Source organism: Eleutherodactylus coqui, chromosome 1 (genome assembly GCF_035609145.1).
Source record: "Eleutherodactylus coqui strain aEleCoq1 chromosome 1, aEleCoq1.hap1, whole genome shotgun sequence".
In the NCBI taxonomy this organism is placed as follows: Eukaryota; Metazoa; Chordata; class Amphibia; order Anura; family Eleutherodactylidae; genus Eleutherodactylus; species Eleutherodactylus coqui.
Genome location: NC_089837.1, coordinates 291,469,395 through 291,541,483, shown reverse-complemented (window position 1 = coordinate 291,541,483; position 72,089 = coordinate 291,469,395). Strand labels below are relative to the sequence as shown.

General features: G+C 42.4%; 2 protein-coding genes across 2 annotated transcripts in view; one reads left to right on the top strand and one right to left on the bottom strand.

Moving 5' to 3' along the window:
- LOC136572567 (KN motif and ankyrin repeat domain-containing protein 1-like) overlaps positions 1-17,687 on the bottom strand; it is an 18,666-nt gene extending 979 nt beyond the window's left edge. The window contains exons 1-3 of the mRNA XM_066573261.1: positions 17,495-17,687; positions 12,276-12,345; positions 1-3,655 (exon numbers count right to left, since the gene is read on the bottom strand). The exon at positions 1-3,655 is cut by the window's left edge and continues 979 nt beyond it. Of these exons, the coding sequence (XP_066429358.1) occupies positions 2,058-3,655; positions 12,276-12,312 (1,635 nt within the window). The 5' untranslated portion in view covers positions 12,313-12,345; positions 17,495-17,687 and the 3' untranslated portion in view covers positions 1-2,057. The remainder of the gene's footprint in view (positions 3,656-12,275; positions 12,346-17,494) is intronic.
- A 19,892-nt stretch (positions 17,688-37,579) lies between these two features.
- LOC136572560 (pancreatic secretory granule membrane major glycoprotein GP2-like) lies at positions 37,580-62,996 on the top strand. The gene is made up of 12 exons (XM_066573249.1): positions 37,580-37,594; positions 38,570-38,774; positions 41,764-41,962; positions 42,839-42,892; positions 43,024-43,098; positions 43,941-44,158; positions 52,039-52,193; positions 52,861-53,115; positions 55,891-56,047; positions 59,641-59,713; positions 60,181-60,210; positions 62,095-62,996. Exons 4-12 carry the CDS (start codon positions 42,844-42,846, stop codon positions 62,160-62,162), a joined length of 1,080 nt encoding a protein of 359 aa, XP_066429346.1. The 5' UTR covers positions 37,580-37,594; positions 38,570-38,774; positions 41,764-41,962; positions 42,839-42,843; the 3' UTR covers positions 62,163-62,996.
- The last annotated feature ends 9,093 nt before the right edge of the window (positions 62,997-72,089 follow it).

Here is a 72,089-nt window from a genome sequence, read left to right as displayed (position 1 = left end):
CAGAGTGTGCTAGTCAGGCAGTCTGGTACCTGGAAAGTAGAAGTAAGGGTTAACACCTGATGGATGTAGCAGTAAATGGTTGCATTTAAGCCAGTTCCTGCCAGAAGCAAAGGGGGAGCTTACAGCTTGGCAGTGCAGAACAGACTGCAAGCTGAGGTTCAGTGTGGACCAGTTGGGTCTGTCACCCGGTCGGATGGAGGAAGACGCCCTCCCGACCCCCCGTGGGTTATGAACCCTAATACTTATTTAGACTATGCATGTTTACGTTGCTATGTGCTGTAAATAAAGGCTGGCAGGAGCCAGATTTTAAGAGAATCCACTTAAATACAATCCAATAAATACTTTTTATGAGGGAGGTCTGTTTATATCTCTATCAGACGGAACTCGCACATGAAAATCACCCCTGTAATCCAGCCTAAGTCACCAGCTCCACTTTAAAAACTTCCAAGTTCAGCACAATCAATAAATATCTCAATTAATATGCATAATGCAACTAAATATGACTCAAATCGCACTACATTCGGTGCTTACGATTGCAGAACCATTGACATCAGTCATGTAGGATATGCAGACTGACATATGCAAATGAATGCACATAAAATTGTATATGTCTGTAATAAACTGCCCTTTACAAACTAAAAATGACTGCATGATACAAATTATTTTGTATACATTTATACTGACAATTGTAGCCAAGTATGATTTTAAATATAATGATTTGGCAGATCTATCCACTATAATCTACGGGCACATCAGCATATATGTCAGGAGATGTGACTGAATTTTACATAGAAATAGTATGCAATAATTCTAAATGATCTTACAAGTTTGGTTACTTTCATGATACTTACCCTGCATATCTAATGCTTCAGAAGCCTACTTCCCTCTATGACTTTCTTTTCATCATCACCACCATATGTATTATTTGCCATATTGGGTGAGTTTATAGTAATTCTTAACTGTTTGCCTTTGTTTTGTGTATTAGGCCTCCTGTCCACGGGCGATTCTTCATTGCGTTATCCGCAGTGATAATCCGCATGCGGGTAACATGTGAGACGCTTTCCCTAGGGTAAGTATGGAAAGCGCAACCTGATGTACACAAGTGGAAATCCGCAGCGATTTTCTGTTCGCAAATAAAAATCGCGGCGTTCCGCGATGAACCTATTATAATGATAGGTTCATCGCGGAAAATCGCGCTGACTTTAAGTGTTCTCCCGCGGTGGAAATCCACTTGCGTTAAAACACGACAGGTGGCCTAAAACAAATTTTCATCTGTGTCACACTGAACTTTAGAGCTTTTGAGATGTTTACTTTCAATAACGGTTTCCAGTTCCTTTGACAACTGGGGTGGTTTCTCTTTGCTACTCAGTTGATATACGTCACTTGTTGGATGACATGTTGAACTGGCCTCAATGACTTTGGCTGGATATTCTCCTATTCGTATTTTGGTACTCCTATTTTCCTATTGGTATTTGGACTGTCAGCAGGTATACTTGCCAAGATAAATTGCAATGGAGAATGCAGTCCAGAAATGAATCATAGAATAGCACTGGGTTGTGTAGCTTTGCTAGGAGTAGACAAGATCTGGAAAAGTAAAGACATCAGTTTCAGAACTAAGTGCTGCTTAGTAAATGCAATTATTTTTCCCATTGCAACTTATGTTGGTGAAAGCTGGACACTTAAAAAGGATGATAGGAGAAAGTTAGATGCTTTTGAATTATGGTGCTGGAGAAGAATGCTTCAGATCTCATGGACAATGAGAATCACTAGCAAGGAAGTACTGGATCGTGTCAAGCCTAAAATGTCCCTAGAGGCGAAGATTTCAAAACAAAAACTGTCTTTTTTTGGACATATCATGCGAGCAAATGGACTGGAGAAGGACATTATGCTGGGATTTGTCAATGGTTCCCAAAGAAGAGGTTGTCAAAGAACCTGCTGGTTAGACACAATCATGGCATACACTGGCATGGCTATTTTCCAGTTAAAAGAAGCTGTACTTGATAGATGAAAATGGTGAGAGTTGATTGGGTGACTGAGAGTCGGCAAGGTCTAAAAGGTTAATCATCATCATTTGGAGTGTTGGCAGGTATACTTGCATCTGTGACATTATAAGTGTCAGTGGAAGATGTGTATGAAGAAATTATATCTTTGTCCACCATACTTAAATCTTCTTCAGGTAAATACCCGTTATGTGGCATAGATATTTCAGGTAATGATTCTACTGCATTTTCCAGAAGTTTCATGTTATTATCCAGGAGGCCTATAGTTTGCCTAGAGGCAACAGCTATCCTCAGCTCTTCCAATTCATCAGCTGCAGCCTTTACATGATCTTCAAGCATACTAATAACTACCCTCTGGTGTTCCACAGTATGCTGAAGTAGCTGTATCTCCTTATCTGCTTCAGACTGTAATCCTAATAAAGATTCCATAACCCATTCACCTACATCTTTGGTTTCAGGGGATGCTTGGACTGCAACATCTTTGTTCTCTTGTCTCGATCTGTAATAAAACACACTATCTGCCATGCTAACATCTTCCCCAACTGCAACCGACTTACGAGTCTTCTGTTTCACTGCTGGGTGGTGGCTAAATGTTTTGTCACCTGCCGCTTTCTTGCTCCCTAAATTCCTATCTGGGTCACTTAGCTTCTCAGTAAGTCTTTTCAGCTCTGCTATTTTACTTGTTTTCTGTGCTGTAGTTTGTAAATTATTTTTCTGCTCAACCTGAACGTCTAATTTCCTGTTTCTGTCCATTTCATCTAGAGCACAATCAGTGATACTTGTCTCCCCATTATTAACCATGTTTGCTTTCTGTGTCTCCAAATCATAAGTGAGCTGCTTGTTCTTTCTGTCCAGAGTCGAAATCTTCATTTGTAATGCAGGAATAATCTTTACCTGTTCTTCCAGATCTTTCAGCCGCCTTAATGAAGCAGCCATCTGCTCACGGATACATTGAAGATGACCTGAAGTAATATTTGCAGCTGGAGTACTTCTACCAGAATTTATAGGACTTATCTTTACTGATCCTGTAAAACTTTGATTTACCATGGCATGAGTCTCTCCACTTTTGTTTTGTTGCACAGTTAATGATGTTTGAGTAAGGTTTGGTGAACTTCTACTAGCATTGCTAAGTTTTGAAAGATTGGAAGACTGATGATATCCATCTTGAATGTCTGCATAAGATAAATGTAGTTGTTCTTGTTGAAGCCTCCTGCTAGTCTCTTCTAGTGTTTTCTGAACTTGAGAATTCTTTGCAATATTCTTTACTGGTGGTGGTGGAAGCAGTTTAAAACTTGGTGTGGGAGAGAATTGATTGGACTTCCTTGAGGCCAGGTTTTCTTTAATGTTTGAGGAATTAGTTTCTGTTTTACTACTTGCAAAAAATACAGAATCTGATGCTCCATCTTCACTAAAGTCCAAAGATTCAGTTGAAAGCCAAGTGCCTGTTTGGCTTGACAGACTTCTTAAAGATGATGTAGAACGGCGTGGCCCTCTTGATTTTCGACTGACATGTAGTTTTTTCAAGGTTTGACCGCTCTGAATATCATCAACATATTTCAAGAAATCCAAATCCAACTGAAAACCATATGGAGTTTCAACAGAATAGGAAGCTTTCTCATTTTCAGTCCCCCAGTACAAAAAGGGACCTCCTAGATCTGTAAAAGTTAAAACACAGAATTTTATAATAGGAGCTTGTGTAATAGTATTTTATAATAAATATTATTTAATTGGTGAAACCTAATTGCAATTGCCCAGGAATAGAAAACATATCTGCTTTTTTCCAGAAACTGCACCGCACCTGTCCATAGCTTGTGTCTAATATTGCAATTAAAGTGAATACGGCAGAGTGCAGGGTGTGGATATCTGCATCACAGTTTTTGGAAGAAAGATGCATATTTTTTCTTATCCTACACAACCTGTTTAAGTTACATTTATTTGCTGTCTGTCAAGAACATGCTTATGAATTTTTTTTTTAATATCCGTTTTTATTTAAATTTTCCAATATATGAGACACATGTATTACATGGAAGCAGTACAATCAGCTTTGACCAATGAAGAGGGACTACTAGTTCAATATGTTAGCTCAATGCCGAGTAGTCCCGCTAAGAAATTTAACAGTGAACTTATTAAACATAGTTGGGGTGACTCACAGACAAGACGTACAGGTTGGGGGGAGGTTGGGGGGGTGGAAGGAGGGACGGTGAGGACTGGCTGCTGGGTTCATAATATGAGCGAATTCCTATAAGTAGGCGCTTCTGGTCGGTGCGTGGGTATCGTCAGGTTGGGAAATCTGGTCCCTACCCCGGCCCACATCCATGCACAAGTTGGAACGTAAACCGCAACTGGAGGGCCGCCTCCCCACCGGCCAGGGAACCGCCTCGCCCATTCCTCACGGACAAGACAATGATAGAACTACAGCTCAAGGCGCAATCTACGCCATGGGCCCCACAACTCCATGAATTTGTCATGATTACCTTTGGACCACCTAGGGAGCTCCTCCAAGTTGCAGGACAAATCCATTCTATCTCTCCATTGAGATATTGAGGGAGGTAGTTTTTGCATCCACAGAGAGGGGATAAGTGCCTTTGCTGCGTCAATTGCCTGTGCCAATAATTTCTGCTTTAGAGGGTGAAAGCACCCAGAAGGTTTCCATAGAAAAATGATCTTTGGGGATAGTGTGAAGTTACGATCTAGCTTCCTAAGAGTCCTCTCCACTTCGCGCCAGAAGGGGGTATGAATTTATTATTGAAATAGATTATCCACTTAATTGTAGTTTTGCTGGTTAGAAAGATATGGAAAAAGGCATGGTTGAAGGAGTTGGCCTCTTTTTAGTAACTATTTTCTAATGTGTGGGGGCAGGAAAAAAAATCACTTACTAATATAAATTCATTAGAAGTTCTCTAAAGTTTTCTTAGTCTAGAAAGCCACACCTCTTGTTCAGAATAGCCTTTCCCCCCAGCTGCACAGCTCTCTATCCATAATACGACAGGACATGGAGGGTCATGTGATGCAGCATATCCATGGGATGTGCTGCTCTTCTAGATGTGCCCATTAGAAGGGAAAGAGGATAGGTTGGGGCAGCGCAGTGTAGTAACAGTATATTATACTTCCTTGTCAGTATCCCTTCAACTTTATTTTTACAGGCAGCCTTCCAGACTTAGATCTGCTGCTCAGGAGAATGAGAAACAGGACACTCAGACACATAGCAGAAGCAGCAAACTTACAGCAATGAGAACTCTGTATGTTTGCTGATTCAGCCATCTGCTTCTGAAGAGCACTGTATGAGAATTTTTCTCATATTCATTACTGTAAATCTTCTGGTTGGACTGCTGTAAGGACTCATGTCTACAGGCGGGTCTAATTCTGCATGTGAGAGCCCGCAGCAGAATCCAACCCTGCCCACATCCGAGAACTGTGCTTATCCGTCCAGGTCTTCTTTTTACTGCAGATGTGTGCGGAAGCTCAAGCCAGCACACATGCGCAGTAGACGTTTTTTTTCTCCAAACTCTTGCTTTCCTGCGGAATCCAGAAAATCTTAAATACGCACGGACAGTCGCTGATGCAGAAACACTCCTTTTATGGAGTCTGCGTGGGGAGATAATGTATTTCCCTATGCCTGTCCACACAGTGGAAGGAGTGCTCTATGTGCCCAGGGCTAAGATAGACCTGCCCGACCACTAGCAGATTTCTGCAAATTCGGCTTGTTATCTATAGAAGAACTCAGAGCAGCGATTCCCCTCAGTTAGCCCTCTTTCATTTGGGTGCTTTAGTTTCCTGCCTGCATAGATTCTAAATAAAGATTTCGAAATAACCATCCAGGCCATCAGCTAGATCTGTTTGTGGCCTACCATCCAGGCCATCAGCTATATCGGTTTGTTGTTTTAAAATCTTTATTGAGAATCTATGCAGGCAGGAATCTAAAGCACCCTAATGAAAGAGGGCTAACGGAGGGGAAACACTGCTCTTAGATCTTCTCTAGATAACAAGCCAAATCTGCAGAGATCTGCTAGTGGTCGGGCAGGTCTATCTTAAGGCCCATTTACACCAGCAGATGATCACTCAAACGACAGTTTAAATGACAGCTTTGAGTGATCATTTTGCATAAAGTATTAAAGTAGCTACTCAGCTACTTAAGTACCAATTAAGCTGTGCAAATGAAGCCTAGGGCTATTATCTGAGCTTAGATCCTTTGTTTCTGCATCCTCCATGGGGAACTACTGATAAAAGTGAAGGACGATTTTTAGGTTAGTTTGAATTTAACGATCAGCTAACAGTGCCCGAAAAGTGGACGATGGGCGCACATTAACACGCACCGATTATTGCTAAAACGATCTCCCATTAGCAATTTTTTAGCGATCATCGGCTGATGTAAATGGGCCTTTAGCCCTGGGCACATAGAGCACTCCTTCTAGAGTGTGGACAGGCATAGGGAGATATATTATCTTCCCACGCAGACTCCATAAAAGGACTGTTTCTCCATCAGCGACTGTCTGCGCATATTTAAGATATAAGCCACGTATTTTCAAATCGTGGTCTGACGCCTCCTAGATATTGACCGGAGGGTCGGACACCACATACGTGGGAGACAGCTATTCTGATTAATACAGCAGTCATAGATATAGATACCTATAAGCAGATCGTAGAGACATTGTATGCAATTACCCCAAAAGGATATAAACACCCCTAGTGGTTTTATATATATATGAAACTAGGAGAGTATGCCTGCTCGATAATATTTATTATTAGTGTATGTAAAGGAATCACAAGAAAGTAGACCAAGAGATCACGTCGTCTATGAGGTATATTCGTGATGTACTACAAAAAGATCTTTTGATATGTCTATGGAATATAACACCTTTTTAAATAAAAAAGAGAAATTAGATTAAAGGTTGATCCATTGTGAGTTCATAGATCTCCTGATGATCTGCCTGATGAGCAGAAGGAAACACATTGAGCTATGAACCAATAGGAACACTAACTACATCAGAGATATAAATTACGTAGCTAAAACTACAAACGATCAATTGAACCAATTTTGAAACTCAGTGTGGATTGTTCTCTCACCAAGAAACTATACACATACTTACCTAAGGTGGGACCAACAGAAGTTGATTGTTTTGAAGGTTTTAATCTCATACACTATTGCCTTTATAATATTTTAGGTTGATACAGATGGACTCCGAGCCCCAGGTTTTAATATATATCTAATAAAATTATGTTTTAACTGTTTATACTGTGGAAAGTGTTATTGTATCTACAACCCAATTTCAAAAAGCTGTGTAAAATATAAATTAATGTACATTTTAAAAAATTTGAAAATTTTATCCAATCATATTTTATTCACAATAGAACACATATTAGAAGTTGAAAGTCAGACATTTTTCCATTTCTTTTAAAAAATTAACTCGCTTAGAAATCGAATGCAGCAACACATCTTAACATTTGGGACAAAGCCATGTCTACTATCCTGTAGCACCCTTTCTTCCTTTTACAGTCTGTAAATGTCTGGCAAGTGAGTTTTGGCCCAGAGAAGACGTTGGCATTTCTATATTGAGTTTATGTATGGTTTCTTTTTTGCATGACTCTAACTTGCGTTTGTGGATTGCACTGTGAATCATACCTGCTTTTAATGCAGTGCTGCTTGAGTGCCCAAAGATCTCGAGCATCCAATATTGACAGTCAAACTTCTCTGAATCTTTTGATATTATGTACTGGAGATGGTGGGATATTCAAAGGCTTCACAATTTTACACTGAGGAACATTTTTCTGAGGTGGCCCCCAGCAGTGACAGCAACCCCCCACAGTGGCCCCCAGCAGTGACAGCGCCCCCCACAGTGGCCCCCAGCAATGACAGCGCCTCCTACAGTGGCCCCCAGCAGTGACAGCAGCCCCCCACAGCAGCCCCCAGCAGTGACAGCAGCCCCCCACAGCGGCCCCCAGCAGTGACAGTGCCCTCCACAGTGGCCCCCAGCAGTGACAGTGCCCCCCACAGCTGCCCCCAGCAGTGACAGTGCCCTCCACAGTGGCCCCCAGCAGTGACAGTGCCCCCCACAGCGGCTCCCAGCAGTGACAGTGCCCCCCGAGACCCATATACCTACCCCCTCCAGCTTGTGGAAGCTCCGCTCCTCCTCTGCCTGGCACGCCGCTAGCAGCGATGATCTCCGGCACACACTGTGATGTCAGTGTGCTACTGGATGCCTCCTCCCCCGAACGCTCTCGCAGAGCCAAGTAGTAGGAGATGTCAGGGGAGGGGGGAGGAGGATCCCGGCTTCACACTGACATCATGGTGCGCGCTGGGATCAGCGCTGCTAGTAGCGCTGCTTAGTGATTACCGGCAGGGGATTCATGGTCCCTGCCAGTATTTACCGTTAACAGGGTGAACGGCCGACAGTGGCCACGTGTCAGCGACTATGGCTATGCGTGTCAGTGCTGACACGCGTGTCATAGGTTCGCCATCACAGCTATAGACCATGGAGGGAACTCAGTTACTTTGTGAAGGTCCACAGTTTGTGAGTCACAGAGGAGCTCACAATTTTTGTTCATGGAGAAAGCGATAGAAAGAGCACAAGTACTAATATAGGATAACGTAGGAGTCTATATAGGGGCCACAATAAAGGGGACATAATTGCTGTGAGCTGGCCCTGCTTTGTGCCAATGTCCCTCAAATAGAGTATGATTTAACATTAAACTCACATAGAATAATAGTTAACATTTAATGGCACTGCTTCCATACAGTAATAGAATGACACAGTCCGTGACTCAAAATGAGCATGTTGGTTCAGGTTGCGCACTTTCAGGATTGCAGGGGCGCTGCAATTTATGGTTCAAAAAGTATTTTATTTTCTTTGATGGGCGCTGCAATTTAAACAGAGTTGTCGGAGTTATTTTTCTATTATACACTTTGTCCCCCCTTCCCCAAACTATGCTTTGAGTAATATACTTATCATCCAGTGCCCCAGCATCTGACAGGTGACGCCACTGGATCTACTGGGATTTATAGTGGATTTGTAGTGGATTTTCCATGTGGAACTTCCACGCGAAAGATCTATGGCATTTACAGTAGTGCCCGAGATTTTTAAAATCTCAATCACATGCTGCGGAAGAAAGTTTGCACAAACCCTATGGGGAAATTGACATATACTGCAGAATTTTAATTCACAGCATGTTAATTTAGCATCTGGTGATATGCTGTGGAATCCGGCTCTTCTCAATGAGGACTCAGTCACACAGGCGTTTATACGCGTGTCTGTCAGTTGCGTTTGCGATCCGCATCTATATAGAGCCAATGCTATTCAATAGGAGCGGTCACATGTGCGAATTTTACATGCGCCCAAAAGCATGCGGTGAAAATTACAGGACACAACGATTGACAGAACGCGGCAATCTGCGTTCTGCATTTCAATGTTACGCACAAACGCATGTTTTGAAGATGCCTCCGATTTTTATTTTTTGACCACGCCGCACTGTACTCCTGTCATGGAGCATGACGAAAAAGTTCGGGCCGCTCAAAGATTTATGCGCATTTTGATGCGCACTGTGCATTTACTCAGGTCAGACGGGCGTTTTACCGACGCGGATAAACGCTGCTAGGTGCAGATTTTTTGCCATGACACGATCTTTTAAACGCATCAGTTATGCGCACAAAAATTTGTGTGACAAAAATTTGTGGATCAGAAGCAGAAGGATATACAAGACTGTGTGTGTTTGTGTGTCTCTGTGTGTATGTGAGTGTTCTGCGTTTGTATAAGTTGTGTATGTTTGTGGTGTGTTTGAGGTGTGGTCTGGGATATCTAGGAGCTTCAGAGGGTTTGGCGTAGAGCAGACCTGGGCAAAGCACGGCCCGCGGGCCACATCCGGCCCGCTGAATAGCTCGGACCGGCCCGCAAAGAGTGTCCTGGTGACTCACCAATGAGTCCGGTGCTCATGTCCACGGGGAAAATCGGGCCCGCTACGGATTCTACATGTAGAATCTGCAGCGGGTCCCTCCTGCCCCGCGGACATGAGCGCTGAAAATACAAATAAATGACAATAAACTCACCTCCCATCCGCTCCGTTTCTTCTCTTCGCGGCGGCGTCATCTTCTCTCGTCGCGGCCGGATCTTCATTCTTCGGCTCGGCGGATGTGCACGATGACGTCGGTGACGTGCCCCGCGCATGCGCCGGGCCGAAGCAAAATGATCCGGCCGCGGCTGAGAGAGGATGGCGCGGCGCCGAAGAGAAGAACCGGAGCGGGTAAGTAAAATGTGATTTTTGTGTCCCGCGGATCCGGACGGCTTCCATAGGCTTCAATAGAAGCCCGCGGGAGCCGTCCCCGCGGGAGACCCGCATGAAAATGGAGCATGGTCCAGATTTTTTCATGCTCCATTTTTTTTTAAATCACTTTTATTGACGATCCGCGGGTATTTATCTACCCGCGGGTGGTCAATGCATCCCTATGGGGTGCGGATCCGCGCGCGGGAGAAGAGTTAAAATCCGCTGCGGATTTTAATTCTTCTTTTCCCCGTGGACATGAGCCCTAAGGGCTCATGTCCACGGGCAAAATGAGATTTAAAATCCGCAGCGGATCTCCCGCGCGCGGATCCGCACCCCATAGGGATGCATTGACCACCCGCGGGTAGATAAATATCCGCGGATCGTCAATAAAAGGGATTTAAAAAAAAATGGAGCATGAAAAAATCTGGACCATGCTCCATTTTCGTGCGGGTCTCCTAAAATAGGAATTTCAAGGATTTACTCACCCGCAGCGGGCCGCGAAGCTCTTCTCTTCCTCACAGCCGCATCTCCCTTGCTTCGGCTCGCCGGATGTGCCCGGCGCATGCGCGCGGCACGTCGACGTAAGGAATTCATCCGCCGGCCGAAAAAGAAGATCCGGCCGTGAGGAAGAGCAGAGCTTCGCCGCCCGCTACGGATAGGTAAATTCCTTTTTATTGTTATTTTCAGCGCTCATGTCCGCGGGGCAGGAGGGACCCGCTGCAGATTCTACATGTAGAATCCGTAGTGGGCCCGATTTTCCCCGTGGACATGAGCCCTAAGTGATGCCACTGTAACTTCTGAGTGGAGATGGGAGTGCTCCTTACCGCTCCCCTCTCCATTGGCAGACACGGGGGCCGCGCCGTAAAACGGGGTGAAACACCGGGTGTTCACCGCGCCGTATTACAGCGCCATTCATTTTCAATGGCGGCCGTATTCTGGCCGCAAATCGGGCGGCTGGAATACGGCCCCATGAAGGCAATGTGCATGGAGCCTTCGTATGTTGGTCTGGCCCTCTAAAACCATTCCAATTTCTCATGTGGCCCCATGGGAAAATTAATTGCCCACCCCTGGCGTAGAGTCTGTATTACATGTATGTCATGGGAGGGAAGTGGTTTCCAAGAAACAACATACATGAGTCCATATGAAGTGGAGGTCGGCTGTGAGTAACAGCCAGGATCCGACTGCAACGGTGGGATAGGAGAGAACACCCTTATATGTAACAATCATTGTTGATCACTGTATGAATAGATTTAACATTGTCTCTCTGCCATGCAATCACGGAGGGTTAATTGGTTGCCAGTCAATGGCCCTCAGGTCTGCAATGGCTTTCAATGTAAATTAATCGAGATAGTACACTGCAGTACAAAAGTACTGTAGTATATCATCTGAGTGATCATAAGAATGCAGGTTCAAGCCCCCTACAGGAAAAAATGATGGAAAAAGTAACAAGAGTAAACAAAAAAATCCACATAAAATTTTTTTAAAAATCTTCTTTGCACGCGTTTCACTTTTTTTTGTTTAAAAAATGGAATAAACCCCCCACACTAGGAATTGCCACATCTATAATGACCCATACAATATATTGAACACATCTTTTATACCACACAGCAAAGAAAGACAATAAAAGGAACCAAGAATGCTGTTCATCAAGGTGAGTAAGGAGACTTATAAGGCCATGCAAGCTCCTCTGGGTTATTTATGCAAATAAGAAAGATGGAATTACTACCTCTGCAGCGCCACCTATTGGATGGCAGCATTCCTTCATATAAATGTCAGACCCTTTATACAGGTCTTTCCCAATCTCGTCCAGTCATTCAGTTTCTGCATGCTTTTATATGGGACAATTATTGCGCAAAACTCTGCGGAAGCATGGGATTTTGAACAAACAGAACGATAATAGTCCCGTGTAAAAGGGCCTTTACATGATCCCAAACCTTTTTTTTTATCCCTAGATACAGTGCTGAAATGGAAGAAGTTTTCTTTTTCTATCTAGCTATTTCGAAGAACCAGTAATTGAATTACCTGGAAGGTCATTTCGTAGATTAACAGACTTTGTCATCCTGATGGCTTAGAAACCACAAGCACAGTAGACCTGTTAAAAAAACATGCCAACATTGAGACCACACATTAATAAACATACACTGAAATAAATATGCAAATTTTAAAACTAGTGAACTTCAATGACATGGGTTTTACATTAAAATAATCAGCATCACTTTGCTCATCATGGGTAGTCTTTTTCACACTTCCGCTACTTAGCATTGCTTCAAAGGGAAAATGTGGTGCATCACGGATACAGTAGTATTAACCCCTTCATGACATGGCCTATTTTGGGCTTAAGGACGCGACAATTTTTGGCGGACTTTCTTCTCCGTTTATCAAAAGTCATAACTTTTTTATATTTCCGTCGATGCGGCCGTATGAGGGCTTGTTCTTTGCGTGGCAAACTGTAGTTTTTATCGGTGCCACTTTTGGGTACATAGACTATATTGTAAAACTTTTTTTTTTTTTATGATAGCAGGGAGAGAAAACGCATCAATTCTGCCATAGATTTTTTTATTTCTTTTTTACAGCGTTAATCATGCAGCATAAATGGGACATTCCATTTTTTCTGTGGACCGATACGGTTACAACGATACCAAAATTCTTACATTTTTTTTGGTTTTCCCACTTTTCTGCAATAAAAACCCTTTTTTTTGGAAATCTTTTTTCTATTCTAAATTGCTGCATTCAAAGTCCTGTAACTTTTTTATTTTTCGATGTACGGAGATCTGTGAGGGTTTATTTTTTGCGAGACGAGCTGTAGTTTTTACTGGTACCATTTTGGGGTACATATGGCTTTTTTGATCCCTTTTATTGCATTTTTAGTGAGGCAAAATGCTAAAAATTAGCATTTTGCCTCAGTTTTTTAGCGTTTTTTTCCGTACACAGTCAAAAGCATGTGCAACTTATTGTACGCGTCGTTACGGACGCGACAATACCAAATATGTGGTGTTTTGTTGTTTTTTTTTACCTTTTTTTATGCTAATCTGAGAAAAAGCATAAAAAAATGTATTTTTTTACTTTTTTTTTACATTTTTTTATTCATTTTTTTAATCTTTGTTTTTTTTACACTGTTTGTGTCCCTCTGAGGGGCTTTGACCACTGCCCTGATGATCGCTGTCATAAGGCATGGCAGAGCTACTGCTCTGCCATGCCTTATCGCTTATACAGCGATCATAGGCATAGGCAATACAGGACGCCAGTGTCTGGCGTCCTGTTACCATGGTGACAAGCCGGGCTCTTGCGATGTTATCGCGAGAGCCGGCCAGAGACACAGAGGGAGTCCGCTCCCTCTGTGAACTCGTTCCCTGCCGCGATCTACATAGATCGCGGCAGGGAAGGGGTTAACAGCGGGGGGCGCATCTCCGACATCCCCCCGCTGTTGCAGCGGGACGCCGGCTGTGACTGACAGCCGGCTCCCGCTGCAGGATAGCGCGGGATCATATGTGATCCCGCGCTATCTCCAGGACGTAAGTTTACGCCCTGTTGCGGGAAGTACCAGGCTCCCAGGACGTAAACTTACGCCCTGCAGAGGGAAGGGGTTAAGAGTGCTATGGACCCATAAGAAATTCTTAGACACAGTAAAGGGCTTGTGATAGATCATTAAGTTACATTTACATATACCAGAAGTGGTGTAAGACAAAGCTGCACCGCTGTCATACAGCAAAAAACATGATAAAAATGTCAAGTAAATAAATGTTTCAAATTGTGAGTTTGCCTCTACCTGTGACTGTGATTTGCTTGAAGATGTTTTTTATATATATTAAAGCGCTACAGTTTTTGTGGGAGATTATTTTTAGCTAAAGCCAGAAGTCGATTCAAAGAGGGTGGGGATATAAATGAGGGGCTTCTACTTCTCTTGACCCGGGTATAACCCGAGTCATTCCTTGCTGTAGCCTAACCATTTTCTTAACATCCCCCTAAACCCCACCTTCCCTGCCGAATGACGACATATGCTAATTATGGATCATTTGGCCACAGCAGCCATTTTATTACAAATATAACTTTACACAGAATTTAGCATATCGTTAACACCCCGACTTACCCATAGACCAGAAAGAGGTCACCGGAGCCCCAGAAGTCTGCTACCCCCCCATTTTTGAGAAATATATCTGAAATGCCTCCCGCTGCACACCAACTGACTCAGGAGACCGAATTTCCTAATTGCCTCCAGCCGCAATTCAGCTGACTGGGGAGACCCGATATCAGCAATTGCCTCCAGCTGCCCACCTCCCAACTCGGAGACCTGGTAGCCATTCCAGGTCTAGACAATCCATCATCTCTGCAAGGACTCCGCCCTGTCAGAGCTAAGAGGCGACAGACCCACCATAACCATTAATCGTCGCTAAGAGGAGGGAGGGGGAGAGGCGGCCATTTGCGCATTTACCCCCCACATCCCTCCCCCCATTGACTTCTATGGGGACCTCTGGTGCCCAAATACACGGAAAAATAAAGCCGGCTGCTTTCTTTGTGTGTGACTGAAATGCGCAGGAGAAATACGAAAACAAACCCATTGAAATCATTTGGTTCTATTCTCTGCCTATTGCGTGTGTAAATTATGCATGCGCAAATATGTCCATGTAAATCTGGCCTAAGTTTTTTTTTAGAAAAACACCCCTTTTTTGTTGTTTCAATGCAACCCCATTTTTTTGTAGCTCTGTCCAGATGTTCATTATAGGTTAATAGTAAAATATGAAAAGCCCTACAAACTTTTGTAGTAACGATTTTCTCAATTTTGCTGCTTTTTGGGCCAATAGAATTTTTTGTAAATATCAGCATGTTCTAGTTATGGTGTTTTGCTTATGGTTTTTCCATAGACATTTATACAGGAAATAGCACCAAAGAAAATTGTATTTGTGAAAAAAACATCATCCAAAAAAACTAGAAGGGACATGGCGACTCAATCTTTCAGATTTACTGTAATTTATGCAAAAAATTGGCATAATTTAGAATTGAAACCCACGCCATCTTGTAGCTCGCATAATTTTCAGCTTTCGATTAAAATAAAAAACAGCTCTTCTATAGGTAGATCATCCGTGAAGACTCTAAATATCCCAATAATCAGAGTGTTCATCTTGAAATGTCGTGCATGGGGCACAGCATACCATAACATATTCAATCAGTTACAGCCTTCGCCATGCGGATGCTGAACCATCAGTTCCAATCCAATCAATAACAACTTAAACAGGTTTGAGAAAGAAGTCAGTGTGAAATGCGTAGCCATCAAAGTTGATTGTTTTCACATGGACTCCTCTGGATTTTTTTCCCACAGCAGCACCTATTGTGTCTCCATTATGTTGAAATTATTATAGATTTCTGCTTCAGCACACTGACGCCTGAAAGATGTGCCAAATGACAATGAGAGGCTTGTTCTTCCTAACACATTTTGCGCACTTCATGATAGCACCACCTTTACTTAGAACGGCATCTAAACTGCCAGTTTAAGAAAATATACCCCCGAATGTTTTAGTACCTGTGTTTTTGTTGGTCTTCTTTTATTGTCAATTTTCACACTAATAATCATGTGATTCACACATTTGAATAGCATGAAAAATTTTGGCAGGGATTTTACATGAAATCACAGAACCCATTACATGTACTGCCTTTGACACTCACCCACTGTCACCTTTGTTTGCATTGATTTTGTAAAGTATGAAACTGGACTGCTATGGCATGGAACCGGGTTGTCTTCATCAACAAATTCAGGTTTTGTTTGGATACTGATGACTCACCTAAGGGTGAGCGCCTCAATTCTGCCTGTGCTGTGGAGCTGCACACTGCCCCCACTACTGGTGTGATGGTCTTGGGGGCCATTGGATATGACCGTTGGTCACCCCTAATAGTGGTACGAAGGTCAATGACAGATCAGTGAAAATGTTCAGGACATCCTGCAGTCACGTGTTGCCGCTCATCGCGGGGCTTCCAAGAGGCATTTTCGAGCAGTACACAGCAGAGGTGTCACAGGAATGCCTCCACAGCATTGCCACACTCCTATGGCCTGCCCGGTCGCCAGATTTATTGCCAATAGAACATGTATGGGACCATCTGAGACACCAACTTCGACAGACTACAAATTTGTATGATCTAGAGACTCAGATAAAGCAAATATGAACCGATATGCTGCCAGATACCAGAACCTGTCCATTTCCCCCCATATCACATCTTGTATCCAAGCTAGAGGTGGCCCAGCAGGGTACTAGAGGCTACCTTCAAGAATTCAGTTTTCTGCAATAAAGAATCTTTTTGCTCTGATATTGTAATCACTTACTTATAGCAACATTACAATCATACATAGAAAGTTTCACTCAATTCCAACAACTCCTAGGTGCTTGATTATTTTTACGAGTATACATGTGATAGATGTGAATTTCTGCCACAGATTTTAGAGGCGGAATGGGGGCTAAAAAATCTGTATCAGATTCATCCGTGTGCACATGCCCTTAATGTAAAATACACCACAAATAATGACTTTTTGTATACATGCCTTTTTGTTTATGCGGATGAAAAAAAACAGTGGCTGTCCATGGGAGAAAACTGCCAGAAACTGGCTAAAAAAACATCATAGCAGGAGTATGCTGCATTTGAGAAAAACAGAACACCAAGGAGCTAAAAAAAAAAAAACAGGAAAAAAATGTTGTCTCTCTGCACAGATTACAGTGAATTTGGTGCACCTGACCAGGAAAACACTGATTTATATTTATACAAAAGACAACAATGAGTGATTTATACAAATGATAAATTAGACATTTTATTACTTTTCCTACATATAAAAATATACTTATATTTTTTCCTAAACAATGAATTTTCATTGTATTCTATTATCACAGCACTCAGCAGAAAAACATGTTTCTTTGATGTAAATAGGGAAAAAAAATTACAATGCACCACATGAACTACTACATCATAATGGTATAGAAAATATTGAGAGCGCAATTATCAAAGTCAGTGTTACATAATATGTTCCATCCAATAATGTCATGAGAATTGCGCACAGTGCTGTAAACATTTTGTACATAATAACTTGTACTGCATATAGGATCACAGAAGCAGAAACAACGGATTCATGACAATACCTTTAAGTTAATACACTCAAATCGATATTTCAGCATTTCCATTCCTAATATAGCAAACCTGGATGCCTGACCTCATAGTTCTGCGTTAAAAAAGCAAAAGAAAGCCCCCGTTTGTCATCCACCTACCTTTTCACCACAGGGTATCGTGTGGTAGCATTTAGTTGCTGATTAAGGAGGATTATTCAGAGATCTCTGAGAGAATGGTTTAAAAGAATGAGTGAAGTAGAACTGAAACTTGCAAAAACATCTGTTATCACAAGAAATGTGATTTCCTCAGGATAGGCCAGTTCTGGGAAGCAGCCTTTCCTTTGGAAAACTATTCATTGTTATGTAGCCTGAACATCATTCCAGAATGTCAGGAGTATGCAGCCAGCTTCCTGACAGCAAGAGTCGTGCAGCTGCGATCTTTAACAAAGTGTAGGATCATATAACATATGTCAGATTAATCTTCACATCTATATATGCTTTCTTCTTCCTATATACTGCCAATAACTGGTAATTCTGCACTTACGGGGCATGTTTATATCGAATTGTAAAGGCTTCACGACACACAGAGACAGTTTAAACCATAAAACTCATCATATCTCTATTTTACAAGCAACAATTCCAATCTTTTTTATTCTTAATCTATGTTCACAGAGCGGACTGGGACTTCACTGCAGATTTGAGCCAATATCTTAATGGGTTCTGCATCAAATCTGTGGCAAAAGCAGCGACATGAAGTATATTATTAACTAAGGCACAGATTTTTATGTGTTGCAGGAAAAAGAGAAGCGACATGTCACTTCTTGACGCAGATTCCATTGAACCAGGCTAAGGCTGCCTGTCCATGAGTGATGACCCGCTGGTGACAAATCGCTGGTGATCACGCTGTGTGAAGCTTTCCATAGCGCTATGATTCTCCGCTGGCGGGATTTAAATTGCAGCATGCTGCGATTTGCAACAATGCTCTGCGGTGAGCCTATCTTTTTGATAGGCTCACTGCTGAGACCTGTCAGCTCTTTCCCCTCAGCGGACTATCGCTAGCGATATTCCGCCTCGGCCGTGGATAGGGGGCCTGCAGCTTCTATAAATGCAACTCCACTTCAGAAGTCCAGGTAAAATCTAAGGCTTTGTTCACAATGCCATTATTTTTCTGTATTTTCTTATTGAAACTTGTGAATCCTAAAGTTGCCTAATGACTTTACAGGGGCTTCTTTAAATAGTTAAAATAGCGCTGCACACTTCACTCTTCTAGAGCGTCAATAAAAAATGAAAACTTTATTAACCCCTTAGTGACGGACCTTCGACGCATGCGCCCATTGGCAAAATGGCGGGCACAAGCTGGAGAGGGCGTGAGAAATTAAAAATCTCCTTGTTCCTGGCTACTAAAGGTAGCTGAGAGCCTAGAGCAGTGACCGAGGGCTGCAGTGAGTGGTCCTTGGCCCCGTGATCAGTATTATCCAATCATATAAAAGTTAAAAATAGTTGAACTTCGATGCTCCCTTCAGTTTGGGCCCCGTTGTGCAGCCAGACAAAAAATTAGAGCCAAATGGGTATATTTATGAACACGGGAAAAACACAGGTATCCATTTGGGGGTGAAAGTCTTCATTCATATGTATGCTGTACAAAAAAACCTGTTTTTAAAATGACATAAAATTTTTTCCTTCTGCTTTGCTTAGATTCATTCAAAAACTGTGGGGTCAAAATACGCAGTACACCCCTAGATGAATTCAATAAGGAGTCTAGTTTTCAAAGTGGGTCCTTTGTGGGGGTTCTCTGTCGTTTTGGCCACTTAAGGGCTCTACAAATGTGCTATGGGGCCTAAATCACCTTCAAGCAAAATTTCTGTTCTGAAAGTCGCCGGTTGCTCCTTTCGGTTTGGGCCCCATTGTGTATAGAGACACAAAATTAGGGACACAATGGGTATGTTTCTGAGCACAGGACAAACAGGGGTATCGATTTTAGGGGTGCAAGTCTTTATTCATATGTGTGCTGTGCAAAAAAAACTGTTTTTTAAAATGACACGATTGCCAGAAAAATTAAAATCATGTTTTCCTTCTGCTTTGCTTAGATTCATTCAAAAACTGTGGGGTAAATATACGCAGTATACGCCTAGATGATTTCGTTAAGGAGTCTAGTTTTAAAAATTGGTCATTTGTGGGGGTCCTCTGTTGTTTTGGCCGCTCAAGGGCTCTACAAGTGGGCAATGGGGCCTAATTCACCTTCAAGCAAAAAGTCTGTTCTGAAAGCCACTAGAGATGAGCGATCACCAAAATGCTCGGGTGCTCGTTACTCGGGACGAAATTATCGCGATGCTCGAGGGTTTGTTTCAAGTAACAAACCCCATTGAAGTCAATGGGCGACCCGAGCATTTTTGTATATTGCCGATGCTCGCTAAGGTTTTCATTTGTGAAAATCTGGGCAATTCAAGAAAGTGATGGGAACGACACAGCAACGGATAGGGCAGGCGAGGGGCTACATGTTGGGCTGCATCTCAAGTTCCCAGGTCCCACTATTAAGCCACAATAGCGGCAAGAGTGGGCCCCCCCCCAACAACTTTTACTTCTGAAAAGCCCTCATTAGCAATGCATACCTTAGCTAAGCACCACACTACCTCCAACAAAGCACAATCACTGCCTGCATGACACTCCGCTGCCACTTCTCCTGGGTTACATGCTGCCAAACCCCGCCCGACGCAGTGTCCATAGCGCACACCAAAGTGTCCCTGCGCAGCCTTCAGCTGCACTCATGCCACACCACCCTCATGTCTATTTATAAGTGCGTCTGCCATGAGGAGGAACCGCAGGCACACACTGCAGAGGGTTGGCACGGCTAGGCAGCGACCCTCTTTAAAAGGGGCGGGGCGATAGCCCACAATGCTGTACAGAAGCAATGAGAAATGCAATCCTGTGCCACCTCCATCAGGAGCTGCACACGTGGGCATAGCAATGGGGAACCTATGTGCCACACACTATTCATTCTGTCAAGGTGTCTGCATGCCCCAGTCAGACCGCGGTTTTTAATAAATAGTCACAGGCAGGTACAACTCCGCAATGGGAATTCCATGTGCACCCACAGCATGGGTGGCTCCCTGGAACCCACCGGCTGTACATAATTGTATCCCATTGCAGTGCCCATCACAGCTGAGGTAATGTCATGTTTAATGCAGGTGGGCTTCGGCCCACACTGCATGCCCCAGTCAGACTGGGGTTCTTTAGAAGTAGACACATGCAGTTACAACTCCCTGTGGACCCACAGCATGGGTGGCTCCCTGGAACCCACCGGCGGTACATAAATATATCCCATTGCAGTGCCCAACACAGCTGATGTAACGTCAGCTTTTATGCAGGTGGGCAAAAAATTAATTGGATTACACTGTAGGCGAGGGCCCCAAAAAATTGGTGTACCAACAGTACTAATGTACGTCAGAAAAATTGCCCATGCCCAACCAAGAGGGCAGGTGAAACCCATTAATCGCTTTGGTTAATGTGGCTTAATTTGTAACTAGGCCTGGAGGCAGCCCAGTTAAAATAAAAATTGGTTCAGGTGAAAGTTTCAACGCTTTAATGAGCATTGAAACGTATAAAAATTGTTTACAAAAATTATATGACTGAGCCTTGTGGGCCTAAGAAAAATTGCCCGTTCGGCGTGATTACGTGAGGTTTCAGGAGGAGGAGCAGGAGGAGGAGGAGGAATATTATACACAGATTGATGAAGCTAAAAGGTCCACGTTTTTGATGGTGATAGAGAACAATGCTTCCATCCGCGGGTGCAGCCTACGTATTGTTTAGGTATCGCTGCTGTCCGCTGGTGGAGAAGAGAAGTCTGGGGAAATCCAGGCTTTGTTCATCTTGATGAGTGTAAGCCTGTCGGCACTGTCGGTTGACAGGCGGGTACGCTTATCTGTGATGATTCCCCCAGCCGCACTAAACACCCTCTCTGACAAGACGCTAGCCGCAGGACAAGCAAGCACCTCCAGGGCATACAGCGCGAGTTCAGGCCACGTGTCCAGCTTCGACACCCAGTAGTTGTAGGGGGCAGAGGCATCACGGAGGACGGTCGTGCGATCGGCTACGTACTTCCTTACCATCCTTTTACAGTGCTCCCGCCGACTCAGCCTTGACTGGGGAGCCGTGACACAGTCTTGCTGGGGAGCCAGAAAGCTGTCAAAGGCCTTAGAGAGTGTTCCCCTGCCTGTGCTGTACATGCTGCCTGATCTCTGCGCCTCCCCTGCTACCTGGCCCTCGGAACTGCGCCTTCGGCCACTAGCCCTGTCGGATGGGAATTTTACCATCAGTTTGTCCGCCAGGGTCCTGTAGTATAGCATCACTCTCGAACCCCTTTCCTCTTCGGGTATGAGAGTGGAAAGGTTTTCCTTATACCGTGGGTCGAGCAGTGTGTACACCCAGTAATCCGTAGTGGCCAGAATGCGTGTAACACGAGGGTCACGAGAAAGGCATCCTAACATGAAGTCAGCCATGTGTGCCAGGGTACCTGTACGCAAAACATGGCTGTCCTCACTAGGAAGATCACTTTCAGGATCCTCCTCCTCCTCCTCAGGCCATACACACTGAAAGGATGACAGGCAAGCAGCATGGGTACCCTCAGCAGTGGGCCAAGCTGTCTCTTCCCCCTCCTCTTCATCCTCCTCCCCCTCCTCCTCCTTCTCAACGCGCTGAGATATAGACAGGAGGGTGCTCTGACTATCTAGCGACATACTGTCTTCCCCCGCCTCTGTTTCCGAGCGCAAAGCGTCTGCCTTTATGCTTTGCAGGGAACTTCTCAAGAGGCATAGCAGAGGAATGGTGACGCTAATGATTGCAGCATCACCGCTCACCATCTGGGTAGACTCCTCAAAGTTTCCAAGGACCTGGCAGATGTCTGCCAACCAGGCCCACTCTTCTGTAAAGAATTGAGGAGGCTGACTCCCACTGCGCCGCCCATGTTGGAGTTGGTATTCCACTATAGCTCTACGCTGCTCATAGAACCTGGCCAACATGTGGAGCGTAGAGTTCCACCGTGTGGACACGTCGCACAGCAGTCGGTGCACTGGCAGATGAAACCGATGTTGCAGGGTGCGCAGGGTGGCAGCGTCCGTGTGGGACTTGCGGAAATGTGCGCAGAGCCGGCGCACCTTTCCGAGCAGGTCTGACAAGTGTGGGTAGCTTTTCAGAAAGCGCTGAACCACCAAATTAAAGACGTGGGCCAGGCATGGCACGTGCGTGAGGCTGCCGAGCTGCAGAGCTGCCACCAGGTTACGGCCGTTGTCACACACGACCATGCCCGGTTGGAGGCTCAGCGGCGCAAGCCAGCGGTCGGTCTGCTCTGTCAGACCCTGCAGCACTTCGTGGGCCGAAAAGTAGTGGCGACTGGGAACTGAGTAGCGCGGGGCCGCCGCCGCCATCATACTTTTGAAAGCCTCCGTTTCCACAACCCTATACGGTAGCATCTCCAGGCTGATAAATTTGGCTATGTGCACGTTTAACGTTTGAGCGTGCGGGTGCGTGGCGGCATACTTGCGCTTGCGCTCCAACACTTGCGCTAGCGACGGCTGGACGGTGCGCTGACAGACATTGGTGGATGGGGCCGAGGACAGCGGAGGTGAGGGTGTGGGTGCAGGCCAGGAGACGGTAGTGCCTGTGCCCTGAGAGGGGGGTTGGATCTCAGTGGCAGGTTGGGGCACAGGGGGAGAGGCAGCGGTGCAAACCGGAGGCGGTGAACGGCCTTCGTCCCACCTTGTGGGGTGCTTGGCCATCATATGTCTGCGCATGCTGGTGGTGGTGAGGCTGGTGGTGGTGGCTCCTCGGCTGATCTTGGCGCGACAAAGGTTGCACACCACTGTTCGTCAGTCGTCTGCACTCTCAGTGAAAAACTGCCAGACCCTTGAGCACCTCGGCCTCTACAGGGTGGCATGGCGCGAGGGGGCGCTTTGGGAAACAGTTGGTGGATTATTCGGTCTGGCCCTGCCTCTACCCCTGGACACCGCACTGCCTCTTGCAACCTGCCCTGCTGCTGCCCTTGCCTCCCCCTCTGAAGACCTGTCCTCAGTAAGCGTAGCAAACCAGGTGGGGTCAGTCACCTCATCGTCCTGCTGCTCTTCCTCCGAATCCTCTGTGCGCTCCTCCCTCGGAATTACTGCCCTTACTACTACCTCACTGATAGACAACTGTGTCTCATCGTCATCGTCCTCCTCACCCACTGAAAGGTCTTGAGACAGTTGCCGGAAGTCCCCAGCCTCATCCCCCGGACCCCGGGAACTTTCCAAAGTTTGGGCATCGGTCACGACAAACTCCTCCAGTGGGAGAGGATTCGGAACCCTTGCTGCCCATTCTGGGCAGGGGCCCGGGAACAGTTCCTGGGAGTCTGCCTGCTCCTCAGAATGTGCCATTGTAATGGAGTGAGGAGGCCGGGAGGAAGGAGGAGCAGCAGCCAGAGGATTCAGAGTTGCAGCAGTGGACGGCGCAGAACTCTGGGTGTTCGATAGATTGCTGGATGCACTTTCTGCCATCCATGACAGGACCTGCTCACACTGCTCATTTTCTAATAAAGGTCTACCGCGTGGACCCATTAATTGTGAGATGAATGTGGGGACACCAGAAACGTGCCTCTCTCCTAATCCCGCAGCAGTCGGCTGCGATACACCTGGATCAGGAGCTCGGCCTGTGCCCACACCCTGACTTGGGCCTCCGCGTCCTCACCCGCGTCCACGTCCTCTAGGCCTACTCCTACCCCTCAGCATGGTGTATTACCAGTAGTGCAGAAACAGAACGCTGTAATTAAATGTGCCGCTTATTGGCCTGTGGTTGGAGGCTGACTTCGCTTACGGAACGCCAGGAAATAATTTTGCGCAAGCCTGCTGTAACACTTAGCTGGCTGCGTATGAATTAACAGGACAACTACACCCAGAACAGACCCAGTACACTGAGGACAGTCACAGGCAGCCCAAATAGATTTTTTTTCCCAAATGTTTTTGGAAAGGCCCACTGCCTATATTCAATAAATATATGTCTTCTGTCCCTGCCTCACCGCTACTGGCCCTGGAGTATGTAAAATAACTGCAGACTGTTGCACTGTGGACAGGAATACAGCGGTGATGTAACAGCCAACACAGAGCCAGGAAATAATTTTGCGCAAGCCTGCTGTAACACTTAGCTGGCTGCGTATCAATTAGGAGGACAACTACACCCAGCACAGACGCAGTACACTGAGGACAGTCATAGGCAGCCCAAATAGATTTTTTTTCCCAAATGTTTTTGGAAAGGCCCACTGCCTATATTCAATAAATATATGTCTTCTGTCCCTGCCTCACCACCACTACTGGCCCTGGAGTATGTATAATTACTGCAGGGCGCAATGCTCTGCATGGCCGATATACAAAAAAAAAAAAATGTGCAACACTGCAAAAAGCAGCCTCCACACTACTACAGAGGGTTAGATGTGGCCCTAAGAAGGACCGTTGGGGTTCTTGAAGCCTAAAATACTCCTAACACTCTCCCTATAGCAGCTCCGGCACCAACAGCACTTTCCCTCCTCTATGTCAGAATAAATCTGTGCAGAGCCGCGGGAGGGGCCGATTTTTATACTCGGGTGACACCTGATCTTGCCAGCCACTCACTGCAGGGGGGTGGTATAGGGCTTGAACGTCGCAGGGGGAAGTTGTAATGCCTTCCCTGTCTTTCTATTGGCCAGAAAAGCGCGCTAACGTCTCAGAGATGAAAGTGAAAGTAACTCGAACATCGCGTGGTACTCGTCTCGAGTAACGAGCATCTCGAACACGCTAATACTCGAACGAGTATCAAGCTCGGATGAGTACGTTCGCTCATCTCTAAAAGCCACCTTTCGGTTTGGGCCCCGTTGTACATACGAACATAATATTAGGCCACAATAGGCATGTTTCTGAACACAGGATAAACAGGGTTATCCATTTAGGGGTGTAAATCCTCATTTTCTTGCGTACTATGGAAAAAAATATACCTTTAAAATTACATATTTGCAAAAAATATAAAAAAATTTCTCCTCTAAATTGCATTAATTCCTGGGAAAAAAAACTGTGCAGTCAAGATACTCATGACACCCCTCAGTGAATACATTTACGGGTGTAGTTTTTAAATTGGGGTCATTTGTGGGGGTATCTATTATTCTGACATCTATGAGCCTTTGCAATCTTGGCTTGGTGTAGGAAAAGTGTTCCTCAAAATGTTGATAAGTAATGTTACATTTGTACGTCTCCTAAATGGTTAAAAAAGAAAAAAGTTTTTCAAATGTGCGTCCAGAATAAAGTAAATAGATGGAAATACATATCTTAGCAAAAAATTGTACAGTATGTTTGCACATATTTGTGATATGTTGAAAATGTGAAAACAATGAGATTTTTTTCAAAATTTTCCCCATTTTGGGACTTTTAATAAATATACACATATTCTATTTGTCTGTTTTTACCACCTAAATGAAGTACAATATGTGACAAAAAAAACATTGTCAGAATCACTGGGAGATGCAAAAACTTTACAGAGTTATTCTATGTTAAAGTGACACGTCAGATTTCCAAAATCTGGCTCCGTCACTAAGGGGTTAAGGCACGTAAATGTATGTTAATAAAAATCTGGATTGATTTGGGTTTCTGTTTGACACTTGTTTTTCATTTCTTATCTATATACAAGGGTGAGTCAAAAATTCTCTACACTCTTGCTGAAGAATTTCTTTTAATTAACTTTCAGAAAAGAGAAATAGAGTATTTTTCATCATAATCCCCCTGCTTTTCAAGACACTTTGTTTATCTGTCAACGGGCATTCGTATACTCTTGCAAAAAATATTTTAGGCTGAACTACGAGCCACAAATTCACTGCTGTCTGCACCTCTTTATCAGATGTTAATCTTCATCCTTTTAAGGGCTCTTTCACACGGGCTTGGTTTTAGCACAGAATAGGCGTGTCTAAAAATCGTGGCTAAACTGCACTAAAAATCACATGAATGGGTAATTTTTTTTCCACCCAGAAGTCCTGACCTTCTTGCATGTGAAAATCACGCATTCACTGGAGCAGCGTGTTGCTTGAAAAAAAGTGCAGCTGCTCCAGGAGGAGAGAGAGATGAAGCCCTGCGGGGCTTTAGGATTTCACCATAGTGCAGAGGGAGAGAGAGGGGCTATGGGGATCCCCAAGGCATATCCTCATAGTGCAGAGAGAGAGGGGCTACAGGAGATCCCTGAGGGATATCCCCATAGTGCAGTAAAGAGGCAGGGCTAGAGAGAGGGCAGTGCTAGAGGGCTTCTCCCAGGATAGAAGTCCTCTGCATTTTGTTTGAATTTTAGGCTTCAGCTCTTCTGTGAGCTTCCCACTGTAACTAGCACTGTTGATTGTTGTTGCTGAATCTTCTATTTAGTCGTGGATGTGGACAAGCGTAATATATTAGTAATGAGATTACCAGATTTCGTGTTTGTCTTGGATTACACTTCCTTCTATTTTTGTAAACATTCCCTATATTTCTTGATTCATTACTTACTTCCCTTCTCCACCCTACTGAGCAATTTCCTCTACAGTTACAATAGCTGTCTAAGACCTAGCTAGTTGTTGCATTTCTTAATATCATCTCTTTTAAAACAATGTTACAAAGAAAGAATATGTATTGCCCAATATATCAAAAAATAAGTATAGAACTCTTACAAGTAATCAATCACTGATGAGAAAAGATTATCTTCTTCATATTATGCTGACTCCTAGTATAAAAAGCACACACCCTAAATACACTTACTGACAAAAGTTAAGAAACAAAATAATTGTTTGGAAACTACTGTATAGGCTTTAACTTCTGAGAAACATAAGTTGAAAATGAAAATAGCATAAAGAAATGCCATTTAATATATCAACATACAATTAGTTGGTATATATATATATATATATATATATATATATATATATATATATATATATATATATATATACATATATATATATATACTAATACAAGGGCTACAATTAGTTGAAGAAACCAAATAAAGATCTTGTGACAAAAATTTGAAAACATGAAGACTGAAAACCAAAAAAAAGAAAAACATTGCAATAGTTGCATTATTCCAAAAATTATAAACCAGTTTCAAGAAACTGGAAAAGTTAAAGCTTCACCACGAAACGTCAGATCCTGAAAAAAAATTCAGAAGCTAGATTGTTGAGTTTTAGGCCTCATTCACACGGGAGACAACGTCGCGCAATTTTGTAACATTGCTGCAATGCTGCAAATCGCATGTATGAAAAGCCCATGCTTTCCTATGGGTTACCTCACACATGCGATATTTTGTAGCATGCGACAACCCAACACAAAAACCTCACGGGTCCGGCTATATGCATGAGACTCGAGAGGTTTTGTAGCCCATGTTTCCCTACAGAGGCCTTCTTCTGTGTTGCATCCTACTGTCAAAGGTTATACTAAGCCCTAACTGCAGGCAAAAAAATAAAAAAATATACATACATCACCTTAGACGCGCTGTCAGCCCGGCCTGCAGCTTCTGCCCCAGTCCCCGACACTGATCCTCTTCTTCTCTTCTGGCCAGGGATTCAAAAATCCCCGCCTTCTGGAAGTGCTGGCTGTGATTGGCTGATGCTCCAGGACTATCTTTTGGGCTCGATCTAAAAACGCCCGCCACTATATTGGCTTGGCCGGGTGTTTTTACGTCCCAGTAATATGGAATTCAATGCATCAGATCACAGCGCATATCGGCCAGTCGTCAAATGGCTGGCCAATATGTGCTCATGTGAAAGAAGCCTAAGGCCTCATGTCCACGGGGAAAATCAGGCCCGCTATGGATTCTCCATGGAGAATCCATAGCGGGTCCCTCCTGCCCCGCGGACATGAGGGCTGAAAATAAGAATAAACTTACCTCTCACCCGCTCCGGATCCTTCCTTCGCCACGGCGTCATCTTCTCTGCATTGCAGCCGGATCTTCTTTCTTCGGCCCATCGGATGCGCAGGATGACGTCGGTGACATGCCCCGCGCATGCGCCGGCCTGAAGAAAAAAGATCCAGCCGCGACGGAGAGAAGATGGCGCCGCGGCGAAGGGAAGAACCAGAGCGGGTGAGTAAATTCCGATTTTGCCTGCGGGAGCCGTCCCTGCGGGAGACCCGCACGAAAATGGAGCATGGTCCAGATTTTTTCATGCTCCATTTTTTTTTTAATCACTTTTATTGACCATCCGCGGATCCGCGGGCGGGAGAAGAGTTAAAATCCGCTGCGGATTTTAATTCTTCTTTTGCCCGTGGACATGAGGCCTAAGGCTTACAGAAGGGTGGAGGGTATGGTACAGGGTTGGCTAGAAATCTGGAGTTGCTTGTTCTGCTATTCTTTAAAAGCATTCTGCAAGGTAAAAATCTAGAAAAACAAAATGTCTAGAAGATTATATCACAAATCTCAAATACCATAAAAGGTTTTGCTACATTCCTATAGAACTATATTATATATTTATGCAAAATGCAAAAACTTATTGTGAACTTTACAGTAAGAAGGCCATTTATCACTGCTATTGCTAGAATCCCACGTCATCAGCAGATCCGTAAAGCTGCTATTTTCAATATCTTTTGTTAGTGCTGTACTTGAACAGGAATTAAAACAATGTGTGGAAATCCGCAGGAAACGTCTTCATTCATTGATAATGGCTTGAAACTCTTTGTAGAAATAATATACTAGTTTGAGTTCATAACTGCATTGATTTCATACTTTGACATTTTTATTTATTCTGGCAATGTAAATGTATCTTTCCCCAGAGAATCAAATTAATATAATGGTCCTGGGAGATAAAGTGTCTCCTTAAGGAGAGCACAAAGTTGGCTTTTCACCCAGCAAATGAGTACTCTGCTCTCATGAGGGGCAAACACCCTGATGCAGCTGAGTGTATTTTCCTTCCAGAGAAGGCTCTGGTTACACTTAGATTTTTAGTCATGTTGTCAAGGCCTGTTGAGAGGTCAAACATTGTCTTGTAAGGATGTCACCTTCCACTAGGTGGCGCTGTTGAGAATTTTTCTATCTCCTATTTGAATAATAAAAATTAAAAACAAATATTAACCCGTTCCAGTCACAGCCAATTTTGGCAGCGGCTTTTTCATGTTTTCATTCCCCACTTCCAAGAGTCATAATTGCCTTATTTTTCTGTCAAAATAGCCATTTTGGGCCTGACAAGTTGTATTTTTAATGGCACAATTTAATGTACCATATGAACTGAGAAACTTTTAAAAAAGATTTGTCATAGGGAATGTGAAAAACACAATTGCAATGTTTACTGTGTGGTAAAAATGGCATGTTAACTTTATTCTGTGGGTCTATACAATTATGGAAAACCAGATTTATATAGGTTTTTTATTTTGCTAATAATGTACAGTAGCTGCATGAGGGCTTATTATTTTGCAGGACGAGCTGTAGTTTTTATTGAACCATTTTGGAGTGGATACAGTTTTTAATCAATTTTTATTCCTTTTACTTTGCAATTGACAGGGTGTGCTATTCACAACAGGTAGTGGAACCAGACTGGCGTCTCTCAGTTAGCCTGGTTCACGTAGCCGAACCCTTGAACACAGCTGTTTGCTTCTTACCTGTCACTGTAGAAGATCCTTTAGGTATCATCTGTTGGAAATCACTCTAGGTTTCCTATCGCTGCAAAAGGTTCCTATGGTGTTATCTGTTGGGAACGCCTTAAGGCTGGGTTCACACAGGGCAGATTTGCCGCTGTTTTGCCATGGGTTTTCCGTTGCGGTTTTGCCGCAGAAGAACTGCTTCTGCGGCAAAACCGCTTCAAAGGTTAATTTGGGCTTGCGGATTTTCGTGCGGAAAAATCCGCAAGCTTTTTTTCCGCAGCGCTTTTTTACTTTTTGCCGCGTATTTGGTGCAGTTTTGGCTGTGTCCATAGAGGTCTATGGACAAAAAAACGCTGCGGAAAAGACCAAAGAATAAACATGCTGCATCTTTTAAAACCGCAACACAGTTGCATTTCCACATTGCGGCTGTGCGGAAAAAATCCGTCCTGTGAGAACAACTTTTTGGCAAATCTCATTTGTGCTGCATTGCACTGCAAACGCAGCGGCTTTGCCGCAGTGCAGATATGCAACGGCAATCCACGGCAAATCTGCCCTGTGTGAACCCAGCCTAATAGGGTCTTTCTCTCTATCCTGCTTTAGTACCTTCCTGGCATATGGTCATGCCCATATCTTGGTACTAGTCATTTGCCTGTGTTCATGTTTGTGTGAGGATGTATGTTGTGCAGCACTTTGTTGGTCTGGATCCAGTTTGGAACTATGAGTGGTATTGGTGACTGAGTCTAGACTTTGTGTTGTTTCAGATAGGTGATGTCTGATAGTTGGTGTTTTAGTCTGGGCTCTGTGTGCAGCCATGAAGTGCCTGACCGTTTGTCTGGATCCAGTTTAGAACACTGAATGTTGTCTGTGTCTGAGTTTAGTCTCTGTTTGTTAGATGGGTGAATCTGATTGTCGATGTTTGAGTCTAAGTTCGGTGTCTGGTAATGTGCATGTTGTCTGGCTGTTTGTGTTGGTGTGCAGTCAGAGGTGATGCATTGCTGCTTGTGGCTGTGTGCAGTCAGATGAGTGATGTCTGGCTGTTGGTGCCTATCTCTAGACTCTGTGTTGAGTTAGATGGGTGATGTCTGACTACTGGTGTTTGAATCTGGTCCTTGTATCCAGCCATAGTAGTGTGCTAGACTGCTTGTGTGTATGTTAAGCTAGCTTACCCCTTTCCTGAAGATGGGCTGGACATCTGATTGCCTTCGTCCACAGGGTCTGCTTCCCTTACCTTTTTATAAGATGTTGTTCCAGATGTCAGATTTCCTTTCGTCTACATGATGGGGGACTCATGATCCCTTGCCCCTCCGTTTGATGTATTTCTGGACGCCTGGACCGTTTTCCTTACTTCTGAAGAGAGTCGGATGGCTGAGTTTTGTTTCATCGGTTCCCTCCATCTGATGGCGGTTTGGTCATTTAAAGTCTGTTGTTCTGTGTTGTGTGTTTTCCTACCTATGGTGTTTGGTATGAATGTCGTCATCGGTGTGTATGTGCCTTAGGGGCTTATTTACATCTGTCTAATTCTGTCCTCTTTCATACGCTTGATATAGGGACAGATAAGGTCTTTAGGTATAAGACACAGGGCTACCATTACCGGGGCGATTGCCTTGCTTTTAGGCAGGGTCCACCACACCAAAGTAGGCTAGGTATAATTTTCCTTTTTCGTATTCCTGTCCGGTTGTTAATGTATGTTGCTGTGTTTCATTTTGGACCTTATTAGGTTAACCAGTGTCTTCACCCTTTTTGGTAATGTTCGTGGAGGCTAGGTGAAAAAGCCCTGTAAGAACATAACAGTATTGAAAGATGTGGTGAAACACTAAAAAACATCAATCTGGCTTTTTCAAATTTTAGAACATTTACCAAGCAAGAAAACTAATGTAACATTTTGATAGAATCTGCACTGCTGACGTGTGAAAATAGCAGAATTCTGCCAGCAATTCCGCATTAAAATTCGCAGTTAGCCATGCAGATTTTGGTGTGAAATTCTGGGACGGCATATCCTGTGTGAAAGGTCCCTCTGCATATGCTCACATGTAGTGAAATGCTATGGTTTTTCCAGAGTAAAATTAGCTGTGGAAAATCCAAAGCATGTGACAGTACAAGCTTGTCAAGAAATCTAATGTACACACTGTGAAAAAAAAATATTTTAAATCTGCAGGATGTCATTTTATGCTGCAGATTTTCATTGCGGATTTCATGCCTTCAGATGAGGGGGTGAAACCACTGGCAAATCCACATCAAAATCTGCATGTAACACATGGATCTGCACCAGATTCTGCAATGTGTGAACATACTATGAGGCTGGCTGTATATGCTGTGGCTTGCTTAATACGCAGCTTCTTCCATTAATACTGCTGCTTACTCAGTGGCCTAGTATCAAGCTAGTTGTCTTTGTCAGTGTCTCCTGACCAAAAGCCTGTTGTCTCAGGCAACATTAGTCCCTCTGCTCCGACACCAATAGGTGAAATGTTAGTGCACAGTAGCAAGGGCACATGCCCAGGAAGATTTTCTCTGCATCACTATCCCTCTGGGATAAACTGTAGCGCCATATCTACTCTCAATGTGTAGCTCAGCACCCTTCTCTCCTGTCACTGACGGTGATCTCCGTCCACTATTTGGTGGAAAGCCCTCCCCCTTTGTGGAACATTCCTCATGTGAGTGCACACAGTGCTTCACAAAAACATATCACTAACGTTATTTGTGCATTGGGCATTGCCCTTTTATGCGTGCCTCTGCATTTTTTAGCGTACTTTTAGCGTGTGCAAATTGTACGCATTTGTGTACGCAAAAGAACAGGCAACCATAGTCCCAGCCATTGAAATGCCCAATTAGTGTAATTTGTTGCATATGTCTTATTTCCCTGCGCAGGAAAATAGAAAATGTTGCATATTTTTTTTGTGCAACAGAGATGTGCATGTAAAATAAGCGTTTGCGATGGAGCCCATTGAAATCAATAGGTTCTATTCACTGAGTGTGGGAACGTTCAGATTCCTTCACCTGACACTCCCAGGCACAGCCATCTTCTAGAGTAACGTGGAAGAAACTAGAACCTTGAAAGGTCATAGTGGATGTCTGCAGCTTGTAGTAAGTGATTATTTTTTAGCTATTTTTGTGCACATGGGTGCATTGGGGGCTGTTTGAGCTGATTGTGTTTTCCACAGCATCAACATTTGCTGCTGCATGTGTGATTATGCTGCCAGTGTGCGTGTGCTGTTCGGGCCTGGGGGTAAGGGTCATATCTGATATTTCCTCTTAAGCTGCAGATATATTTGTGGGGGTTATTTAATAGAGATGAGCGAGCGTACTCGGAAAAGCACTACTCGCTCGAGTAATTTGCTTTATCCGAGTATCGCTGTGCTCGTCCCTGAAGATTCGGGTGCCGCTGCGGCTGACAGGTGAGTCGCAGCGGGGAGCAGGGGAGAGCGGGCGGGAGAGAGGGAGAGAAAGATCTCCCCTCCGTTCCTCCCCGCTCTCCCCTGCAGCTCCCCGCTCCGTGCCGGCACCCGAATCTTCAGGGACGAGCACAGCGATACTCGGATAAAGCAAATTACTCGAGCGAGTAGTGCTTTTCCGAGTACGCTCGCTCATCCCTATTATTTAACTTTCATGGCTAGTTTTTATTTTCTTCTCATGTGTGCACTTTTGCAGGGTTGAATGATTTTACTTAACTTTTTTGTGCAGATTTTCACGTTGCTTTTCAAGATTATTTTCTTTGTGCTTTTTGAGATTACTTTTTCTGGGCTTTTTGGTGCAGATTGTTTTACATAGCTTTTAATGATGTATTCCTACATTGTTTTTCAGGTCTTTTTGTGCATTGATTTTTGGGTTTTAGAACCATTGGTTCGCTATGGTGTGTTCACATGTCCGTATTTTAAAGGCGTGCAATCACGCGCACCTGTAAAAGATTGGAAAGGAGTCCATCTTTAGGAGTTACTACAGAGTGCTAACACAGAGCACCTTCAGTTTTCATGTAGGTGAAGTTGGAGGAAGAAGAGCAACATCCCATAACGTTTGGAGTGTGGGTGTGAGAGGAGTGAGTCCCAGCAACAGAGAGAGAGCGCACTACCCCAGTTTCTAAAACAAGTACCCATTCACACCACAGACTTTTCCTGTGCGTCCATCCGTTATTAGGATTACTGCACAGAGGTACTCCACTGAGACACTCACGCATATGCCGTGCGGGGTGTATATTGGCTAAGCCTTCCTTTAATAATTGTTTTGCCAGAGTGTCTGTAGAGTGACCCCTACTCCCCTTCCTGCTCTGGGGTGCTCCCAATCCAGGACCGGTGACATAGAGATAACATGGACTGTAGGGCCGTATTTATTCTGTGTATCCTCCCTACCTTTGAGCTATAGCCTGTAACTACTTAAAGTGAATTGTACCTGCATTACCTATTATACAAGTTTATTTCCAAGTAAAAGTTATATCGGACCCTAACCATTTCTAGGGAACCGAGGTACTACACACAAGTCTCAGTGTTTATTACTCCTCCACATAGAATATCGGTGTGTGGGAACGGTGGGTCACAACTAATTTGTACTACTACTCCCCCCATCCCCTTTATTGGCACTCCCTGTCAAAAAAGTGTCGAAGCTGGCCTGCGATCCTTGCCTTGCCTTGGCTAAGTGTCATCCCTCTGGGACCAGAGCCTGGTAAGTGCCACCGTGACAACACAGCACTTATCCCTCCCAGCTCTTCACGTTAGCCAGGTACCCGGCGTCACCCCTCTGGGGTGTTGCATATAAAATTATTTAAGCAGAACTAGTGACCTTTTTACATGCTATTACTATCTACTAATACTATCTACTAATACTCTAATCAAAGTGTACGCAATAATACTATTATTTCCTTTGTATTGATTTTGTATGTACCTTACGTTTGCCATGTTTTAATCTATGTGGTTTACTGCTACAAAACAGTAAGATCACAAATGTCTAATTATTGTTTGTTTCATACTGTTTCACTCAATAAATATCTTTGAAATGTAAATCTAACCTATATGCTAATATCAGAAAAATATTTAAACATAAAAAAGAATCTTATATCTTGCTCGGGAGTTACTTAAATGACATTTGGTAAAAGGCATGTGCTAATATAGATGGTTGAAATTTTTTTTTCATAATTACTCCACGTTATGCAGCTCTAACCTGCTCTTCTTCCAATAATTAGCCTTTAGCTATAACTTAAATCTTTCATATACACATTCAGTATAGTTATAACAATGGGTGGGGAAATGCACCCTTTGTAATTACAAGCCATTTATTGAAGTTCAATAACGCCTTTAGAGAAAGCTTAAAGGATGTCACATTTAACATATTTAATATGCTTTTAATGGAATAATGAAAGTACATACAGGTCCGGTACAGCATTCTGTACAAAGAACACCTACAGTCATCTGCAGCATTGTTCTCCCTTAGAGAAGCTCAATAACATTCCCCAACAGTAAGAGCTCATTCAAACAGGTGTACTTGCAGAACAGATTATGCGCATATTTTTTACATGCGTGATACGCAGTTAACAGAACTCATGGAGTTCTCCTCCAGATGAATTTGATATGAGCACCATTTCAGTTACGTCGGCTTTACACAGGCATATTTGTGAGCGCAATACACAGAGGATGGAACTTATTGATTTCAATGGGTTCGTTCACAATTTCGTATTTTTCACATATATTTTGGTTGTGCAAAAAAAATAGAACACGTAATATAAAAAATAACCAAAATCTTCTAAACTGGTGACTAATGCTAGAAGTCAGACCAATAACTTTGATAAACTGGAAGTAATAATGTCTAAAGAAAACTACGACATAGTGGGAATAACAGAGACCTGGTTGGAGGAAAGCTGTGACTGGGCAGTGAACTTAAAGGGTTACAGTCTGTTTAGAGGAGATCGTAAAAAACGCAAAGGGGGAGAGGTTTCTCTTTATGTAAAACCCTCTTCAAAGCCATCATTACGGGAAGATATATGGGACGGAAATTAACACGTAGAGTCGCTGTGGGTGGAAATACATGGAGGGAAAAACAATAATAAAATCCTCATAGGGGTTTTCTATAGACCACCAAATATAACAGAAGCTACTGAAAATCTCTTATTGAAGCAAATAGATGAAGCAGCAAATCACAACAAGGTGAATATTATGGGGGACTTTAACTATCCGGATATAAACTGGAAATCCGAAACCTACGGATCTCATAAAGGCAACAACATTCTGTTGACTACTAAAGATTACTTTACCCAACTTGCACGGGACTCGACTAGAGGGACGACCATTTTGTACTTAATATTAACCAACAGACCTGACAGAGTAAGAGGGGTGGAGGTTGGAGGGTACCTGGGAAATAGTGACCAGAATATAATAAATTTCAGCTTGTCTTTCAAGAGTTTTATAGGGGAACTACAAAAATACTATACTTTAGAAGGCAAAGTTCGATCAGCTTAGTGATGACTGGGATAATGTCCTCAAAACTTAGAGTACAAACAATAAATGGGAAATGTTTAAAAACATTCCAAGTGCTTACTGTGAAAGGTTCATATCTTACAGGAATAAAAGACCTAAGCCTCATTTACACTTGCCCGTCACTCGTCCCCACATGTACTCGCTCCCCTGTTGTTGCACAGGAACAAATATTGTTGACTCGCAGGGTGACGGCTGGTGGAGATTTCTCTGAACAATCATCATTCATCGTTTAGGCTGCATAAAATTCTGAACGATGATTGTTCAGTGTAAAGAGCAGCTGTTCAGTACTGAACGGACGCTGTGTTAAGTAAATTGAAAGGGGCAGGGGAAAACGAGAAGTGAAATCTCCTCCAGCCGCCCCAGCCCCCTGCTTGCTGCTCTGTCAGAGAGCCAGCAATACTTGCTCCTGTGTAACAGCATGGAAGCAAGTTCACACAGGGACAATTGTTGGGCATCGTTTGCCTGACATTCATCCCATGTAAATGAGGCTTAATTAATAGGAGAAAACCAATATGGCTTAATAAAGATGTAAAGGGGGCAATAAACAGCAGGCATATAGCGTTTACACTAAAGCAAGAAGGCAGCAAACAAACGCTAAAACCCTATAAGGAAAAAAATGTATTATGTAAAAATGATATAGAAATCAGAGGAGACAGAGAGACGTATTGCCAAAGAGAGTAAAACTAACCCCAAACTGCTCTTCAGTTGTATAAATAGTAAAAAAGATTTTTATGCTGAAAGTGCTGGCCCTTTAATAAATAATGTTGGAGAAATTGTAGAGGGCGATGACAAAGCAAATCTTTTAAATAGTTTTTTCTCCAGTGCATTCACAAAGGAAAACGCCATGTCAGATGAGATGCACAGTGACAATACAAACTCTTAACTAAATGATACTAGTCCAACCCAGAATGAAGTCCAGAGCCATCTTAAAAAGATTAAAATAGACAAATCGCCACATCCAGGTGGCATACACCCCGGGGTTTGCTTTTGATTTGTTTTTTTTAGAAATGTTTTATTTGTTTTTCAATAAATCAATGAAATACAAGAACATTTGCATAGTAACAAGAAATTGCATCATTTTACATATTGATCTCACATGATCATTTGCGTGAAAATTAACATCCTACTTAAAAACAAATGTATTTTTCTGTCATTAACTTTTTTTTTTTACTTAGTTTCTACATTCTGTTTTGGAAACTGGAACAGTAACATCTTATCTTCTTTATCATGAGGTACTTTCAGAACAGTCTTAGCTCATAATGCCCTTGACCCATTCCTGGGGGTCCGATGAGAGGGGAGGTGGTGGGGTTATGGATAAGGGAAAGTTCGGGAGAGGGTAAGTGAAGTAAATACAGCTACTATGAGAGACAGACCAAAAGCTAATTGCCTTATGGTTAGGGATCTCTGTCCCCTGTTTGCTTTCCGCTTACCGCTATCCTGCCCAGAGTTCCCCTCAATTCCTCCACTAGGTACCATTCTCTATATCTAAAGGAGGTTACTATAGCAGATATTTCTACTTCTGAGAAGTGGGAAGTGAGAAATCCTTTCCATTTTTTGAAGTGTTTATTGCACACCTTTCCTTGTGCCTCTGTACTTCAATTCTTTCCATGGTCATTATGTGAGTAAGTTAGGCCACCACTTCTACTACCTCCGGCAGTTTCTGTGAGAGGGAGTGTTTTAGGATTGTATGTTTGGCAGCTAGGAGGAATACATGCACAAAGGGTGGGATGGATTGTTGTTCGGTCATGTCTGTTGTGGTTCAACATGGAAAAGTAGGGAGAGCCTGCTTACACTTATTTTTATCTTCCATTTAGTTTACATGTATTGGGCTATGGATTCACAGAATAGGTCTATTTGTGTGCATGACTATATGCCATACTCAAAGTCTGTGGCAGGAAGGCCACATTTTGGGCACTTTACTAGTCGGTCAGGATTTTTTGCTGTAGCTGGGATGTTGAAACCATAAATGGCATAGTGCAATATTTTGAAAAAGGACTCTCTCCCCATCTCGCCCCGGGTTTTTAAGAGAATTAAGTAATGTGATAGACAGACTGTTGTTTCTTATATTTAAAGACTCTATAGTGATGGGGTCTGTTCCATTAGATTAGTGCATAGCCAATGTGGTGCTGATATTCAAAAATAGATCAAAAAGTGAACCTGGAAATTACAGGCCGGTAAATCTAACTTCTATTGTTTGCAAAATGCAGGGTTTCTAAGAGATGCCATCTTGGAGTACCTTAAGGAAAGTAACTGTAAAGCTCCATATCGGCATGGGTTTGTGAGTGATCGCTACTGTCAAACCAACCTGATCAGCTTCTATGAGGAGGTATGTTCTAGACTGGATCGTGGAGAGTCATTGGATCTTGTGTATCTGGACTTTTCCAAAGTGTTTGATACTGCGCTGCATAAAAGGTTGGTATATAAAATGAAAATGCTTGGTCTGGGTGAGAATGTGTGTAAGTGGGTAAGTGATAGAAAGCAGAGGATGGTTACAAATGGTACTCTGGTTGGGTCACTGATACTAGTGGGGTACTACAGGGGTCAGTATTGGGCCCTATTCTTTTTAATATATTTATTAATGACCTTGTAGAAGGATTGTGCAGTAAAATATAAATAATTGCAGATGACACAAAACTAGGTAGCGTTATTTACACAAGAGAGGACGCAAGGCAGTTTCAAGAGGATTTGGTTAAGTTGATGCCTTAGGCAGAAAAGTGGCAAATGAGGATTAACACTGATAAATGTAAGGTTATGCACATTGGCAGAGTTAATACATGTCACCATTACACATTTAATGGGAAACCATTGCGAAACACTGACATGGAAAAAGACTTGGGGTTTCTATTTAACTATAAGCTTAACTGGAGCAACCAGTGTCAGGCAGCTGTTGCCAAAGCAAATAGGATCACGGGGTGCATCAAAAGAGTACATGATGAGAATATTCTTCCTCTTTGCAAGTCACTAGTCAGACCACATATGGGATATTCTGTACAGTTTTGAGCACCAGTACTCAAGAAGGACAAATCAGAGCTTGAGTAGATACAAAGGCGGGCAACTAAAGTAATAAATGGAATGGGTGGATGACAATACCCAGAGAGGTTATCAAAATTGGGATTATTTAGTTTAGAAAAAAAGACAGCTGAGGGGCGACCATATAACTATGTATAAATATATCAGGGGACAATACAGAGATCTCTCCCATGATCTGTTTATACCCAGGACTATGACTGTAACAAGAGGGCATCCTCTACATCTAGAGGAAAGAAGGTTTCTACACCAACATAGAAGGGGGGTTCTTTATTGTAAGAGCAGTAAGACTATAGAAATCTCTGCCTGAGGATGTGGTGATGGTGAACTCACTAAAAGAGTTCAAAAGGGACCTGGACATCTTCCTTGAGTGATGCAATATTATAATCATTAATAACTTCAGAAGGGTTGTTGATCCAGGGATTATTTCAAGTGCCAGATTGGAGTCAAGAAGGAATTTCCCCCCTGAAATGGGGAAAATTGGTTTCTATCTCATAGGGTTTTTTTTGCCTTCCTCTGGATCAACATTGGGGGATAATCTGCTGAACTGGATGGACGCGTGTCTTTTTTTGGACTTACACACTATGTAACATTCTATTTTTCTTCATATTTCTGCACCAAAATTCCTCACCGAAGTCAACGGACAGTGGGCAAATGCGTGTACGAGCAATATGCAAGGCGATGAGTGAAACACTGCAGAACTGCCCTGGAAAAAGAACACATCTAGAACTAAACATTTCAATTAATGTGTTTGTTTGCCATGCTCACATGAACATGCCTTGCAGGGCCATAAAATACAGTAAAACACACCAATGTGAGTGGAAAAAAAGCATAACTCATTCCACAAAAACACAGCACTCAGGCGCATGCAATTTGTGAGAAGGTGGCTTTAATAACATCCCAAATACATAGATCTATGTATGAAGCACACTCAGTGCGCAGAATATTATACCCTTCACAGACTGACTAAAACTCTAAACTCAGTGTGCCTCATATAACCTCTGACCAACCCACAAACCTTTTTTTTTAAATATGATGTAAATATCCCACTCTTGCTGACAGCTACTGCATCTCATATCTAATATTTAGTAACTTTTGTCTGAACAAAATGTTCTGCTGGGAGATGCAAGCATTTAACTCAGACAAAATAAGCACAAATCAGCCAGTGGGATATTTACATCATACTTGAACAAAAAAAAGTTTGTGATTTGGTCAGACATTATATTAGGCACACTGAGTGTTGATCCACAATACTATATCGGGTTCCCTGATGATCTGTGGCCTCTGGAGAAACGCGTTGGTCCACTGCTATAGATACATCTTCTTTTTGATTTTTACCGATACTCAATTGGGACCACGTCCATCATAGGGTCACTATACCATCTTATTCCCAATAAATCTAGAGCACTAAGATATACCTATCCCACTAACATTCAGTAGTGATTATCTTTACAGTATCTAAACAAGATTTATGTGAGGTATCGATACTAATGTTTTGGTGTTTGTCTTAGGTACCTATACATGTTTTTAATAGAAATCAACAAAAGCTTATATTTTTAGTCAGTCTGTGAAGGGTATTTTAGTTTCTGCACTACCGTAGTTCTGCCCCAGTGAAGAAACGCAAAATATTATAGACTTATATGCTCTTTCAGTGCTGTTATATGGTGCTTCCATAAGGGCTCCTTCACATGGGTGTATTATTCATCAGTATTGTGTCAGCCAAAACCAGGAGTGGGTCCACAATACGAAAGAAATGCAAATCTGTCCTTTATGCTTTCTCTCTATACATTTCATTTCTGGTTTTGGCTGGAAAAATACTGATGGAAAATAGAATGCAGCAATACAGTAGGACCATAAAGCAGCCTATGGGGACTATAATGTGCCATGCACACAAGTTTTACCTTTACTTTTACTAAAACAAAAGTAATTCTCAGAAGTTTAACTGCTTGAGTATTTTTATCCTTCAAGTTATATATCTATTGTAGAATTGAAAATAGAGGGGGACTTGTTATTTGTATAGCGCCAACTTATTCCGCAGTGCTTTCAGGTAGTTATTTATTACTCCCCAGCAAGCTGGGTACTTATTTTACCAACCTCGGAAGGATGGAAGGCTGAGTCTGAACCACACGGTGATTGAACCTGCAACCTTCAGGTCATGAGCAAGAGCTTAGGACTGCATACTGCGGACTTAACGCTCTATGCCACACGAGCTATTTTTATGCAAAGAATGTTTGCTTCAAAAAATTATATAGACCGTACTTACATTTTAGTTAAAGTTCTTACTTTCTTTGGTTATAGTGACCTACAGCAGCATGCTTGGCAATTGTTGCCATGGACATGCAAACTATATTTCAGTTTTTGCTTATTCTTGCAGAAAACGAATCACCTTAAGCTAAAATAGCTGAATTATTAGTCTTTACAAGGGTTTGGTGCATGTCGTAGACACATCTGTCACTGCACACACCCAGTCACCTTACAGCCTCTACGTGGACCAAAGTCACAGGAACAAGAGGTATATAAAGAGCTCCAAGCAGCCTATGCAGCTACTAGCATCACCTGACCTACTCATCAAGGTAAAGCGCCACACTGATATGTATGTTCAAGCCTGATAGCCTACGTTCAGCAGAAAGCTTCTGGAAGAAATATAATTATTATTACTTAGATTAGATCAATTTAAATATGTTTTGTAGATAATGAATACAATATGCTGGACAGAGGTTTTAAATTCATAAAATATGTATTTTTATGCATATTAGTATGCTCAAATAGCACTTTGGATTTTTTTAAGCTGCTTTGGTGTATACTGTAATAAAGTACATGCAAAGTGGTTATTTTGACTTACAAATAGGCAAAAAGTTCAGAAATGCTGAATCTATTTTGATGTTGTATTTCATTGTTTAATATCCTCATATTTGTATGATAAATCTCTAGTTTATATCGAAATAAAGTAATAAGTTAAAGGGGTTTTTTGAGAATAGGATCCAACAACATTGGATCATTTGAATCAATTCCTTCATATGCATCATGGCCACAATGAACATGTAAAGCCAGTGTGAACTGAAACAAAGTTTCCCATGCTTTCAATATGCTTGGATCTTATGGACATAGCAGCTCAGTGTGCATGTATCTCTATAGAACTGCATAAAGACATATTTCAGTGCAGAGTGCACTATGGGTCTGCTGCATGGACTTATACTGCACTCTGTATGCCGGGAGGTGGTGCTTCTAATGAAGAATATCTTTGCAATACGGCATGTGTTCGAGGATGGCAGATTTTTTTTTTCTTATGAAAGCTTCTATTCCTCCATGTAAAACCCTACATTGAGTACAATATGTGCATGAAGCATAAAAACCAGGTACCTATAGTTTAATACTTGGGAGAAAGTGGAATCAGTATGTCAAAAACTGTAATTGACATTATTAAGTATTACTTCCTCTCTCTATTCTAGGCATAATGAAGATTTTACTAGCATTACTTTTGGCACTGTGTGCGGTTTTGTCAGGTGAGAAAAACAAGGGCATATTGCACAAGATAAAGGAAATCATGTGTGGGTCTATTCATTTTAATAAATTAGTAGTAGTATCAATGTAACATGCCTTGCTTTACAATGTCAGTTATGTTCTCTTTCTGTAGTGCATGCTGTCGATGAACGGCTATGTGATGGATCTGTTAATTGTAACTGTGACCTCACTAAATACAATTCTTCAGGTAATGTATATTCATTGTTAAAATTATCAGTAATTATTGGCATCTTGCAGCAGCGTTGTATTACACAGACCGTGTGCTGCTATACAGCTGCCTGCACATGGCAGCGGCTTATCTAAAAAAAAAATTTTTTTAAGCATACAAAGTTATACTGTAGTCATAAGTAACAGCTATTAAAGGGGTTGTCCCGTGAAAGCAAGTGGGGTTAAGCACTTCTGTATGGCCATATTAATGCACTTTGTAATATACATCGTGCATTAAATATTGGCCATACAGAAGTTATACACTTACCCCCTCCGGTGTTGGCGTCCCCGTCTCCATGGCGCCGACCGAAGCCATCTTCTGCCTGGATTAGACGCGCTTGCGCAGTCTGCCATCTTCTGTCCCGCTCTGGCGTGCTCGCGCCGCAGAGGTCTTCTGCACATGCGCAGAAGACCTGTGCGGCGTGAGCACGCCGGAGCGGCCCCTTCAGCAGGACAGAAGAAGCAGACTGCGCAAGCGCATCTAATCCAGGCAGAGGAAGGCTTCGGTCGGCGCCATGGAGACGGGGACGCCAACACTGGGGGGGTAAGTGTATAACTTCTGTATGGCTCATATTTAATGCACGATGTATATTACAAAGTGCATTTATATGGCCATACAGAAGTGCTTAACCCCACTTGCTTTCGCGGGACAACCCCTTAAACTAATACAATGCTCACATACGAGTTAACATCCAAGTAATCTCCTGTACTATGAGCCCACATACATGTATGCCATTTATTAGCCCAGTTGTATATTACTTATATTAGTTGCAATTTGTGATGGACGTAAAACAATTTTAACAAAGTTTTCCTCTTATTTAGTGACACCACCGAGACCGACTATTTACTGTGAAAATGAAAAAATGACGCTTTACATTTCAAAATGCCAACTGGCAAAAAGTCTGTTTAATACCTCTAACTTGTCCCTAATTAATAACACTGGGGCCGAATGTGCAAGTAAAGAATACTTGGTAGATGGAGAAATCCAAGAAGGCTTCCACAATCCAATGAGCTTCATGAAATGTGGAAACAATTTAACTGTGAGTAAAATATAGTTAAATATATGTTTAAAAAGCCCATGTGTTCATCAGGTTCAACTTTTATAACTCTTGATGCACCTAGACCTCTGTTGAGCGCTGCCATTGTATCATTAATTACTACCTCTTAGGATAGGGTATTCTATAGTTTGCCTTCTCTCATTGTAAAGGGTTGTTTTCCTACAGTACATTGATGTCTCAATCACCTTTCTTTCATATGTAATGTGGGTCCTCCGTACAGTTCTTTAAATGAATGAATCCTGTGCCAGTATTGCCCACATAATGTATTCTTAGGCCCAATGTCCACAGCATGCACGGATTCTGAGTGCAGAATCCGCCCGCGGCAATAGGACATTTTCTTACTTCTCCAGATCCACAGCGGGCCTCCTCCGTCGTAGCTGGATCTTCTTTCTTCTACATGGCAGATGCGACCAGCTGATGCGCCTGATGCATGCACAGTGTGGGTTTTTTTCTAATCTCCTAGTATCCCACGGGATCCGTGGCACAACCGCAGTGTCAGCTGCGGATGTGCCGTGTGTCGGACGGCTTCCATTGACTTCAATGGAAGCCATCAATGCAGGATCCACAGAAAAATGGAGCATGCTGCAACTTTTTTGCCGCACGTGCTTTTAATTATTTTGCGGACACTAATGCATTCCTATAGGCAGCTTGATTTTGCGGATCTCCCGCGCAGCTACCCTGCCCAGGTTCCGCAAATCAAAACCGCCCGTGGACATTACACATGTTAATAAGATCACCTTTTAAGGCATCTTTTTCTGAGCTAAAGAAGCACAAAATTTCCAGCCTCTCCTTGTTACCATCCAATATATTAATCTAGCTGCCTGCCATTGAACCTTCTCCAGCACTCCTTATATATTTTTTTACAATGTTGAACAAAGAACTAAATCTCATATTCAAGATGTGGTCTTACAAGGGATTAATATTATATTTCAATCACAGATATTTATTTCTTTTACATATAAATGTGTTTGCTTTTGCAGCTACTAATTGACATTGAGTACTACTGCTTAGGTAACTTGTAACCAGAATTCCTCTCCAGTATATGCAGCTGTCTTCCATTTATATGCAGTATTACTGTGGCCTAGGTGCATTACTTCACATTTATCAACATTACCTTTCAGCTGGTACCTTCATACCCATGCTTACAGCTTATCCAGGTCATTCTGTACCACTTTATGATTAATCTAAATTTTTAGTATCTCACAAAGTTCTGATTAGCAATTTCCCATTTATGCAGTGGCATATCCTCTACTAGTCTATCACTGCATATTACAATTTGGTGATATAAGATGAAATGGGGTGTCCCTAGGCACTAAGATTTGGGGCCTGTGTTCCAGACCATAAATGCATTGCCCTGATCAGTGAGCCCTTGTCTTTAAGCAAGCAGTGTCTAAATTAAAATGGTTTAATTTAAAAGTCGTACGTAGGGCAGATTGTGCAATACTATGCCAGTGAGTAGTGACACTGTTTGTGACTGTGACAATCACTATACTCATCGCCGCCAGGCTGCCCCATCCTGTGCTCATAGTGCACCAAACGTACTACTGCAGACTTCCCGCCTGGGTTGGCGCCTGTTCTCCTGCTCTTCAGTAGCCTGTAGCAGGTGACTTGCTTGCGTTCAGCAGCAGCGTGCATTCTTCAGTGCTCAGGGCTTGCTTCTAGCCTCCAAAGAAGTGTCCGGCCACAGTACCCGGACACTAAAGGATCCCATTCTCAGTCCTGAGTCCAGCAGTTTTGGAGCCTCAGAGGCTCCCTCCCAGCAGTTATAGCGCCATCAGGTCCAGTTAATTTTTAACTGATAGGCTGTTGTTTATAATGACCCTCCAGTTCACAACCAATGTATAATGTACATAAGGTTGAGTTTACACACTGCATTTACCACATACATTTAAAATTCTGCTCACCTGTAGGAGGCAATGGCATGATGATCTTGTTGGTATACCCATATCGTGCATCAGCTGCTGTGGGTGGAGATTTGAACACTTATGGTAAATGCAGCGTAGAAACCCAGGCTTACGCCAGTTTCACATGAGCATATCATGGGAGTATTTGTGCGTCCGTAATACAGACAAAAGTCCTTGCAGCATGGGGATTGAGTAGAATACGCTCATGTGCAACTGTCCTTAATGTATGTCACTATGTCTAACCCTAACTCCTTAGTGACCTCTAGTATACTTTTTTTTTATGGAGGTCAACCGCAACGGTCAGAAGTGAAAGACACTAGGCAGAATGGATGTCACCTCTCAGTCATTTGATCATACTATTGCAATACCCCAGAGGGGTGACCCATGGCTAACGTGAAGAGCTGGGAGGGATAAGTGCTGTCTCGTCATGGTTGCACTTACAAGTCTCTGGTTCCAGAGGGATGACACAGCCAAGGCCAGAACAGGATCGCAGGCCAGCTTCGACACTACTTTAGCAGGGAGTGCCAATAAAGGGGATGAGGGGGGTTGTAGTATATATCACTCGTAACGCTACCGTTCCCACACACCAGTATTCTTTGTGGTGGAGTAATAAACACGGAGACTTGTGTGTAGTACCTCGGGTCCCTAGGAACAGTTACTTTTAACGCAAATGATCCTGTGTGATCAATATGTATAATAATTAGAGATGAGTGAACCTACTCGGCAAAGCCTCTTTTTCGCCTGAGCGCCGCGATTTTCGAGTACTTCCGTACTCGGGCGAAAAGATTCGGGGGGCGCTGTGGGTGAGTGGGGGGTTGCAGCGGGGAGTGGGGGGGAGAGGGAGAGAAAGAGGGCTCCCCCCTGTTCCCCGCTGCGTCCCCCCCGCTCTGCCACGCCTCCCCCCGCCCCCCGAATCTTTTCACCCGAGTAGTGAAGTACTCGAAAATCGTGGTGCTCGATCGAGTAATTACTCGAAACGAGTACGTTCGCTCATCTCTAATAATAATGCAATTCCTTGTTACTATGCAATTGTTCTTGTATTTCATTGATTTTTTTGAAAAACAAATAAAAAAATCTGTTTTACTATTTATACAGCTGAAGAGCAGTTTGGGGTTAGTTTTACTCTCTTTGGGAATAAGTCTCTCTGTCTTCTTCTTAGCTGCTTCCATCTGAATTTTACATTATACATTTTTTTCCTTATAGGTTTCTAGTGTTTGTTTGCTGCCTTCTTGGTGTAGTAGTTTAAATGCTATATGCCTGCTGTTTATTGCCCCCTTTACATCTTTATTAAGCCATATTGGTTTTCTTCTATTACTTAAGTCTCATTTACATGGGACGAATGTCACGCAAATGATGCCCGACACTCGTCCCTGTGTGAACTTGCTCCCATGCTGTTACACAGGAGTATTGCTGTCTCTCTGACAGAGCGGCCAGCAGGGGGCCGGGGCGGCTGGAGGAGATTTTACTCCTTGCTCTCCCCTGCCCCTTTCAATTTACTTAACACAGCGGCCATTCAGTACTGAACAGCTGCTGTTTACACTGAACGATCATCATTCAGGATTTTATACAGCCTAAAGAATTAATGATGATTGTTCAGTGAACGGCCGATATGTTACCGTATATACCGGCGTATAAGACGACTTTTGAACCCCGAAAAATCTGCTCTGCAGTCGGGGGTCGTCTTATGCGCCGGTAATACAAAAAAAAAAAAAAGTGTAAAAAAAAAAAATTTATTACTCACCTCCCACGGCGTTCTGTCGCGCTCCGGCAGGATGTCGCTCGCTCCGGCAGGCTGTCGCTCGCTCCTCGTCCCCGGCGCAGCATAGCTTTCTGAATGCGGGGCTTGAAATCCCCGCTTCCAGAAAGCTAATACACACGCCGGCAGCCATGACATCATTGAATGGCTGTGATTGGCTAAAGCACACGTGGCTTCAGCCAATCACACTATTCAATGACATCATTGAATGGCTGTGATTGGCTGAAGGCGCACGTGTTAGCAATCACACCCATTCAATGATGTCATTGAATAGTGTGATTGGCTGAAGCCACGTGTGCTTTAGCCAATCACAGCCATTCAATGATGTCATGGCTGCCGGCGTGTGTATTAGCTTTCTGGAAGTGGGGATTTCAAGCCCCGCATTCAGAAAGCTATGCTGCGCCGGGGACGAGGAGCGAGCGACAGCCTGCCGGAGCGAGCGACATCCTGCCGGAGCGCGACAGAACGCCGTGGGAGGTGAGTAATGATTTTTTTTTTTTTCTCCACTGTATACCGGCGTATAAGGTGACAGTTGGGGGGTCGTCTTATACGCCCCGTCGCCTTATACGCCGGTATATACGGTAAGTGAATGGAGAGGGGCCAGGGACAGCAAGGAGAGAAATCTCCACCAGCCGCCCTGCCAACAACATTTGTTCCTGTGCATCACTAAGCTGATCGAACTTTGCCTTCCTAAAGTTTAGTATTTTTGTAGTTGCTCTATAAAACTCTCTTGAAAGACAAGTTGAAATGTATTATATTCTGGTCACTATTTTCAGGTGCTCCCCAACCTCCACCCCTCTTACTCTGTCAGGTCTGTTGGTTAATATTAAGTTCAAAACAGTCGTCCCTCTAGTCGGGTCCTGTATAAATTGGGTTAGTCCGATCTTGCACAAGTTAGATAAAGTAATCTTCAGTAATCAACAGAATGTTGTTGCCTTTATGAGATCCGTAGGTTTCAGATTCCCAGTTTATATCCGGATAGTTAAAGTCCCCCATAATAATTACCTTGTTGTGATTTGCTGCTTCATCTATTTGCTTCAATAATAGATTTTCAGTAGCTTCTGTTATATTTGGTGGTCTATAGAAAACCCCTATGAGGATTTTATTATTGTTTTTCCCTCCATGTATTTCCACCCATAGAGATTCCACATGTTTATTTCCGTCCCATATATCTTCTCGCAATGAGGGCTTTAAACAGAGTTTTACATAAAGACAAATCTCTCCCCCTTTTCATATTTTTTCGATCTCCTCTAAACAGACTGTAACCTTGTAAGTTCACTGCCCAGTCACAGCTTTCCTCCAACCAGGTCTCTGTTATTCCCACTATGTCGTCATTTTCCTTAGACATTATTACTTCCAGTTCGTCTACCTTATTGGTCTGACTTCTAGCATTAGTCACCAAACAGTTTAGAAGGTTTTGGTAATTTTTTATATTACGTGTTCTATTTTTTTTGCACAACCAAAATATATGTGCAAAATACAGAAATGTGAATGAACCCATTGAAATCAATAAGGTCCATTCTCTATGTATTGCGCGCACAAATATGCCTGTGTGAAATCGACGTAACTGAAATGGTGCTTATATCAAATTCACCTGGAGGAGATCTCCATGGGTTCTATTCACTGCGTATCACGCACGTAAAAAAATATATATGCATAATCTGTTCTGCAAGTACACCTGTGTGAATGAGCTTTACTGTTGGGTAATGTTATGGAGCTTCTCTAAGGGAGAACAATGCTGCAGATGACTGTAGGTGTTCTTTGTACAGAACGCTTTACCAGACCTGTATGTACTTTCATTATTCCATAAAAAGCATATTAAAATATGTTAAATGTGACATCCTTAAACCTTTCTCTAAAGGCATTATTGAACTTCAATAAATGGCTTGTAATTACAAAGGGTGCATTTCCCCACCCACTATTATAACTATACTGAATGTGTATATGAAAGATTTAAGGTATAGCTAAAGGCTAATTATTAGAAGAAGAGCAGGTTAGAGCTGCATATCGTGGAGTAATTATCAAAAGAAAAATTTCAAACATCTATATTAGCACATGCCTTTTACCAAATGTCATTTAAGTAACTCCCGAGCAAGATATAAGAAGGCTGGTGACTATTGTACTTCTTTACCCCGAACACGCACAGACTACAAACATGATAGATTCTTTTTGATTTTTAAATATTTTTCTGATATAATCATATAGGTTAGATTTAGTTTCAAAGATATTTATCGAGTGAAACAAACAATAATTAGACATTTGTGAGCTTACTGTTTTGTAGCAGTAAACCACATAGATTAAAACATGGCAAACGTAAGGTACATACAAAATCAATACAAAGGAAATAATAGTATTATTGCGTACACTTTGAATAGAGTATTAGTAGATAGTAATAGCATGTAAAAAGGTCAATAGTTCTGCTTAAATAATTTTATATGCAACACCCCAGATGGGTGACCCCGGGCACATGGCTAACGTGAAGAGCTGGGAGAGATATGTGCTGTCTCGTCACGGTGGCACTTACCAGGCTCTGGTCCCAGAGCGATGACACATAGCCAAGGCCAGAACAGGATTGCAAGCCAGCTTCGACACTCCTTTAGCAGGGAGTGCCAATAAAGGGGATGAGGGGGGTTGTAGTATATATCACTTGTGACGCTACCGTTCCCACACACCAGTATTCTATGTGGTGGAGTAATAAACATGAAGACTTGCGTGTAGTACCTCGAGTCCCTAGGAACGGTTAGGGTCCGATATAACTTTTCCTTTAAATAAACTTGTATAACAGGTAATGCAGGTACAATTCACTTTAAGTATGTACAGGCTATAGCTCAGAGGTAGGGAGGATACACAGAATAAATACAGCCCTACAGTCTACGTTACCTGTATGTCACCAGTCCTGGATTGGGAGCACTCCGGAGGAGAAAGGGGGGTAGGGGACGCTTCGCATACACTCTGGCAAAACAATTATTCAAGGAAGGTTCAGCCAATATACACCCCGCACAGCAGATACATAGGTGTCTCACTAGAGTACCTCTGTGCAGTGGTTTTATACAGCAACAGGCAACCATATTGATGTAATATTCAGTTGCTATGTAGCGGTCATGGGGTGGCAGTATTATTTGGCACTTACATAGTGGTATTATTGCTAATATTGATTTTTCTATAATGGTTTTTATTTTGTAGCAGTATGGTAATGTTATGGCGCTTTCAATCCACTCCGCATGTAAAATGTGCAGATTTTGATGTGGAATTTAAAATGCCTTAACTCTACAGGCCATTTTGCATCAAAACCAGCATTTTACAACATTTTGGTGTGAAATCTCACTACAGCAAATTCCACCGTAAATTCTGGTAAATGAGAAAGCCTAGTCGGGTACTATGGAATAGTAGTGGTAATGGTGTGACTGTATTATTTAGGCCTTGTATAGTGGTAATATTGGTCTCTATATATGTATAGTGCCTTTTGTTCAGTAACAGTATGTAGATAATATTTAATTACTGTAGGGTGGTAATATTTGTACCTGGTAAAAATTTTATTTTATGTAATTTTGGGGGCTTGTGTAGTGGTTTCTCGCACTGAATTCGAGCCTTAGGTGTAGTAGCCGCAGGTCTGGAGAGTAATCTGAAGGGAAGCCAGGGGTCAGCATCAGAAAGTCTCAGTAGCAGTACCAGTGGATGAGGCGAGTAGCGTAGTCAGAAGGGAAGCTAGGGGTCAGTATCAGAAGGTCTCCATAGAATTGCAGAGGAGCAGGTAGAACTGGCGCCTGATTAAGGCTTCGAGAACAATAATCACAAGCTGGTGTGGTGGCAGGGTCAGGCTTTTATAATGAGCCTAACCAGGAACAAAGGCGGGGTCAGAACCAGGAGGCACGTACTAGATAACTGTGATCAGGAAACAAGGCTGAGAATCATGCAAGGGAACTGTCCACAGTCTGGATGGCTGAGTAGTGAGAGCTACTGACTCGAGCGCAGGAGGTCTCCGGTTCGATTCCTGACAGCTTCTGTCCCTGCTCTTATAAGACAGTTGCAATGCTCCTAGCTGAAATTCTCTTTAAATGTTTACTTAAAGCTGTAATATTGCATGTCATATGCAGACAAGTGAGTAGTAATATGTAAATGATGTTGCATTAACTGTCTAATATTGCTAAGTGATTCACAGATAAAATGTACAGTATGTCATAACCATTCTTATTTTTTTCCAGATAAATTCAACTCACGTCATTTATTCCAATATCCTATATATTTATGCTGAGGAACGAACTATCATTAATAGAAATAATTACAGTATGAATGTGAGTTGTGTCTACCCCTTGAATTATCCAGTTGCCCTTAACATCACATTGAAACCAAAAACTGTGTAAGTTCTGTTCTCCTTAAAATGTCTCACAAATCTATAGCAATTAAAGAGGGGAAAGAGGTTTGGATGAACTAGGGCTCAGACATAACCCATGGGTGGAAGATGGCTCAACAGTGAATAAAAGCCTAAGGTATTGACATATACTTTATCAAGAATTAGTAGGTGTAACGCATTTTGAGTTCCTCATTAGACAACTGGAATGCACACTAAAAATCATAATGCTTAAATAGTAGGACAATGTAAGGGTTGTGTGGGGAAAAAAGGGTAGAGGTAACCATCATCTACCCAAAGGTTGTACTAGGCTGGCAGCACTTTTACCTACTGACTTACTTGGTCACTTCATACCTAGAGTTGCTCTGCCTGCCTCTTTTCCTCTGCATGGCAATTAAAGAGACCACAATCATCTTATAGTCATATAGTTAATTTCTAATATATTAGGTGGACATACTTTACCACTTGCAATGCTTATCCTATAGTTACATTAATGATATAAGTCCATGTTGCTAATATAAGTTCTTTCATTTGATATTCAACAGTAGATCTCTATACAAAAACAATAGAAAATGGCACACTAAGTAAAAGTAAATCTAGATAGATAGATAGATAGATAGATAGACCTCATAACTATTTTGCAATGTTGTTTATGTGCTTATTATGTGTTTTTCAGTACTACAGGATTATCAATACCAGGTGTATCTGGGGAAATGCAAATAACTATGGGAGTGTTTACTGAAAGTTCATTTACCAATGTAGTTACTGACAGCACAACACTATATGTGGAGGATACAGTTTATATTAGAGTGTGGATGCCAGCCTTGGAAGCAGACACATTTGCCATTAAAGTGATACGGTTATATGCTACCCCAGGTGGAACTGGACCGGAGAGTGGACTTGTGTTTAATCTAACAAGTGGACCAGATGGGTAAGCTATCCCTGCTTTTCTAAGATCAGCTTCTGTTGATTATGATGAACAGTTATTTTCTGTGCTATAGTGCGTTGTAGGGGACTCAGATGGTTTTTGGATGGTATAAGGGTGACCTCTACTGGCAATCATACATTACTGCATTTGTGTATTTCTGTATGGAGTATTGTATACTACTCCCCATTGGCTGCAGAGACCAAGTGGTATGTCTGGAGGTCTGGGAATGATAGAGAGGTGCATAGGCTCAGTGGGCTTGGGCAAGAACTGTAGGAGTCGGACACTTGCTGGAGACTAGTCCCAGTGGAACTGAGCCTTGCATTGCAGAGAGAGAGGGCTGCAAGAGGAGTGAGTAGTCAGCTGAGGGAGATGTGTTCTGGAGATTCTGTGCTTGCTAGGGAGGGACAGTGGTCTGAGAAAGGAGGGAGCCTGTAACTGAGAAGAGCGGTCCTTTAATGCATCAGAACTGATATCACTGAGAGAACAAAAGCTGCAGGGACTAAAGCTAGAGAGACTGCTACAGAGAGTCAACATTATCCTGCAGTTCTGTGCATCAGGGGACCCATAACAGACGTCCAAGGATGCTTCATCTATGCAACAGTAGCAAACACGCTGGAGATACATAAGGGAGCACACAGATAGTGACTGAAGCGCAGGTCTGTCGGTTAAAAATATGTGAGCCTGAGCCAACTCTAGGGAAATACATATTCATCTGTCAATTGTGTCCAAGACATTGGACAACATTTAGATTACTTTAGGACTGTGTGCAGGCGACCGCCATGGCTAAGTTGAAACATTTGGTGGGACTGCCACATGTTTTATAATTGAAGTTTATTGCTGATTTTTGTGATTTATAAAATAAAATGGCTATAATATTCTGCACACTTTAAAGGTGCGCACATCCCTAGTTAGGATTAGTTAGGTTATCCAACTTTTCTGTAATAACTTCATACCACTTTTTTATTAATGGAAGCTTCTATTGCCAACTTATTTTCCAAGTTTATTATATATATATATACACACACACACACTAACACATTTTTGTAAGCCTGGTGTCTCCATGGTATTCTGGTTCCTGTGTCACCTGCCCCTACTATGATAGTGACAAGAAATGGTAAAGAGTTTGTCCGAGATGTAACAACCACTTCCTCGTGCAGTAATACAAGTAGTGATATACTCACCTCTCCACGCTCCCACTGTGTCCCATGCCAGTACTTGGTTCACCACTCCACTCCTGTGACATCCCATAAACCAGGTAGGACTGTAGCTATAAACTGAGACCAGAGCAGTGGATAGAGCATCCGCGTGGGACACAGTGGGAGCAAAGAGAGGTGAGTATTAGAGATGAGCGAGCACGCTCGGTTAAGGCTGATGCTCGAGCAAGCATCGGTCTTCTCGAGTAACTGTGCGGGGGGAGCGGGAGGAAGCGAGGGGTGACAGTGAGAGAGATCTCTCTCCCCGACGCCCCCTCCCCCCCCCCGCATTTGCTTGGACGAGTATTCAGTTACTTGAGAAGACCGATGCTCACTCAAGCATCAGCCTTAACCGATCATGCTCGCTCATCTCTGGTGAGTATATCACTATTTGTTGTATTACTACACAGACAAGGGGTTGTACAGAGCTGTTTCACCTTGGATATCCCCTTTAAGATGAAATGCGCTGAACACGATTTATTCTATATACTAAAGTATATAGGAGCAAATAAAAAAGCATTTTGGGTTTACTGAGGCTCATTTACTTTGCACTTCATAAAATCTAGTCCTAACACAATTATAATCTTGTCAATTGATCCTTGCACTAAACTCAAGCTGCATGTGACCAGCATACATTTATACATATAACACTACTAAGGAATGGTATGCAAACTGAAGATGTTACAATGCCTCAGCAGCGCCAACTATTAAAGGTAACTTTCTTACAATTCAATGTCCGACCTTTTAGCTGTCTTTGTAACATGACTAGGAATATAAACCAAAACCAAAGCCACAGACTTTCTGGATTATGAAATGCTAGATATACTCTTGTAAACTTGTCATTCTGTTATAATCAATATTCCTTCACAATGTTCCTTTAAATATTGCTAATTTCATGTTAACTCATTTCAAACACTTTGAGAAAATATAACGGAGATGCTTCAGCCCATTTAACGAAATTGTATGTACATATGCCTTTCTGTATTGCGGCATGGCACCTTTTTTAAGGAATCTTTTTCACCATTCATAGCTATTCTGCTCCCTAAGAGCTAATTTTTTCACCGTGTAATATGGACTTTCATTCTTCCATGCACACCATGTGTGGATACTGCGTGTCAATACGCGTGTGAAAAAAATCACAGCATGCTCTATTTTACTGCATAATACGTGCCTACAGCCCCCATTGAACTCTATGGATGTGTGTGCATATGCGGAGCTTACATAACCCATAGCATAGGACTTGCGTGTGAAATGCTTGTTGCCTAGCAAAATGCTAATTAATCACTGTATATGCTTATTTCCCAGCCTGCGTTTTTTTTCACGCATGTATGGAAATATGGTTACATACTCAGCCATACCCAAGCAAAAAAAACATATATGCCCTCAGAAGCAGGGAAATACACAAGGAATATGCAGGCTTTGATATGCAGCGTTTCACGCCTACGCCCGTGGACATGAGCCCTAAGATGTAAATCTTTTCCACTAGTACAGTGGACATTTTACAAAGGGAATGAGCAGCACTAAAATCTACAATACCGTAGAAAGTATATAATGATGTGATTATTTCCATCTGTTATGCTTTTAGGTGCCCAAATCCTGAATATGGTGATGGCCTCATTACTGTACTTCAAAATGGTAATAGTTCTGAAGCAAGATTTGCAATGAAAGTCTTCAAGATCACTGACCAAGACTATGTAAAACTCTATGCAGATACTACAATCTGCACTTCCTCTTGTGTGGTGGTAAGAATGTTTTCTCCATTTCTCTAAGTTCCTTTACAACAATGTCAAACGTTTTAATGGTGAACACATTTGTTTTTATCATGTGAGTCACAAATAGCAAAGTGTAGTAGAAAGGATCACAAACAGTTATCTATATAATGACAACACTACTGTGCACTATCAAAGAAACCTATATCACTGTCAGTTATTAGAGATCAAGAGGCATAGTAACACACATTTGTGATATCATCTGGAATATATTCAAGCAACACCTGAAGTGTTTTCTCACTTCAGTTCCAACACTGATATAAACAACCACTATCTGGAAAATCGAAAGAACAAGTACGCGTATTAGGTTAATGAAACCCAAATTATGAGATGGAAGGTTTATGATTAGGGATGAGCGAGTATACTCGCTAAGGCACTACTCGCTCGAGTAATGTGCCTTAGCCGAGTATCTCCCTGCTCGTCCCGAAAGATTCGGGTGCCACCGCGGGGCGGGGAGCCGAGGGGGAGAGCAGGGAGGAACGGAGGGGAGATCTCTCTCTCCCTCTCTCCCGCCCGCTCTGCCCCGCTCCCCGCCGCAACTCACCTATCAGCTGCGGCGGCCCCCAAATCTTTAGGGACGAGCAGGGAGATACTCGGCTAAGGCACATTACTCGAGCGAGTAGTGCTTTAGCGAGTATACTCGCTCATCCCTATTTATGATACAATTATGATAATTAAAGCTTTCTTGTTTGGGAGGGGACAGCAGATAGTGCTTGATTTGTCATTTAAACCACTGGTTCTCAACGTGGGCATTAGTTCCCCCTGGGGGGCTTATTACTCCTCAAGGGAGCGGTGGAACGAAAAGGGTTAGCAGGGGGACGTTGAAACTAATAAAAGGGGCATTCTGTGTTTGCTTTGTTGATTTGTTTTCGTCTAGTATTTTTCATCTAGATTTTTCTAAAAATTAGTAGTCATGCCTCGGATTTCGTCGATAATCCGTCCAAAAACAATTGGTGAAATTTGAAACCAGCGAAAATGAGGCATTTATTTCCATATGAATCACTTACATGTAATGGGAGTTGTTTGCAGCCTGCGCACCTCTATCATATAGTGTATGAGTTTTATAACTCCATGACTCCGCTACAGATCAATCACACTTCATAACACTGGATAACCTACAGCACAACCTAACGCGCTGTATTCCATAATGCCGCTGATTGGCTGGAACCGCTTCAAACTTTCACTTGTACGGGTCTCTGAGAGTTGTAGTCTTAGTTAACGCCAAGTGTCTTTTTAGAACACTGATATAAACTACAACTCCCAGAGACCCACACAATTGAACGTTCCAGCCAATCAGCGGCATTATGGAACATAGCGGGTTAGGTTGTTCTTTAAGTTATCCAGTGTGATTGAACTGTAGCGGAGTCATGGACTTATAAAATTCATAATTATTATATAATAGAGCGACATAAGCAGTGCATTCTTGAAGCATACTTCATAAAAATGGCTCAGAAGAAGAAATGCCGTCAATATTCAAATGAATACTTGAAATACGGATTCATCTCTTCTCCTACAAATGTACAGGTTACCTTGTGCCTCATTTGTGAAAAGGCATTAAGCTATGAAGCCTTCGAGATTGAGTGATCACTTTGCAAAAATGCATTCAGACAAAGTGCGTAAGCCTATTTCAGTTTTCCAAGGTTTGAAGTCAAAGTTAGACAACTGCAGTACTGTAGGCAAGCTGTTTGGAAAATCTGCTCTCAATGCTGACAAAGGCCTCCTTGGTTACTATAAAGTCTCTTTATTAATAGTGCAATGTGACAAATCACATACTATTGGGGAAACACTTGTGTTACCCGCAGTTAAAGAGATTGTCAGTACTATGCTGGGGCCTGACACGTGTGCCATGGTGAAATCGACTCCCTTGAGTAATGACACTGTTTCAAGAAGAATTGAGGAGATAAGATAGCTACTGATGTGGAAGAAATGCTTTTGAACGCGTTAAAGAACACAGAATTTGTAATGCAAATTGACGAGTCAATAGTTAGACAATGAAGCCCTGCTGCTAGTTTACATTTGTTACATTAATCATAATGAAAAGGTAGTGGAGGAACTGTTGTTTACCAAAAATGTAACCACTGACATGAAAGACTCCTCTATATACAAAAGAGTGGAAGAATTTTTCCAAGAATAAAACATCCCTTTAACAAATGTACCTGCTTGTGCAACCGACGGAGCTGCATCCATGATTGGTCGATATCTCAAATTTATATCCCACTTAAAATCTGCTATACCTGGCATAATAGCAGTCCATTGTGTGATCCACTGGCAGCATCCTGTTGTTAAACATTTCTGTGAAAAATTGCATTATTCTCTGCGCTATGTAATTATGCTGTTAACAAGATAAAAGCAGACCGTTTGAACCAACGTCTTTTCCGCAAGCTCTGTCAAGACCAACGTCTACTCCTACACACCGAAGGGAGGTGGCTGTCAAGAGGAAAGTGCTTATGACGCTTCTACAAACTTTTGACACACTAGTCGAATTTCCTTAACCGAGACATGCTTTTAATGCTAATCTGTTAAACACTATCAAACTTTCCAAAAAGAATTGGTATTTTAATTTGGACTTTTAACTTTGTAAACAAGGTAAACTTTGACTGGGTTTAACCCTATCCAATCCCATTTGTATCCTGGTTTTCCCAGGCGGGCTACTCTTTTTCTGCTGTTATACAATGGCACTATATACTGGCTAAAGCCAGTACTGCATGATGTGACACATTGGATAGGCTCCAACAGCAGAGAGGCTGGCAATATACAGTAAGGAAACCCTGACGGATGTCTTCTAACATCAGAGCTGTACAACCTTAAATCATAATGTCTTCAGAGGTCAGACAGTGGATTGGAAAGGGCTAAACTAGTAAGGCTGGGGGGGGGGGGGGGGGGCTGGCCACCATCCCAATACCTAAAGGGGGCGCTGGGCTGAAAAAGGTGGAGAACCCCCGATTAAAACTATTGGGATGAGTTCTGGTAATGTTGTGATTTTGCGGTCAAGCATTCTCCTGTCTATCACCTACTTCTTGGTATAACTTACCATATGTAAGTATCATGTACAGTCTAGATGCTACAGTTTGGAATAGATTGTGAGCATATCATTGCAATGTGTGTCTGAGCCTGCACGCTCATGTTTTCATCCTGCAATATAATTGCCTCCATGCATATTTTACACAAATGCAACAAGTAAAAGCTTTTTAACTTTAAGAGGGTATTCCAGTTATAGGTAATTTTTTCAAGCTTTCACCAATACACTGGATGGTTGAAAACTGATAGTTTGGTGGGGGTCTGACCGCAGGGACCCATGTCCTTCCCCCTCCCATTTCACCATTTGAGATGCAGGCTACCATTTCTGTTGTGTAGTGGGGAATGGAGCCGCAGGTTGCACATGGGGAGCAGTGACTCCATTCCTCACAATGATCCAGATATATAGCTGAGCATTGCACTCAGCTTCATCTGTATGCTCCGTAGAAATGAGTGGAGCGGATGGGTGAAAATTTAAAAAAATGATCTATAACCGGTATACCCCTTTAAAGAATCCTCTATTAAATACTGTTCTTTTTTACATGGCACAGAACTGCAATCAAAGACTTCTTAGAGCGCAGACACCAGAAAATGTGGCAAGTATGAGCGTGGAGCTAGCTGCTGGTAAGTAAAATCTCCATATTTCACCATTTTAATATGTGCTGTCACAATATGCTATAAGATATGCTAGAACACTAGATTGGGTTGTTAAACTGAGGTTTGATGGGCCAACCAGAGGAAATTATTCTAAAGACCCACCCTTCATTTAACATGTACACCCCCACTTTTAATGTCATAGCAAACTTTGTACACTTTGCACACAGATCATATTATCAATAAGGTCTGATATGTTACTTCTGAACAGACCCTAGTGGCAACTAATTGGCCCCAAAAACAGCTTTAAATAGGGTTGTCTTCTGCTGGACCTTTGAAGCTTGGCTGTATTACATTTTCATCAATGTGTAATATCCTGTGCACATATATATTTCTGTGAATCTGTCGCCTGTAAATTTCTCGCTTATTTATTATTCTATGTACCAACCTGTATTGAATGCATGTTGTTTACCCTTTTTCTGCTTTCTTCTTTACAGAAGACAGTTCTTTTTCTGGTGCAGCTAACTGTAAGTATTTCATTATACAGTATATTTGATTTGATTTTTCAAGAACAAATGACTAATGTACAATATTAAATGTTTATTACTTAGCTTCTTTTGTATTTTTATATGCTTGTGATGAAATTCCCAACACCAATCGTGATTTACTATCTGTTGTTTTAGGCCTCATGTCCACTCGCACGCATGGATTCCACTGCTGAATCCCGCAGCGGAATCCAGGCTTGATCGCAGACATGGACAGGAAAATACATTTTCTTACCTGTCCAGATCCAGCGTGGATCTCCTTTGTGCCAACCGAATCTTCTTTCTTCAGCACAGCAGATACAACGTGCAAGTCCGACGTGCCGGATGCATGCGCAGTACAATTTTATTCTTTTTTTAATCTCCTGCTTTTCCGTGGACTTGCGGCACGTTCACAGCGACAGCCGCTATGGCTGTGCCGTGGATCAGACGGCTTTCATTGACTTTAAAGGAAACCGTCCTGTGGGAGCCGCACAAATTTGGAGCGTGCTGCAATTTTTTCCTGCACGTGTGATCCGCACGCCAGGAAAAAAAAATAAAAATTACATCCACATGCTCTAAATTGCCTTGCGGATGCTAATACATCCCTATGGGGGGCTAGACGTGTGGGTCTCCTCGTGGGAGACTCGCGTGGATTTTATCATTAAAATCCGCCCGTGGACATTGGGCCTTATACTTATATATATATATATATATATATATATATATATATATATATATATATATATATATATATATATATAAAATCAGGTAAGAAATACAGGTTTCTCATGGTAGCTTAAAATTGAGTTTTGCTGGACAAGAAAACATTCCACACATGTCCCTGGGGTAGTCTCTTATTAAGGTAGAGTTTTCTGTCATCCAGTGTTACTCTAAATAATGCTCAGAGGAGGCAACAATGTTTTGGCCGTGTGCTGCCCCACTTTTTCTATGTATTAGGCCTCATGTCCACTGGCAAAAGAAAAATTAAAATCCGCAGCGGATTTTAACTCTTCACCCGCACGCGGATCCGCATCCCATAGGGATGCATTGACCACCCGCGGGTAGATAAATACCTGCGGATGGTCAATAAAAGTGAACTTAAAAAATCATGGAGCATGAAAAAAAATGGACATGCTCCATTTTCGTGCGGGTCTCCCACAGGGACGGCTCCCGCAGGCTTCTATTGAAGCCTATAGGAGCCGTCCGGGTCCGCGAGAGGCCCGCGCCTGAATTACACTCACCTGCTCTGGGCGATGCAGATTTTCCTTCTTTCGCGGCCTGATCTTCCTTCTTCGCGGCCGGATCTTCTTTCTCCGGCCGGGCGGATGTGCCCGGCGCATGCGCGTGGCCCGCAGCCGGCGCGCCGAGCACATCCGCTGGGTCGAAGAAAGAAGATCCGGCCGCGACGGAGAGAAGATCAAGCCGCGAAGATCCGGAGCGTGCGGAGAGGTGAGTAATTGTTATTTTAATGCCTCATGTCCGCGGGGCAGGAGGGACCCGCTGCAGATTCTCCATGGAGAATCCGTAGCGGGCCTGATTTTCCCCGTGGACATGAGGCCTTATACAGTTTAAAAATCTGTATCACTCCGTTTTTAAGTTCTGCTCAGAATACTTCTTTATTCCACAAATTTGACAGGTTAAAAATAACTAGCAAAACTGTGGAAAATAAAGAGAAACTAGAAGAACAATAAAGACCTCCCACCATTTCCCTCTGTGACTTTTTAAAAATAAATTCTGACTTGATTGCATAAAAATCAGGTTATATGTATTCATTGTACTTTCTGCAAACTGGTTGATGGCTATGATGGTATTCTTAGCAAGGAAATTCTAGAATCACCATATCCTGAAGTAAGGAATACTAACAAAACTGTTCTTCTTGTTTTACAGTAGGCTTCTCCTTGTCATGGATCTTCGTATCGCTCATTTCCTCGCTGCTCTTTGGAAAGTTTATGTAAAGAATTTCCCTTTATATCTCTATAGTCTTAATACAGGAGAAATCTGTTGAGAAGAATTGATTTCAGTAAATGCCTTTACATCTTAAGGGGGTTGTCCGAGCCTTTTTTTTCTATATATCACTACTCTCCTTGCCATAAAAAGGCATATATTCACCGCTCCCTGCTGTATCATCTGCCATCTCTCTGAATGACAGATCAGCGATCGAGTGCTGAGATGTGTCATTAGCTGCAGCAGCCTGTGATGTCCTGTAAATAGGCAGAACTGCAGCCTGTAAACAAACAAACGGAGTGAGGACCGCGGGGAGAGGTGAGTATATGCCTATTTGCTGTTTAATGGCAGGGGTGCTGTAATTTATAGAAGAAAGGTATCTTGGACAACCCTTTTACTATTGAATATTAATCAAGCCCAAAAATATGGCACAATTAATTTTCCAATCTCTAACATATATTAATGCATATGTGTGCTAAATATAAAGTATACAAAGAGACCTATATGACTATAGCATATAATAACACACATAACCGTGCAAACTGCTTCTGTACTAAACGCTGCTGCTAAATTATATTAAATTAACCTTTGCTTGTGTGGTCAGTCTAAGCATGATGTGGCATGCTTCACTTATTTATGGATTATGAAAAACCTTTGGTTGCAAGCTACTTGGCCAGTGGCCTCTGTTAGAGCTCAGAGGGCAAAGTTCTCAGCATTGGCCATACTATATTATTGTATTGTTAACTCCTATGCACCTTGTCCTGTGGCAATATAAATATACACATACATGTTTTCTTAACCAATGTAGAGCATTCTAGCATATAATAAATTTAATTGCAATACTATATGTTCTGTTGTCATTCAGTGCAACTTTTAGGTTATGTTCTGAATAAAGTAAAGAAAATATTTCAGTTCGGGTTCACTAACCATTTGGGTATTGTGGCAGATACATTAAAGCGACCCACCATCCTGGACAAACAAGGATGGCCACACCTATTTTTCTGACTACCCACTGCACGCTGTGTATTACTATGCATCATTACTCTAAGGCACTACACCTGCTTTGATTGATCAGTGCTGTCCACATGAGCAGCACTGGCCAGAGTAGTATGTAGTGCCTTAGACTACCAATGCATACTAATACACAGTGTGTATCAGGTAGTCAGGAAAGCGGCTTGGCTATCTTTGCTTCTCTAGGCTTGGAGAGTTTCTTTAATGTTTCAGTGCAGAGTCCACACCAGGAAACATACCTGCTTAGTAGACCTATGGTGCTTTTAAAGCTTACACCTCCACAAATAAAAAGTATAACCTTAAAGCGGTTGTACAGCATTGAAAAAATGTCAAAACTGCGCCACACATGTCCATTGGTCATGTGTGGTATTGCAGCTCATCCCCAATTATTTCAATTAAGCTAAGCTGCAATACTAGACAAAACCTGCAGACTGCTCTTTCACAAAGAAAGCAGCCATGTATTTCTAGTCCTACTATAAAGCCATTTAAAAAATTTTTTAAAAAACAATTTCCAGCATGTAAGGCAACAACGGTTAAAATGCTGAAATATGGATCCTTGTTTCATCTTCCATTGGCTAAGGCTTCTTTCCCACGAGCATATATCGGCCGCCGTTTTCACGGCCGGCCAATATATGCTACGTTGGGAGAGATAAAACTGGTAAACGGGCACACAAATCAAACGTTTGTGTGCCCATTCAGACTGCATGGGTCTCGGCACATATAAGTCGAGACTGCCATGCCGTTGCCCCTTTCCTCTCCCTCCCCATCGCAGGCCCACCTCTGCTCTCCTCCCCGCTCGTTCTTTGCAATGGGTGTGGTTGGGGCGGAGCTAAGCGCTATCCAGTCCTGCCTTCTCCTATTGATGGCTATGGACAAGGGGCGGGGAGATAGTGGGAGCTGAGCTCCACCCATGTCCCACCCCTTGTCCACAGCCAGCAATTGGAGGAGGCGGGATGGGACGGCGCTTAGCTCTGCCCTTGTTCCGCCCCCTCCCATTGCAAAGAGCTAGCGGGGAAGAGAGCAGAGGTGAGCCTGCAAGCAGGGAGGAGAGCAAAGGGAGGGAGCTTAGCAGCCACGCTGCTACACTCCCTCCCACCTGCGGCCGCTGCCATGGGCTTCCATAGGAACCCATGCAGCACCTGACGTATTCTGGCCCAAAAGATAGTTCCAGGACTATATTTTGGGTCCGACGTAAAAACGCGCGGCGCTATATTGGCCTGGTGCTCTTACGTTTCAGGAATACGGCCATGTGGTCTGATGCATCAGATTACAGCGTATAAAATGGCTGGCCGATATACGCTTGTGGGAAAGAGCCCTTATATGCAGGAAATGTGGTTCTGTGATATGAAGTGTTTGTCAGCTAACCAAAACATGTCATACATTCGCTAATCTTTACTTATATAATACATATTAAAGGAAAGAATTAAGTATACTGTACATTGTGTAGTATACTTTTTTAAAATAATTTAGATTATAATCTTCTGAATTTCATCTGTGGTTTAATCAAAATCAATGCTGATGAATAGTCATTAAAAAGGACACCAAAAACTAGAAAAGAAAAAAACATGTTAATTTTTTTTTTCTTTTACTAAGGCCAAGCGAGCATATGTTTACCGTGTATTACGTGAGCTCTGTACACATGTGTAATGCACACTTACTCGCAGGCAATCAATTACATTGCCTTACGCAGTTCCGAAAACATTAGCGTGTCGGAATTGCGTATTAATCAAAGGACAAAAAAGAACACATGTTCTATTTTGCTGCATGTATACGTGAGATAGAGCCCATTGTTCTCTCTGGGTGTGTATATACGCACATATGCAATTACATAAGGTGTACTGTGCATGACAGTGATTCCCGGCAGTACGCGAGGTCACGACCAACTTCAAAGGTGTAAACATATTGTAAAACGCTGCGGGATCCCCTCAGCGTTTTACGCTTATTGTCGTGTTAGCCTGGCCTTACACTAATATTACTATTTTTCTCTTCAATTGAAACAGCAGTGTGGCGTGATATGACCAACTTTGAGAAAAAAAGCAGTTGCATTACTCACAAGGCCTGACAGAGCCATGCAAACATTTTTTTCTTTTCAAAGAAGGTCATCTTGTACCACTTATCTCAGAAAATCTTGAACCAGAGATAAGGAAGTCTTTATATTAGGTCAATGAAAGTTTCATTTTTTTTTAAGACGACAATCACTCTTAAATGATGAATTTTTAGAGATTAGCCTAAACAGACATATGTAGCATTTTCCTTCTCAAGGGTCCTTAATATGTAGCTGACAGAGAAATCACCTATTCTGGAAGGAGAGGTGTTTGCTGGGACGGGAAGAAGTACTTCCTGTGTAATAAAACAGCAGTGTGTGTAAGTAAAAGGCTGGAGGCAGATATTGCTGCACAATTCTTGCATGCAGACACAGAAATCATACATAAGATACCTACTGCAGTGTGCCAGGACAAGTGTCAAGATCGTGAAGTGGGAGGGCATCAGGCCACAAAATGGTAGCACCACATCAGAGGGAGGACAGTCGCAGATCATGATTATCCCAACTGAGTCCAGATCTATCATAGGAGAATCAGGTATTATACTAAGACTGTGTCAACTGGACAGACTAGCTTCGACGAAGAGTCAGTTAGAGAAGACATAATGGGACGATATACGAGGACTCTCCTATTTCACTTGTAGTTTAATTACAAGAATCCCATATTGTTGTGTGTGTTACACTGTTGCTTTGTTTCAGAAAAGGATCAGTAAAAAAAATATCTGTTTATCTCTTTGCAGAGTATTCATTGTCGTCTTTCTTCACCAGCTTACAAAATCCACACACCTAAATCATTTAGACCATAAACAAGACTCCTACAATTAATTCATACCCACGACTAGACAAAAAAAGAAAAATATATACCAATCGCTTCTGAGTTCTCTTCACCTCCAGGCATTGCTGTGCACAAAGTCCTCACACTTGCCTGACAATGGATTAGAGGGGATACCTAATAGAGCATATGGATAGGGGTTCCCTTTATGGGACAACCCTTTAATTACTTATTTTCAGTTGTAACTTTTGGAAGAAATTTATAACTAAGTACATTTTTTTAAAACTCAAAAGAATAAGTGAAAGGTTTATCAGATTTTTGACCTAGGTGAAAATGCTTCTTAAGGCTATGTTAGTGCAATCACGCTCTTAGATATTGGGTGTCACAGATGGGAGAGAGGAGAGATGGGAAGACCCTGACCGATCCCGCTTCTATCACTGATTTGTCACGAATCGACTATTGCGAGTGCTTTCACCACTGCGAACACTTGTCGCTGCAGAGCCTCGATTGATCATTCTACCAGGATTGCAAGTGCAGAGTCGTTAGAATACAGGTGGGTTTGTACCCAGCTTTCCCAGGATTCTGCACACATCCTAAACGAAAGCTCAAATCACCACCTCATCCCATCTAATGGCTCCCGCACTCTACAATACCCACACACACTCGCTGCCACCACCAGCTTTTGTTTCCTCAGGTAAGCTGGAACCCAGACTTATGAATTAGTAAAACAATCTTCAGTGTTATAGTTTGTTTTGAAACGGACAAGGTTTGCCAAAAAAAATTGCGAATTTATTCTAAAAAAGACTACCAGTGCTAAAAATATACAGAAAAAGATGTTAGGGTGGAGATAAGGAATTACAGGTATACACAACAGACAGTACTTAAAATAAAAAGGGGAAATAAAGAAAGATACCAGATTGGGGACGTTCGGCCCAAGGTTCTGATTGTGCAGAGTCATTGGAAGCAAACGGGAAAGTCCTTACACTGTGGCATGTCTCCAAAGGTCTGACACCCGATCTCTCTGACCCGCAAGTCTTTAAAGTTTTCACAGAACACACCTCATTTAGAGAAGGTGTGGTAAATGCATACATACCTGTTAAAAACTATCATTCCCCATTTACAGCCAAGTACACGGGTACGCCATTTGGGAGTGTTTTGGGGCTTGCACCTCACTGAATTTAGATGAGTTTTATTCAGCTGGCCTGCCCGATTCCGAAAATATAATTAATATCAGGGTAGGACCTTCACTTGACCAATAATATTTAATAAAACATATTTCCATAATTAGAATCTTAAGCAGCAAGGTGAGGTATCTGCGCTCCAGAAATGGAGAAACACTATAGGCATAGAGAGGAAGCCAGGACAAGGTGGACTTACTAGTCTGGTATGCAGTCCATCTACAGACAGAACTCCACACCAAAACGGTCCACTTCAGCTTTTATAAATCCTCAGGTGTAAAATCCCAATCAGGTCAGGAGAGCAGCAGGGAGAGAAAATCCAGGGTATCCAGCCTCAGCAATAATAAATACAATGTAAACCAGAAAAAAGTCTGGCCCCCTAGTGTGACTATACAGCTGTAAATAGGTTGTATGCTGAGACAAAATGAAGATCACTTACTTCACTGGGGGGATCTGGACTCAACCATTTCCTCCCATTCCAAGTCATGCAGTCATTTACTGTCGTCCCATGTAAAAGGGCCATTAGAGTGTAATATACTTGCCCCCCTTTACAAACTGCAAATCCACACTTCACAAACAACAGGGACATTTATTTATCCATTCACAGGCTAATAAGCTTATCATGTAAAGTAGAAACTGGGATTGTACTTACATTGGACTGCCGACAGCAAAAAACACAAAGGTGAGAGAAACTCTTACCCACCGCGGTTTGAGGTGTTTTGTCCAGTATTGGTCATCCAATGATAACACAGCCCAACACATACTTTGGTGCCAAATATTTTACAGATGATTTGTAACGTATTTGATGCGTAGAATTCAAATATGAATTTACTTTTCTCCTATCAGCTTTCATTCTCGAGATATATGCATACAGCATGCATACCTGAAAAAAAAAAAAAAAGTGTGCATCAATTGAGGTAATGCTTTTGTTTATATGTAAACAATAACATGCCATATCTCTAAAACTATAGCTGATAGAAAAAAACTACTACCATTTTTGGAATCAGCGTATCAGGTATAGCAAAGATCAGCTTAAATATCTAAGGCACCAGAAAATTAATTTTTATTTGTTATGCTGTGTAATCCTCAGAACACAACACAACATATGCCCAATTTCCACTTGCATACTTCTTATATTCACCATTTCAGTAAACAACTATTATCCCTAAGCCATCCTTTCTATTCACTGTTAAACATTTCCATCTTTCAATATTTAAATATCCCTTGGAACTTATACCTGCTCTCTTCAACATCCGCTGACATAGACCTTTACCTTCTCATTCTTTAACTAAGTCTAGCTGTTTTACAAGCATCACCTTATCTACCATTTCCCTGTGAGTTCCACATAACTCACTATAACGTCGAGCGATCAGCAGCCTATCTTTACGGCACGGTCCTGTTCCAAATTAACAGTCCGTTTGATCAACTGTAAAATGGGCGACACAGTTCTAAAGTGTTGAGCGGTCAATGACCTGACCTTACGGTCCTGTCTTCAAAAATAGTGTATTTGGCCAAAATAAGTGGGCGACACTGCTCTTAAATTAGCACTCTCACCTTTACAGATTTTGGACAATCTCATTCGAACAGCAAACGTTTTCTTTTTTCAACAGCAATATACACTTTTTTTTTTGGCTTTTGTGACAGAATCACAAAAAGAATGTACAAAGCAACAATAGTAATACAATCAAAAGAGCATTCACGTTTCCATGTCATTCTCAACTATCATAAAAGCGTTTTAATCCTAGATTTCTTATAGGTTACTTCCTGGGGGCTACAGGATAATTATGTACTTTCTGTAAAAACAATCACTCTCTTTCTTAGTCCCAAGTAATTACTTACACAGTCAGAACATCTATTCACTCCTTCAAAGACAATATAGAAAACCACACATCAACATTTACACAAACAGGTCACTACTTCACAGACAACATAGAAAACCACACAGTATATCTACTTCATAGTTTGTTTGACACAGACTTAAAATATTTCAACTCACCCAGATACGGGAAGGATCATTCCAGAGAGGGACAGCTGACATAGGTGTAAGAATAAAGCTTCTTACCTTGTTGGAGCTCCTTATAACCTGTCTATCTCTGAAAAGAAGTCCCCTCGAGGTCCAGAAAAGGTGAATACGACATCTGTGTCCCTGTTCAGGTCCCAATTTCGGTTGGTGCAATTGCACTCTTAGATATACTGTGAGTGCCATATTAGATGTGGTTGGTATGAGGTCGAAGAAAATCATTTCCTACAACACAATGGGGTGTGTTACCCAAGAGATCGTCTGATTTATTGTATTAAGACACAGCTTTTCTAAACAAAAAAGTAGATTTCAGGTTAACACTGAAGGAGGTCCTATAATGCCAAACACAGCTACATCATTCATTTGGTTCAAACTCATCAGGATAGGTCATCAGTAGTTGATTGGCTGGGGGTCTGCTGCTTGGGATCCCGACCGATCAGCTGAGCGGGCACATGCTGTCAGCGCCGCAATAACACAGAAGTCAAAGCAGAAACCTCCATGACGAGCTCTGTGTAGTGGCTGGCGCTTGTAACTGCAAGTATGGCTCTTATTTAAATCAATGGAAGCTGTGCCTGCAGTTACAAGCGCCAGCCACTTACCCCTGTGTATATGGAGCGGAAGTCTCTATGCCGACCTCCCATGTAGTGGCCAGCAATTACTGTGACTGCTCATACATCAATATTTTTGAAACAATGGAGAATGAAGTTGGCCGCATTGTCCAAAAAAATCTATCAGATGATGAAAAGAAGGCCCTAACTTCCATTGAGAGAGTCAAGAATATCATAATCACACCATCTGACAAGGGGAAGAATATTGGGATTCTGGACTGTGAAATGTACAGAGAGATGTGCCTGCGTATCTTGAGTGATACATCCAATTATGAAAAACTCATACATGATCCTACTGATAGATTGTCAGAAGAGCTCAAGAATCTTCTTCTGCCAGCTAAGAACAGAAAGTAACTGGGAGAAAAAGAATATGAGTATTTAATATCCCCTCACTCGCCCCAAATTGCCACATTTTATGGATTGCCAAAATAGCATAAAGGTCTACCCCCCCTGAAAGGCACACCCATTGTATCTGGGATCGATAGCCTCACCCAAGATATTAGTGAATATATTGACGTCATCCTAAGACCCTTTGTGCAGGCGCTGCCTTCCTATACCAGAGATACTATGGACATGTTTAAATGTCTTCAAAGTGTGTCAATTTCTACTGATGTAAAACTGGCAAGCTTGAATATGGAATCTTTGTATAGTTCCATCCCATACTCTGGAGGAATTGGAGCAGTGCGTTATTTTTTGAATCAGAGGGGTCTGCACAAGTTTGGCCACACATATGCGTGATTATCATGATAATGATCCAAATGCAATCAAATTCCAGGGGATTGAGATCATAAGACCCAATGGCCAAAGAGGTAATATGAATCACAGGCTACTTCAGAAGGAAAGTGCCTGGATCTATAGAAGGGAATCATGTACCCCAAAAGGTCTGCATGAGGGGGGCTGCTGATAGCATTTTTTCCCTGTGGAGAACAAAGGATCTGACCACAGATCTCAGGGAAGGCTTCATTTGCATACATAATTGGTATTTAGGTAGCTGAGTAGCTACTTAAATACAAATTCTTTTTTATGCAAAATAATCGCTCAAAGCTGTTACTCAAACTGTCCTTTGAGGGATCTTTCAGCGATTATCTGCTCGTGTAAATGGGCCTTTAGAAATATGTACTTTATCTATGTTGATATTTGTTTGGACTTGTGGGGTAAATCGGAATAATTATATAAATAACAATCATGGATGTGAGCAATAATGCGTCATGGATTGTGGCTCAGTAATTCATCATCATCCTAAGGGCTTTTACCCACTAGCGTTTTTTTTAACGCTGTGATATCGCTGTGTTTTTTCAATGGGACTTCCTAATGTTAAAAATCGCATCGCACAAAAATCGCAAAGCACAAACTTGATTGAGAAACCAGAAAGCCATGCACAGACAGACTGTTTCGAGGTGATTGGCCCTCCTCAGTGTGCAGCAGGCTTCTGGATTAGTCTGAGGGCCTATGATGTGGGTCAGAAGCAGTGTTGTGTCTCCTTACTCCTCTGCTCATTCTGTTCTGGTATTGTTTTAAGTGCAAATTAATCACACCATGTCTGTGCCTTGTCATATGTATGTTTATATAAATATGCCTCTTCAGATCTATTCCATTTAAGCCTGAGGATGTTCGAAAGTTTGCTATAACATCATGTACTTTTGTTAGCCATTAAAAGGTATCATACCTAAAGGATTACTTGGAGCGCAATCTCATTTAGATTTGAATGGCACAGATTTAGGTTAATAACTTTATTGATGGTCCCATTGCTTTTTTACGTCCTACCTAAAGGCGCTTTAACCCAGAGGGACCTAAAAACATGCTTCCTCTGATTAAAGCCACGTGGGCTGTGGACGTGACAGCTCCATGCTGACAGCTGATGGAGGTAGCAGACAACCTGGAGCTCTCGTGGAGGGCCAGGATATCCGACCCCCGGTCATGCAATCGGCGGCGCTATCCAATGGATAGCGCCGATCGCATGAAAGTAAACAAAAAGTGAAAAAAGTTATTTCAGCTCCCCTTACAGATCAGATCCATGAGCATAGCTGAAACTACACACTCCCCGATGTCCCGCGATAATCTGGCCCAAAAAGGACCCTCAGTCGTCTTCTGCGCATGCGCGCCTAAGGAAAATTGGTGACGCATGCGCAGAAGATCAGATCGGCATGAGGTATTTGAGGCAAGAGATGTCACCAGAGACCGCATTGACCGATCCCCGGACCCGTGATCGCCACTATCCAATGGATGACAGCGATAACGGAACAGTTCAAAAAAGTTTAAAGTTTCAGCTCCCCTCATGGATCCGATCTATGAGGGTAGGTGAAAATAC

Bases quoted from the DNA above. Each gene is read 5' to 3' on its own strand.
- LOC136572560 (XM_066573249.1), top strand. From the start codon at position 42,844: ATGAAGATTTTACTAGCATTACTTTTGGCACTGTGTGCGGTTTTGTCA. The intron at 42,893-43,023 runs GTGAGAAAAACA...CTCTTTCTGTAG, and splicing joins ACTGTGTGCGGTTTTGTCAG to TGCATGCTGTCGATGAACGG. The intron at 52,194-52,860 runs GTAAGTTCTGTT...TGTGTTTTTCAG, and splicing joins ACATTGAAACCAAAAACTGT to TACTACAGGATTATCAATAC.